The 72,089-nt window shown below is 33.1% G+C and overlaps 1 long non-coding RNA gene across 1 annotated transcript; it reads left to right on the top strand.

Annotated features, from left to right (window-relative positions):
* The first annotated feature begins 46,898 nt into the window (after positions 1-46,898).
* Positions 46,899-64,703, top strand: LOC126749217 (uncharacterized). Its single transcript, XR_007664933.1, has 3 exons — positions 46,899-48,754; positions 62,209-62,668; positions 63,705-64,703. It is a non-coding gene; the product is annotated as an uncharacterized LOC126749217 (long non-coding RNA).
* Positions 64,704-72,089: the final 7,386 nt, after the last annotated feature.

Genomic DNA, 72,089 nt, shown 5'->3' with positions numbered 1-72,089 from the left:
TGAGCTATTTTTCAAGAAGAAACCAACTGAAGACTTAGAACTTCAGAAAATAGAAGACACCCCTGAAGAAGAATCTACCCCGGGAACTTCAGAAAACAAAGCGTCCCTATTGTTTTCCTCTTAGGTGGGAGGAGTTATGGACTCAATAGTGTTAATCCTTATAAATATTTTGCTTATGTGTTTCCTGTATTATATTTCGCTTTGCATGCTAACTTTAGTTTATAAATTAAGTTACACGACGTAGGATAAGTTAATCTTTGTTCTTTACTTCACGTATTAATGTATTCTTGTTGTAGAAATTAAAATTGGGTTTTTTTAAAAGACTCTTAAATCAACCCGTAACATAATTAGGTTATATCATAATGTTTTGAATGTTATATTTGTGTTATATTTTGTTTTTGTGATTTTAGTGGACTACACCAACAAAGGTTATGTGTTTTGCACCAGACTGAAAGCATCATAGCGAAAAACGGACCTGTCATTTCTTTAAATTTACAAAAGAGCCCCTGGAAAAAGAAAAATTAATATCTCTGCTAAGGAATACTAAGGTATTTTTACTAAATCTTTCATTTTTTTAATACCTAAATGAGGTATTCTATAAATTTTGTTCCTTGTAGGCAAATGGATAAAAAACCTTCAGTCCATGCATTGGTATGTAATTGTTGACAAAAATACAATGAATGGCCTCACTACTTTTCCACATGCAAAGAGGTTAACCAAGGAGAAATTAAAGAAATTGTCAAAAACCTAGGTAGGTCTACACTTCCAACTTATCTTTATTTATTTCGAAGCTTCATTTTTTTCAAGGTAAATGCAGAATTGCTTAGCACAAACTTATCTATGCCCAGTACAAGTTTGTCCACTTCTTTGAAGCATGGTACTTCAAACAGAGAAACTGTCAACGATTTGGTAGAAGGTGAGCCCGTGTCAAATTCCAGTAAGAGATATGATTTCAATTTTGCACCAACAGCAGAGCCGAAATTCATTTTGCTTATTAAGTTTTGCAAATTTATTTTTTCATATGAGCATATATAAAAAATAGTCATAACAAAGTTCAGTTGTATACAGGTTTGACATGTAATAAATATTTTGTAACCTTATTAAGTTAATTAGTTTTATACATTATTTAAATAATAATTGTATAGTTCACATAGAATAGGCAGAAATGATATGTACATATATAAAATTTTTTATTAAGATAAGGAGACCATGTATTAAAGCATAACACATAATATAGACACACATGTAATATCTTTATTAAAAATTATACTTGTATGTTATGTAACATTAGAGCCTAAAAACATTAAGGAGAATAAAGGTTGTTATTGGCAAATGACAATATTATTTTCTCTATTTCCTACATTTTTGGTAAAGGGAATAGGTTTTACCCTAAGAAGCCAAGTTAAACCAAGAGCAAAAAAGTTTATGTCTCATGAGTGTAGTATACTCATAAGTAAAGTAAACCTTTCTATTGAAAAGGCCATCCAAGAAAAAGAAAATATGCTAAAAACATTAATGTTAATTAATATTTTTAATATATAATGTATTTAATAATTAATATATATGCTGAAACAGAATGATCAATTAATTTACTCTCGTACTGGTGAACGTTATGGCGTATTCACCAAAGTATGCAGATAATCGCTGTTTTTAAAGTAATTTCATTTGCGTTTTCAAATTATTATGCTTCAAATTCAAAACTTCTTTTTTTACCTTAAAGACCATTCAAAACTTAGTAGAAAAGTTTAATAAGTAAATTTTCCACGATTTATCCGTGCCACAAGATAAAGGGAAAAGAGGATCTTATTTATTAGGATATTGGGATATTAGGATTAAGGGATATGGATAGGATTTAGGATTAGGATTGGGATATTAGGATTATATTTAGGATTTAGGATGTTGGATAAGACAACCGGGTTTTTATGTCGATTTTTTTTATTTTAAAAAACAATTGTAATAAAATATGAAAAGAATTAGTAATAAAAAAAACTATTAACGAATTGAATCGAAGCTATAGAAGCCGAGATATTAATAAAAATGTGGAAAAAACAAAAGAAAACTGGTTTTTTCCCACGGTACAATTTTTTTTTTAATGATTATTGACAAATTTTAGTGCCACAATTTAAAGAGAAAGATCAGGTCCCATAAGAATTCATGTTTGGGCATAAGAAAACCGGGTTTTTTCGTGGATTTTTTCATTTTTCAGTTTTATTTTTGAAAGCCAATACTAATTAAATATGAAAGGAATAGACAGATGAAGAAAAAGGAGTAAAAAAAACATCAATGAATTGAGTCGAAGCTATAGAAACCGAGATATTAATAAAAAAGTGGAAAAAACAAAAGAAAACTGGTTTTTTGCCATGGTACCATTTTTTTTCCTAAAATAATTATTGGCAAATTTTAAAGTAAGCCCTAAACTAATAATTTCCAGTAAAAAAATTTTCGAAAAAATAATTTTTATTTTTTTCTAAATTAACCGTAACTCTGACAACTTTTTTTTTCGAATAAATGTTTTCAGGAATATTGCGAGGTATCTGTATATCAAAATGAATCGGTTCTAGCTATTATAGAAACGGAGAAAATTAAAAAAAACTGTAAAACATAAATATCGAATTATCAAGAGCCCTATGGAAAAATTTCAATTTTTTATTATTCTATCCTGCACTACTTCAGAGTACCTTTAAAAAAGATTATTACCGATTTGACTCTAAAATGAACGGAAAACCTATTTCTTTGCATTTTTCGATTTTCGAACAAAATCCGGGGTCAAAATGAAAATGTTTTCAAAATATGCTCCGAATTCAAAAATTCTTTTTTCTGCTTAAAGACGATTTAAAAAGTAGTAAAAAAGCTTTATGACAAATTTTTCCACGATTTAAACGAGTGCCACAATCTAAAAAGAAAATCAGGTCCTATAAGAAGCTACGTATTCTGTCGTCCTAAGTCAGAACCACAGAATAAACGATCTCACAGAAGCGAAGGCTTGCGTCGGCTCCTTTGATATCCGTGAACCAGTTTTTTATAAGCCCAATTGACAGATGCACCCGGCGCAAATACACTGAGATATCTCGTAAAGTTGTAGTAAACGCATACACCGAACGAAGTGCTTTTATTTTTAAAATCAAAATGGTTATATTCATATAATACGGGAGCAAACTACAAAATTTAGTTATATTTCAAATAGGATTTTTTTTTGTTAAGGCTTATATGGGTCCTTGCTTTTTAGAATACTTATAATAATTATTATTTTTATAAAAATTGTTATTTGACAGTTTTGATACACGATAGAGGTGTAGGTTAGTATACTTTTAATTTGTTTTGGAATGGAATTTTTGTGTTAGTTGTTTTATGATAATGGTAAATAATATTTGCCTTTAGTAAGGCACTAGCTGAGAAAAAGTCTGCTATTTGTATGACGTTAATATGTTAACAATATACATATACATATGTACATAGGTAGGTATTTTTAAATTAAATTTTAGCTGGAAGGTTTATGCGCAGGTATGTTTTATCGTATGTTTTAAACACAATACATTTAAGAGTAGGTATCATCGGCTTTTATATATTTATATATAAAAAGATATGTATGTATTGTTATATACATATGTAGGTACCACACATACGTCCATATTTTATAAAGGTATTATACGTTGTATAGTCGCCGTCCATTATGATAGTCTGGAACAAAATATAAGATTTTTAAGGGTTTTACTACTACTATATTATGCACTTGCATGGGTAAACCAGTCCATAAAAAGACAGATAATTGAAAATTAAAGTCATTATTCTTTATCACATAAAAATACTGTATACCTAAATCAACCTTAATATTTTTATCTATGTACAATGTTATGTATCTGCACGTATGTACACATACATAGATACATAATTCGCACATGTAATCCAAAAGTGTCACTATACGAAAAATGTAAATTTTTCAGGAGAGCAATTTAAGGCTTTCGGCAAAATGGAAAGACAAATAACGGTGATTATATTGATAATAAATGAACGATTTTTTTACCACAGTGAACGATGTTTTGGCTTTAACCATTTTACTAAACAGAAATGGAAAATTAATTCTTTTATTTGTTTATTTTTTAGTTTTTTGATTTATAGTGTCACTTTTCCATTTATTATATGCAATATTTTTAGAATTTGTCAAAATTTTTCAAACCATAAAATTTTTAAAAAATATAGAAATATGTAAAAGAGCATAATATTATTATATTAAATGAAACATGAAACATTTATTTTTACACACAACTGCTTGAACAAAAAATGATGTAGGTAGGTACTTCTAAAAAAATTTTTTTATCTTAAGTACTAACTTAACTTAAACCGACCATCTAAATGACCACTTATGCACCGCGAACTTAACCATAGCTTAAAATTTAAACCATCACTGTTATTTTCTATTCAAATTCATACAAAATAGCTGTCGTTTACGTTTAAATTTTAAGCTACGGTTAAATTTACACTGTGCCAATAAAAGTTTACATCACTGATACAGAAATGGCACTAAAGCCAAATTAATGGCTATAAAAATAACTGCAAAAACAAAAAATTAATTCCTAAAACAAAATATTCAAAAACGTGGTAAATACAACATAAACACAACTTTAAATATGGACAGCTTCCATTATGAAAAAACAAAATATTTTCGTTTGGTAAATTAAATATAGTGGGTAATTATCATTACAAAATATTATTATAAAAGGAGTGTACCTAGCATTGAGGTATTAAGGAATTTTCAATAAGACTTTTGATGTCCTGTTTTTTTCGATCGAACAATTTTTAATCTTTCTGTGTAAAGTTTATTTAATTGAAAACTTTTGCGATTTTGACGTGTTGAACGACGCGCCGAACAACTAATTTGCTTAAAAGTTTGGTCACTGTATGAAGTTTTGTAATATATTTCAATTTGGGTTAGGCTAAACCGTCACTAAACAAAAAATGTCACTATTGCCCGCCACGAGTCTATTAATATTGCGTAAGCCATTATGACACTTGCGCCATCTAGAGGTCTCTAATGTAATTATTCAAGATATTTTGTATAGTGACATTGTTGCCGGTGTGGTTCGGAAGAGTTTTATTATAAAAAGTACATTTTGCAAATATTTTGTATAGTGACACTTTTGGATTACATGTGCGAATATGGTTTAGGTATATACATATGTTTATTAAATTAAATAATGTTTATTCTGTATTTATTTGCATGACACGACAAATTAGTTAGGGAATATTCTGAACTTTTCAAAGCTTTTAAACAACCATAATAATAATGAATAATGCATAATAATGTAACTTTTTTATACCTACTTTAATAAAAATAAAAAACGGCAAATTACAAAATATCGCAAATATACACACTAACGCTCGTACTAATACACTAATTATGACCCGATACCCCACGTGGGCGACTACAGTTGTACCCGTTAGAATGGGGGTAAATGGTAGGAGCCTGAACGAAAAATCGGTTCGGTAAAAAGGGCTAGCCTTCGCTTCTGTGAGATCGTTTATTCTGTGGTCAGAACCCCGTATCTACATTTTTTTTTTTTAAATTGAGTTATCAGCAAAAGTGAACTGGTAGTGGTTTTTTTTTTATCTGTAAATCTCGTTAATTTGTTAAACCCCGTAATTTTCATTTAAAATTGAGTAAAATTTAAAAAATAATACACCGTAACCGCATAAAATAGCCAACATCCTAAGCAAAAAACTGGCATCCTAGAATTCCTTAGATAGAACCTGACAAATGCACGGCGCGGGCGAGTAGTTCCGTGGTTATTTCTAAGCATTATGCACATGCCAGGTTTTTCCTAAGCTTCGGTCTTGATACGGATGTAGCTGCCAGGATTTAACTAGGCAATAACAACAAAATTCGCGGGAGTCTAGAAATATTTATTTAGTTCTAATCAGGCAGGCATGTGCGTTAGTTGTGATTTTATGTTAGTGAGGTTTGCTATTATTTTGTGTGTGTTTTTTTATGGATATTTTACTGAATAACCTTTAGTACATAGGTAGGTCAAAATGTGATAATATAACAATGATGTATGTACTATTAATATTACACAGCATATATTTTTTAATCTTTAGAAACTTAAATGTCGAAGAGATCTAAGCTTATAACATACTTATAACTTAAAAACATTTATTATAACTTAACATGCTTAAAAACATACGATTTCCAAGATTTTGTAAGAGCAGTTCAAATGGCCAATTGTGGTCGTGTAACTGTAAAATCAATGAATCCAACAGATTTTTATTTGTGGCCAGATTTTGCATCACAACAAAAGCTTAGAAAAACGAATCCCCGTCTATATTTGAGTAATATTACACAAATAATTGCCAGAAAAGACCAATTTAAACTTTGGTATATTTCATCAAAGGACAACAATTTGCATGAGCTATAATAGATTAATTAATTATAGATTTTTTGCAAAATAGTAAAATTAAGATCGGTATAACTTTACCAGCTTTTCAAAAAGAACCAAGAGGCGTGATAAAAGAAAAAAAGGATAATATATTAAAAAATGTAAAGAGTATAATTCCAAAAGAGCGTTTTCACTTCTGGGAAAATCTACCTTGTGATAGATAAATTTAAGATTTTGACATCTTTCAAAATCATTGTTTTTTGTACCACAAAGGTGTGTTGTTTTTTTGTTAAAATATTGATTTGTAATATTATTTGTATCGGTTTATTATTATGTATCAATATTTGTAATAATTATAAATATCCGCCTTATTTGTAATACTGAAATGTGATGGAGTACCTATTAATATAATAAATATTTTAATTTGTAACTTTGAAATGTTACTGAAATAAGAATAAATGTTTTCTTTAGTAACCAGTTTTTTATTTAATTTCAGTACCCCAAATAAAAAGTTAACAAATTCCATTCAATTGAAGGAAAACCATATAAATTACTTTGTAACAATATGAAATACTTAATATAAACCACGTATTTACATGATCTGCTACAGATACCAGGTTTTATTTAAGTAATTTTCTAGAATTCTGAAAAAAATAATATGGCATGTGCTCCAAAATTTGTTATATTTTTTAAATACATGTTTTTATTATTAATTAATATAAATTAGCTTATTTTTTGCTTATCTGTTCAAAAACTTTCTTTACAACATTTTTAGTTCAGAAAACATGACATATTAGCTGTTTTTTTTAATTTTATTTAAAATTAACTTTTCTGTAGATGCGTGGTTCTGACGTAGAACGGTAGTATTGGGAGAGGACAAATGGGTTTGTTTCTTGATTTTTTTGTATTTCTATTTTGAAAGGCAATTATAATAAAATTTAAAGGAAAAAAAAAGAATAAAAAATGTATCAACGTATTGAATAGAAGCTATAAAAGCCGTGATCTCAATAATATAGTAAAAAAAATTTAAAAATACACCTTTTTTTGACACGGCATCAATGTTTTTTTTTCTAAATTAGAAAACTAATAATATACATTTATTACCAATTTAGCAACCCCCACTAAAAGAACCCTAACTAAAATAAAACTATTATTATTGTTTTTTTTTTCAGATATTTATACCTTGTCCTTCCCGTTATGCTACTAGTACTATTATTATAAATATTATCTGTCTTGTAATTATTCTTAAACCTTAAAACACCCTGTATATTTATATTATCAATTATTATAAATAATATTTTTCTCATAAATGCACTAAAACCTTGAAACACTGTAGATTAATATTACTATTATTATAAAAAATATTCTTCTTATTAATGCACTAAAACCTTAACACCCCCGGTATATTCCGATTACTATTAAGATAAATAATATTTTCCTTATATATGCCCTCAACCTTAAAACCCCCCATATAATTCTATTTTATACTATTATTATCCGCATAAATATCCCGTAATATCAATACCCTCTGTATATTTCAAATATATACTTATTAATATTTATATTCATTTTATTTATCCTAGTAATTTATCAAAAAATCGTTCAAAATAATTGTCCCTATAATATTAATAATTCATTAACCCTTAATTAGACACCTGAGTCCCGGGGACTCATACTGAAATTTTAATCGCTTGTGACCCCCACTCTTTTGCGCCAAATCCGCCATGCGTTATAATAGAACCTTCCTGCAGTCAGATCCCGAATCGACCGCCGGACGGATGCTCCTTTGAAAAATTATTTACGGTACGTACCATCCGGAGGTGAGTACACGTGAGTGAGGAGGAGGTGTATTGTTACGGTACGATTATATTTACATAAATATTTTGTTTTTAGGCAAACAATGGCAAATTTACCTGGCCCAAGTAGGGTGAATCCATTAGATAATAATTACGATACCGTCGTTAGTACCTGGCTAAAAGAGTTGGAAGCTTTGGACGAAAATGAGGATGATGCTGGTACTCAGCCACAAGAACATGTACTAGAAGAGCTGCTATCAGATGTTGATGATGGTGATTATATTGAAAGTGAACATCAAACAGAATCAGAAATGTCCAATGATTCAGAACCAGAATTAGAGAAGCCCGATACTTCAATCATCGAAACACCATCGAATACTTATTATTATGATAAGAACAGGTTCAAGTGGTCTTCCAAACCTCCAACACGAAATATTAGAACTTTAGCGCATAATATAATTCGTCTTCCTTGTAATAAACCAGCCGTTGCTCAAGAAAATCCATTTAGCCGATTGGAGTCTTTTTCAACACATTTTCGATCTACGTATGATGGATATTGTTCTAAAATAGACTAACAAAAAACTTGAAAAAATAAGATCAAAACATGTTGGGGATTACAATTTTAGAGAATGCAATATTATTGAGCTAAAGGCCCTTTTTTCCCTTCTTTTCTATAGTGCAGTGTTCAAGTCTAATCGCGAAAGTATACTTTCACTATTTGCTACAGATGGAACTGGGTGTGAAATCTTTAGAGCCTCTATGTCAATGAAAAGGTTCTGTGCATTACTGGTCGCATTACGATTTGATGATTTTGAGAACCGAGAAGCACGCAAAATTGCAGATCCAGGATGCGCTATTTCTGAAGTCTTGGATTTATTCAATGAAAATTCTTAAAAGTGCTATAGTATTGGCGCCAATGCGACAGTTGATGAAATGCTTGTTGCATTTAGAGGTAGATGCAAATTTAAAATGTATATGCCTAGCAAACCCGCCAAATATGGCCTCAAAATGCAATGCTTAGCAGATTCTAGGATTCATTACATTTGTAATACCTATTTGTATACTGGAAAAGGTTCTGATGCAAGCAAGTCACTTCCAGAAGACATAAGAAAGTCTATTCCCACCCAAGCGGTTTTGCGGCTTTGTAGGCCTATCTTCAACTCAAACCGCAATGTAACAATAGACAATTGGTACTCTTCAATGGAGCTACTTACTTCCCTACGAGAACGGAAACTAACTACAATTGGGACTCTAAAAAAGGATAAAACCATAATTCCTAAAGAGTTACTTCCCAATAAAAAGAGAGATGTTGGCACTGCATTATTTGGATTTACAAATCATTGTACCTTAGTAAGTTACGTCCCAAAGAAAAATAAAGCGGTGGTTCTTTATTCTTTTATGCACCATAGTAATGAAATTGGCCTCAATACTGGTAAACCCATCATTATAGAAGATTACAACAATACAAAAGGAGGTGTCGATTCTGTTGACCAGAAGTGTTCGATTTACAACTGTAGCCGCAGAACTAGACGTTGGCCCATGGCTATATTTTTTAGAATCTTAGATATGGCTGGTCTAAATGCCTACTGCACCAAAGCCATAAAAGGGCTAATAAGGTATCCAGACTTAATTTTTTAAAAGCATTGGCTGCTAATCCTAATGAAAATAATCTTAGAAGTTGCCTATACAACACAAAGATTCCTCGCCAGCTACGAACCTCAATATCAAATATGATAGGCATAGAAGTACCAGAAGAAGTTGACCCAATAATTGAGAAACTTCCAAGAGACCAAAGACAATATTGTACCTTATGTCATTATAAAAAAAGAACAAAAACAGCATACCTTTGCTGTAAATGTTTTAAACCCATTTGTTTGTCATGCGCAAAAAAAATTTGCAATAATTGCGTACAAAGAGAATAATTTTTTTTACATGTTTAGCATATGCACGTTTTCTTGTGATATATGTTACCAAAACTAATATTTTTTTTTATTTTTTTAGTGTATTATATGTTTGTTTTTTATAGAATATTATAAGGTTTTTGTTTTCTTACACTTTTTTATTTGATATAACAATAAGCATACACTTTATGTTCCTATTTTACTAAATGCAGTGTTTCGGTTATTAGAATAAAGTTTTTTTATATAATTGTCGTTTTATTTAACGAAAATACTTATATTATAACAAAAAAAATAGTAGCAAGAATAATATTTTTTTTAGCCAATTTTAAATGTGAGTCCCCGGGACTTATAGTTTCGTTTTAAAGTTAAATTTTCGACCTATCTAATTAAGGGTTAATAAAATAACTCATGACGTCACGAGACGAACACGACGCGTTTATAATTGTGGCCAGACATCCTCCATCCTTCTCTAAAACCGCTTTTCCTACTCTAACTTGGAACGCAAATGGGCCGCCGGCCCGTAAAAAATGTAAATAAGATGAGACGTCAGATGCGCGTATTTTCCCGCCGCAATAAAAACCATTCGATAAAAGATATGCACATATTCGGAAAATTGAAACTTTCCTGATATCGTCACTACCAATTCCTGATCATTTCCACCCATTTTAAGCCGCTAATTCTCGAATTGAAAAAGTCGGATCCGCCCGAACGTAGAATTTACCGCCATGACACTGAAAACCCCGCGGTTACGTCATCTGGCCATGTGCGACTCGATAGTGACGTCGTCCGTATGCTTTTACATTGGGTCAATTGGGTGCTGGACCGCCAACTTTATTGTACCATGAGCTGGCTCCCTGTGTTTCCAGGGTATGACTGGTTGATTGGAACGGCTTATTTTTTGGGGTTTTTCTTAAATAACAGCGCGTTGCGGAAAAACGGTAACATTAAAAAAAAATCATATCTCAAAAAATTCACTTTTTTTTTTCGAAAAAAAAATGTTTATGTTTGAGCTCGTTTATCTCGGAAGGAGTTTGTTTTTGAAAAAAATAGTTTTAACAAAAAAGAAAGCTACAATTACGTAGAAAAGGGCTGTTTTGTCCGCATTGTCGGAAACGTTACCGTTTAGGCCCCACAACCGTTTAAGTCCGCGAGGTACCGCGCAAAAAGTTCAAAATTCATTCACAGAAAAATCCGACTTCTAAGGGGTTTATCTTTAAAAGCGCCCTTTGGGAGTTGCTTTGCATTAAGGCCTTTGACGTCAATGAGTTTCAGAAAATTCGGCTCAGTCAGTTTTTCACAAGTTGCTGCACCGACTGTTTTCGCGAAAAAAGCAGTTTTTTGCCAAGCCAAAAACAATTTACGTCATCACGTAGCCTTAACCTTCCCACATAAAACGGTGAAAACCAGAAAAAAAAATTCGCCATAGAAGCAAAGTTATTAACGTTTATGTGACGCGAGTCCTAAATCTATCAATTCTTCACGAGCACATATAAGAGCTTTGCTCTTAAGAGGATTATTCACCCATAAATATCTGTTTCCTGGATAACTTTTTTATTTTACAATATTTTTTAATGCGGTTTTCACTAATGAAATGTACATATTTTTGTCAAGAGTTGATAGGTGCCACTTTTTTAAATTTCTAAAAATTTTAATTTTTTATTTAAAAACCAAAAAGATAAATAAAAAAACCTTTCCATACGTTTCTAGATACATCGATTTTAGAAAGATTATATTAAAAAACCATTTCAAAAAAATTAATAATAAACCTTTGAAAATGGAAATACAAAATTCGGGCATTTTTCTTATAATTTCTTGAACCGCCGATAAGTTTAGTATCATATGGCAACAACGCACGCCCGGGCTAGCATGTATCAAATCGTTGATTGAAAGAGTTCAGACTCTTTCAGTCAACGATCAAATCAAGAAACGCGCGACGCTTTTTCGGCCCGATCTGTGCATACTGTGCAAGCGACGGTATCGGCTACTGGTCAACAGCAATTCAATATTATCGTTGACTGAAAGAGTTTGAGTCTGAACTCTTTCAATCAACGATATTATTTAAAATTGGGATGTTGATTGGGATTTCACTTAGAAGTATTTTATTGCAAAGGTGTTCCAATTTTCTACACGTTGTTCTTTATACTATTAAGTTTTTTACGTTTATTTTTCAAAAATGGAAAAAGAAAAGAAGGAAAGTCAATAGTTTATTATTCTAAACGAAAAAGTAGGAAGCCACAAAAGGATCAGTTAAGACCTAGAATTGCTGCAAATATGGAATAAGAATGCCACATTGCTTTTACTATTTATATAAAAATGAAAATAAATGATTCATTTTGGAAAGAAAAAATGATAGAAAAATTAAAGATTTTTTATTTTAAAAGTCTACTGCCTGTAGAATCATAGATCCTAGGCATAGTAGAGGCATGGAAATTCGAAACTCATATTATAGACTCATATACTAGAACTTGAGCTGTAAATTACAATTTTTGTATTACAATTCTTTGGTTTTTCTATTTTCATTAGAATATACCACTTCGTTATATTATAATTTTCATTTTTGTATACTTACTTACATAACTGTTTAATATTGTCTTATATTTTATACAGCTTGTTCAAAAACATGTACCCACGTCATTATAAGTACACACAACATCCATAAACACAAAAAAAAATAAGTAAATGTAACGAGTTCAAAACTGAGACACACATTTTTTTTTAATTAATTGAACTTTGGGGTTTATTTTATGTTCCTTTGATGAAGCTCACGCGTATGTCATAATTAATTTTTTGTATTCTGATTGCATTACGAAATATTACGAAAAATAAAAAAATTGCATTGCCAAAATGTTATAAAATGAGTCCAATACGGTCCTCTCTAATTTAAATAAGTTGTTCGAAGTTGTCACCATTAACTTCAACACAAAGATTTGCTCGATGTAACCACTGTTCCGTAACGGCACGCAATAGAGAAATCGGTTTTTGTCTAACTGTTGCCGCAGCCTGCTCAATATGTGCTATTAGTTCTTCTTGTGTGTCGATAGGCATCTTGAAAACTAAACTTTTCATATACCCCCACAAAAAAAAGTCACATGGATTTAGGTCTGGCGGCCTTGGTGGCCATGCAACTGGTCCGAAAATTGGTTCTGCGAATTGCATGGGAATTATCAACAGACCAAACATGCGTATTTCGAAAATTGTTAATTCCGTTTCGGGTGAATATTGCCTCGTCCATGGCTAAAATTTAGTTAAAAAAATGTTGATCATTTTCATGTTGTTGTAGGAACCATTCACAAAACTGAACTCTGCGAGGGATGCCTTCAGGCAGTAGCGCTTGGACACGTTGAACGTGAAAGGGATTAAATTGATTCTCGCGCAATGTTGTCCATACTTTTGTTTGACTTAATCCGACCTGCCGTGCAACAAGTCGAGTACTTGTGGTTGGATCTTCTTCGATGAGATTTAAAATTTGTTCTTCCCTATGAACATTTTCAGGTGTCCTTCCTCTTCCTGCATGCCCTCCACGATGTTCCCGTAAATCGCCAGTATCTCTAGCCCGTTGAATAAGATTTATGAAACTTCTAGGTGTAGGATGATTCCGCAAAGGAGAGCGTAAAAAGTGTACCCGGTCGACTATCGGATTGCCGTTCAGTTTCATGCACCATGTGGTGCTGCCGCGAAGCGTCAAATCTAGGAACGATTTATTTTAGCTGCGTGGACTTGGCTTTCGGCTTCTTTGAGTCAGGTTTTCAACGACGCTGGAATCTCCGGTTACGCGGCCGTGTTGGATATTTTTTTAAGATATGGGATGATGCTGCCAACTATGTTTTTATTATTTTTTTTGAACATACAACACGGTGTCATTTATGTGGTGGTCAAGTGATAAGTGATATACTTAAGGGTGGAGGCATATTGAAATTTCTTAAAAGTTAAATTTTATAAACAAATAATTACTTACCAAAATTTGTTTTTCAGACAAAAATTAATACAAAAAAATATATAAAAAGCTATTTTTACAAAATTACCAACAAAGTTTAATACAAGTTATAATTCCAACAAACATTATGTTTCCTCCATTTTGTCTTCAAGAGGGTCAAGTTTTTAAATAAAAGCCCGTTGCACTTAATTAACTAAGAACTAATATACAAAAAATATGTGGAACAAATTTTAAGATATAAGTAGGTTCGTAATTAATTATAAAGAATAATTGAAATAATTCATAAGACTTAATACCGATGGTAATATAACTTCTTGATCAATAATTTTTTGTAAAAAGTAACCCATTTTGTCATGTGATTCAATATTTGAAAAATTGTGCAGCGTAGTGAGATCTGTAAAGTAAGGGATTGTGAGTGAGGATGTTAATAGAAATAGAAAATAGGCCACATTTTAAGTTTTAAGCGACACAAGAAAATTCTCAATTACCAGTTGTTACAACTATACTTAAAACTATAAAAAGATACCTAGTAACAAAAAAAAACATTTTGTTTAAAGACCCCGCATCACGGTTATACAGGACGTCAATAGAGGTGGTATAATTAGAGGAAAGTTGAGCAATACTTCTTAAATTTTGCAAAAAACTGAAATTTGGCAAAATCATTTTATTTTTTTTCTGGCGTTATTTCAAAATATATGACAAAAGTATTTACTAAATAATAAATTATTGTGACCACTTTTTCTCGCTTATACGATGACACCTTTAAATTTAAAATACGACGTTCTGTCTTTAAAGAGCCATCATCAACTTTGTTTTTCTTTGTCGGCGTTATATTGACCATTTGCAGTTTAACGACGCGGAAATCTTTGGGCGCCCGGCCGTTTTGTTATTAAGACATTTTATATTATATATGTATATTAACACATTTTTTTAAGACAAGGGCGATGATGATAACAGCACTTTTATTTATTTTGTTATTGCCGATATTTAAATGCGCTGTGATCTCGCATAAATAACTAGATAAATGTGGTGGTCAAGTAATGTATTGGAAGGTGATATCTCTTACAACTTAAATTTTATTAACAAATTATTAAATTACTTACCAAAATCTTATTATTTTCATATACTTCAATTGAGCTAAAATATTTCAGACCAAATTTTAAGTTATTTAGCGACGTGGGGTGTTGAGCAGATATGGGTCGTCTATCAGAATTTGAATCAAATAAAGTTCTACTATTGAGAGAGTCAAATATGGTGTTAATGTTGTTTTAAAAGTTTGCAGTATTTTCGGCAGTATCACTGTCAGTTGCATGCAAGTAGAATAATGTTTTTATTGCAGCTGCAAATGAATTTGAGAAAACCTGGGCAGCCAGTTTAACCCTCATTTTTTGCCAAGTATTTGGATTTATGTGGATATCTGTAATTTTTTCGCCCAAGAAATCCCAAATCCTCGTATCCTTCAATAAAATCATAATATTTATTATACTGTAACTTAGGCTCTAAATGAATTTCATCAAAAAGGACTACACATGCTCGTTCTCTTCTAGACATGGTTTCGACCTTTATTTTCAATTTTTTTGTCAAAACATTTTTCAGACCAGTTTTTAAATTTATAACTCGAAGCCATGACTGAATCGTATGAACCGATGGCAAAAAAACAACAATTTTTCTCTTAAAAACTTGTAACATCCAGGCGACTTATAATAAAGAAAAAGTGCCAAATGTCGCTCATTGGTCGTCCAAACTTTTTTCCTCGTTGGAGATAACTGCATGCTAATCAGTGCTTTTACAGCTGTACTTTTTCCTTTAAGTAAATTTGCCAAAAAATTTTTAGACACTAGATTTGCTTTCTTTTAAAGGCGTAAATACTTATTTTTTTGAGCTTTAAACTTTTTTTTTTAATGAAGTTAACTTAACACTTAAAACTCTTGATTTTTTTTTAATATTAGATTTTGTGTAAGATGGGATATCTGGATAATCTACAGTGAACTTTGGAACTATCTGTGTGCTTTGAGGACTGGGAATGTGACGTACAAGTTTAACTTTTTCATGTTGGTCACCGACAATCTCATCTTCGTGAAGCCTCTTACGAGAATAAGAAGTTTCTAATTGTTTATCTGAAATATAAAACAATTTATCCATCTTCTAAAACATTAAGGGGTCATTCAAAAAAGTTAGCTATACAGTGCTTCCATTTCAAAACAAACCATCCTTAATAACTTCTCAAAAAAAAACTTTCTAAAAAAAACACGTGAATTTAGATATACAGGAGGACGTTTAATTTTATATTTTAACTAGGAATAAATTTCTTAAATGGAAAAAAAGTTTATTAAGTTGTATCATTATATTACAACCAGCCAGTTAAAACTAAATTTGTTATATATCACTAAAAATAACAGGTGTAGAATTATTTTTGAAAAATTGCTAAAGAATATTCAAATTCTTTAAAAACACTAAAGTTTAAAAGAAAATTTTAACTTCATTTATTTAGAAACATATGGTTTATGGTTGATCATTCTCACATATGCTTACTCGTTGACATATGCTTGATCTATTCGAAGACCAGAATAGATCAAGTGTTACCAATTTTACCCATTTTTAAAGAAAATATATCTCCTTAAAATTCAAGTAATTCATTTCTTATTTAGATTTTATTGCAAACAAAAGCAAATTTGGAAAAATTTACCAAACACTTACCATTTTTTGGACTATGCTGCAAAATAAAATATCAAAAGTAATACCTTTCCATGAAATTGGTACAGCTGATTTTAAAAGTCTCTTTCGCTTATTACTTACTGCAATATATATTTTGTCAAAATGTTTCTCGCAAACCACTTTGTTTATTAATAAATTTTCATCCATAACATATGTTTCCGCATTGCCTATATTTTCTATCCACTGGTTAAGCAACACTGGTTTTAAAATCGGAAATTTTAAAAAACTGAGAACATTGTTTTTACATTTTCTTACATTATTGCACCCACGATACGCACACTGATTAATTTTGCCTAAAGGAGCCATTGTCTCACAAACTAAACACATTTACATATATTTATCTATTTGTGATTATGATATCCAAGAAAATTTTTTAACTACCAAATTGCAATACGGCAAACACGAACCTGTGCAAAAACTCTCCCACACGACTCAGGGATGATCGGCCGATTATTAATGAGAAGCGACGGACGAAATTATTTTCGCGCATACTGGAGAGAATCGCCATCTATGTTTCACGCATATTTGCGGTCACGCTTTAGCCCATAAGGTTGCGTATCTTCCCAAATATTCAATCAACGATAATACACTGTTATACCGATTGAAAAGGGAAAAGATGCGCAAATATTGTATAAAATTTCGTGACCGCGGCAGCCAGCCGTTCTTTGCTTTATCTAGCAATTTAGAAGCTAAAAGGTGGCTTAGCAAACTCGCTTAGCAGGCTCGGTATTAAAAATGACGAGGCATAATATCGCAGAGAAATGGGAGTTTTCGCATTGCGCTATTTCTGTTTGAGGACATATTCGTATATTCCATAGTATAAATTTGGGAGAAAATATTGCAAGGTTTAGTTTCATATTTTGTTTTTTTTTTAATTTTTAAGTATAAAATCTAATAAGTAATATAAGTAACAGAATTTTGCTTATTTTTAAAAGTACAGTATATTATAGAGTTGGCCTTCACTTCGGCAGAACCAGAGGCTGTTATTTTTTATACAAGGTGCAAAAATATACATATAGTAAAGTGTTTTACGCTTTTGGGCCTACAGCTTATAAATTAAAAAAAAATACCTTGAAAAAAAATGAACTTTGAAAACATATATATGTTATACACCTTTAGATTGACTTTTGTTTCATAGGGTAAGTCTTTAGTTGAAAACTTTTAAATGTATTTTTTTAAATCTAGATTTTATAAAGGTCAAGAATATGAAAAAGACCAAAACGTTATTAAAATTAAATGTTTATTCAAGATAAATTTTATGTTTTAACAATTACCAATACCCAAGAAAATACATACCCAATAACAATCCAACCAACGAAAATGGTAGGTTTGGATTGTTTTTGGGTTAATATTCTGGTTTGATAAATAGCATCATATTTCTTAAATTGCCCGGGCATTGGGCATTATGAATAATCGCCTTATAATTACATTGTTCATAACATACGAGCCCCGTCCCACTTCAGTTGGCCCAATTGAAAATTCTTAATAATTTCTGTTTAAACCACCAAAAATAGACAAATTTTTTAGTGTTATATAGTTTTAAACAAATAATAAGCTTTACTTATTCTATAAACACAACAAAATGGGAAAGTAAACACATTTATATTGAACATATTTTTATTTTTTAAAACAACCGCAATTCTTTAAGGCATGGTGTTTATTAAGTTTTGGTACTACCCCTGATTAAAACTATCCCAAATTTCTTGCTAGTGGATTTCAGACCTAATGAATAGAACCCTTGTAAATGCCTAAAGAGTTAAAATAAAATAAAAAATAGAAACCAGAAATTTATTTCTACTATTTTAAATATGATTAAAAAATCTATCAATCAAAATCTAATTTTAGAGATAACACATAATGTTTATATGAGATACTTTTTGGTATTGTAATATTTTGGAATAAAGATTCGATAAAAGAATAATAAATTCGTTTTTTACTAAGTGGGCCAACTGAAATGAGACGGGGCTCGTATAAGTTTTTAGCAGAAAATTTTACGTAACGAAATAATCATAAATAAATGGTAGTAAAAGTATTTTGCATATATTTGCATCACAATTATGTAAATTCAGTTACAAGACTTCTTTGTAATAATAAAATAGCTAAAAGTAGACCAGTATTGCCTTTGGCAACAAGGTTTCAAAGTAGCAATCCTCTATCCTTTCCTAAAATAAATTTTACTTTTACTAAAAGATCGTTAATTTATACAGCTCCAAAAATATAATTTACAATATGATGCCTCTTGAGTTGAGAGATAACCCTTATGCCAGGATCAAGTCTAGAATAAAAACTTGGATCATTTATATTAATATTGAGCAATTGTTTGGTTAATGTTAATTGTTGCTAGCTTGTAATCACTATACTGTTCAAATAATATTAGATTTTATTTGGTCTGAGCTTGATATATCTATATAAGTATTTTGAATGGGAACACGCACCAACTTAGTAGTTAATTGTGTTTCCAATTGTATTCTTGGTTACTTTGTATTATTATTTTTTCGAAATAAACATTATTATTATTATTATTATTATTATTATTATTATTATTATTATTATTATTATTATTGTTATTTGTTTAAACATTGACTGAAGAGGCAAGATTTAATTTTCAGTCATTGATTAGATGGAATACGTATTTTTCTATGCGGCTTCTTAGAAGTTTGTTTTTCTCTTGTTTGCTGGTATTTTTCAGTTTCATATTTTAATTGCTTATATAACATTGTCTTAATAAATAGTTTTATGAAAACTTCAATATGTTGCGGGCATAAATTAATGGACTGTATATCTATTTCATCTAACAAAATGTTAAGCGTTGACTTAAAAACATGACCGGTTAACTTTAAATGATCAAAAACTACATTAAATTTATTCATGAAATGTTGGGTTAAAATTTAAAAATTATTCGATGGAATTTTTAAACTTGAAATATAATTTAAGTTTGCATAATCTTTATTTAATAAAAATATTTCTTTTTCGTCATTAATTTCGATGTCATTTTGAAGTAAAAAATCTTCACAGTTATTTTCACACTTAAACCTCTCTAAAATAGTATATGCAAAATAACCAGCAACGTATGCATTGGAACAAGTTTCTAAAGTAATCTTATTACAAATAGTATTATTTGTCTCAGTATGATTGCTTCCTTGAGCATTATTTGTGGCACCAAGTTCTTTAATATTGTAAGAAGAAACAGGGTTTTTCTCCACATCTATAAGGATTTGTTTTTCACATGACTTATCAAGATTTGGCTTTGATTCATCGACATTTAAAAATTCTTGTAGATCTTTGCAATTTGCCGTTTCTAATGAATTTAGTAGCTTTATATTTATTATGTACTGTAAAGACACTCTAAATTGTTGAACAGAGGGAGTTGGATTATATCCACATCTATTTCTAGCAATTGAGAATACATTTTCCAAAGGATCTTGATTGAGATGACTTGTAAAAAGAAATTTGTATTTAAATTAAGATAATAAATATTGCCAAAGCCTTAGAATAGATGTAAGAGTCGAAATAAATCCGCTAATACAATAGATGTTATTTCTTCTATTTCCACCTTCAGTTACTTAAATTGTCTTGAAATATTCAAGACCAAATTGAAGGTTTTTCAATGACATTGAATTAGTTATAGATAAAGGTTTTTTATTTGGATTGGAATCTGACAATATATTGCTATTAAAAGAATAATAATTAAATTAACGTTTTTTAAGAAATCGGATGTATTATGAGCAGTTGTGCTTTTAAACGTCTGTAATTGACCAGCTGACTTAACAGCAGCGGCAACTGAGTTTGAAAAGATTTGGGCAGCATATTTCACTCTCATTTTTTGAAACGTATTTGGTTTTAAGTGGGTGTCGGTTAACTTTGGTAATGTTCTTGTAGTTTTGCTTTTTTTGTCCATTTCATATGTTTTAAAATATCAAACCAAGATACCGAATGCCCATCAACTATAAATTTTAATTTCGTATTCATAAAATTATTTCATAAAGATTTAAGTAAATGGGGAACATCAAAAATGGTAAATATTTTTAGGTTTTCAATCTCTATTAAGGGTGTTTCTTCTGAAGCACCTAAATTTTTAAAAGCTTTTCGATTATTTGTTCCCTGGTCACATGTTAATGTCACTGGAATAAGCCCTAGTTTTCTTAAAATTTTTTATAACATATTTTATTATTTCTGTTAATATCGCCCTTAACCGGACCTTGAGAGGTAAAATAACACAAGGGAATCTTCCAGTTTTCAAAAATACCTCTTGCGTAAAAAACTAGAGCTGTATTTTCAATAGAATCATGACGACCAAGAAATGCCATATCTTGAAAACCCTCAATATAATCATGTGCCTTATTGTAGTCTAATTTAGGTTTTAATGCAATCTCATCAAAAAAGAACTGCACACACTCGTTCTGAGTTTTCCACAGATTTTACTTTCGTAAAAAGTTTTTTTGTTAACGTGTTTTCAAGTCCAGTCTTTAGGTTAATTACTTTTAACCACCACTGAATAGTGCATACTGAAGGTAGAGAGAATAATAACTTATTCCTTAAAAACAGCTTGGAGATTTATAGTAAATTGAAAGAGCAAACCTGCACATTTACAATAGTTTGAATGGTGGTTAATAGCAGGTTTTTTGACAGGTGACAAATATAGACTATGTGTGATGGCAACAATAAAAAAAATAAATCAATTATAATCTTAAGACCTATTTAAATAAATGTTTATCTTACCTTTCCATGAAGCGGGAACTGCATTTTTTAATAAAGTTTTCCTTTTGCCGGCGTTATACACAATGTATTTTTTATCAAAATGTTTCTCACAAACAACTCTGTTTTTTAACATGCTTTCGTCCATAATAAATATTTCAGCGTTCCCGGTGTTTTGTATCCACTCATTAAGTGTTACTGGCTTTAAGATCGGAAATTTTAAAAAAACTAAGAGAATTGTTTTTTCTCTTCCTAGTATTAGTACATCATCGATAAGCACACTCGTTAATTTTGCTTGAATTTGACATAATTCAAAACAATAATAATACAAAATAATACGCTAAACATGCAAAAACTCCCTTAGACGATGCTGGCGAGCTCCGCTAAACAATAATGAGCGAGAAACGGCAAAAAATTTCCGCGCGCGTTTGAGCGTGGCGCCATCTATCCGCCGCGCGCTTTTTGGGTCACGTTTTTGCCCGTAGATATGCATATCTTCTCGCCTCTTCAATCAACGGTTATACTGACGAACGTTATGGCGTATTCGCCATAGTATGCAGATAATTTCATTTACGTTTTTAAATTATGCTCCAAATTCAAAATGTATTTTTTTACCTTAAAGGCCATTCAAAATTAAGTAAAAAAGTTTAATAAATAAATTTTCCACGATTTATCCGTGCCACAAGATAAAGGAAAAAGAGGGTCCCATTTATTAGGTTATTGGAATAAAACAACCGTGTTTTTATGTCGATTTTTTTTATTTTTCAAATTTATTTTTGAAAGCTTATAGTAATAAGATATAAAAAGAATTGACATGAGGAGAATAAGGAATAAAAGAAACCAAAAACGAAATGAATCGAAACTATAGAAGCCGAGATATAAGTAAAAATGTGGGAAAAACAAAAGAAAACTGGTTTTTTCCCACCCTACATTTTTTTTTCCTAAAACGATTATTGGCAAATTAAATAAAGTAAGCCCTAAACTAACAATTTCCAGTAAAAAAGCCCAATAAAAAAATAATTTTTTTTTGGTCGAAAATCGAAAGGGCCCACGAAAAATTTCGAAAAAAATGATTTTTATTTTTTCCTAAATTAAAGTCTGATAACTTTTTGTTTCAAACAAAAGTTCCTTCCCAGGAATATTCCGAGGTATCTGTATGTCAAAACGAATCGGTTCTAGCTATCATAGAATCGGAGAAAATTGAAAAAAACTATAAAACATAAATATCGAATTATCATGAGCCCTATGGAAAAATTTCAATTTTTTATTTTTCAATCCTGTACTACTTTAAAAGAGTACCTTTAAAAAAGATTATTACCGATTTGACTCTAAAACGAACGGAAAACCTATTTCTTTGCATTTTTCGATTTTCGAACAAAATCCGGGTCAAAATGAGTATTTTTTTCAAAATATGCTCCGAATTCAAAAATTTTTTTTTCTGCTTAAAGACGACTTAAAAAGTAGTAAAAAAGCTTTATGACAAATTTTTCCACGATTCATACGAGTGCCACAATATAAATAGAAAGATTAGGTCTCATAAGAATTCATGTTTGGAGATAAGAAAAACTGTTTTTTTTGTAGATTTTTTTCATTTTTCAGTTTTATTTTTGAAAGCCAATACTAATAAAATATGAAAAGAATGGACAGAAGAAGAAAACTGATTTTATTTTCTATTTTTATCAAGAGCCCTATGGAAAAATGTCAATTTTTTATTTTTCTATCTTGCACTACTTCAGAGCACCTTTAAAAAAGGTTATTACCAATTCGACTCTGAAATGAACAGAAAACCTACTTCTTTGCATTTTTCGATTTTCGAACAAAATCCGTGGTCAAAATGACCATTTTTTCAAAATGTGCTCCGAATTCAAAATTTCTTTTTTCTGGTTAAATACCATTTAAAAACTAGTAAAAAAGCATTATGACAAAATTTTCCACGATTTATACGAGTGCCACAATGTAAAGAGAAAGATTAGGTCCCATAAGAATTAATGTTTGAGGATAAGAAAACCGGCTTTTTTCGTGGATTTTTTTGATTTTTAAGTTTTATTTTTGAGAGCCAATAGTAATTAGATATAAAAAAAATTGACAGGAGAAGAATAAGGAATAAAAGAAACCATAAACGAATTGAATCGAAGCTATAGAAGCCGAGATATAAGTAAAAATGCGGGAAAAACAAAAAAAAACTGTTTTTTTTACCGTTCAATTTTTTTTTCCTAAAATGATTATTGGCAAATTTCAAAATAAGCCCTAAACTAACAATTTCCAGAAGAAAAATCCAATAAAAAAATATTTTTTTTTGGTCGAAAATCGAAAGGGGTATTCCTACGAAAAAATTCGAAAAAATGATTTTTATTTTTTTCTAAATTAACTGTAACTCTGACAACTTTTTGTTTTAAATAAAAGTTCTCAGGAATTTTATGAGGTATCCGCATGTCAAAATAAATCGGTTCTAGCTATTATAGAATCGGAGAAAATTGAAAAAAACTGTAAAACATAAATATCAAATTATCAAGAATTTCTGGTTAAAGACCATTCAAAAACTAGCAAAAAAGCTTTATGACAAATTTTTCCACGATTCATACGAGTGTCACAATCTAAAGAGAAAGATCAGGTCCCATAAGGAAGCAATGTATTAGGATAGGAAAAAGTGGTTTGTTTCTTGCTTTTTTTTAATTTTTATTTTAAAAGGCAATTATAATAGGAATAAAAAAAAATTAAAGGAAAAAAACGAGTAAAAGAATTTATCAACTTACTGAATAGAAGCTATAAAAGCCGTGATATTAGTAATATAGCAAAAAAAAACCAAAAAATACACCTTTTTTTGAAACCGCATCAATGTCTTTTTTTTCTATATTGGTAAACTATTAATATAAATTTATTACCAATTTAGCAACCCCCACTAAAAGAACCCTAACTAAATTAAAATATTATTACTGCTATTTTTTTTCCAGATATTTATACTTTGTCCTGACCTTTAAAATAATCCTATATTTATACTATTATTATCCTCATAAATGTTCCGTAATATCAATACTCTCTGTATATTTCAAATATATATTTATTAATATTTATATTCATTTTATTTATCCTAGTAATTTATCAAAAAACCTTTTAAAATTGCACAATACGCGAAGCGTATTGTAATAATACGGATCCCTTTGACTTAAGCGACCACGTAATTATATCTAATCATGTACAGTCTCATAAAGATAACACGAAATTATTATTTAGCAAGATTCGAGAAAGGAATGCGATGACTAAGGAAAAGGTTATAAATAAGTGTAACGAAAAGAGGTCAGAACCCCCGGACTTTTCTCAAGAGAAAAATGCTTTTATAAGAACAAAATTAAGAAATAAAAATATGCCAAAATTCAAAAAGGTCCCCATAAAATCTCAAAGTGGTATTAATATATTCACTAAAAAAGGTTCTTATCATAAAAATATTGCCAGACTTCCAAAAGTTAAAAAACGAAAATCTTTGCAGGAAAACCAGAATAAAGAACATTCCACTCTTACTTTACCTGTTTAAATTCCTAGTAACAACTAATTCTTATGATATTCAATTAACCCCTATCAAAAACCCTGTACTTCCTATTTATTTAGGGGATGTAAAACTTTTCTATACTAAACATACATTTCTTCATTATGTTGATATATTACCTATAATTATTGAGTTAGAAAATATCCAAAAGTACTTTAATATCATAAAAAATCAAATAGAAAAAGTAGATAATAGTAATCTATCTAATATAAACCCGATATCTTACCATATTTTGTCTGAAAACTCTCTTTTTACAACTGAATATTTAATTACAAATGCAAAAGAAAAAGCTCTTAATTTGTATCCTTATATTAGGGAAAAGAGAGGTTTAATGGACATAATTGGAAAAGGCCAAAATGGTTATTTGGAACTCTAGATGCTGACGATGGAGAACGTTACGATCAAGCAATTAATAGTCTTCTACAAAATCAAGAAAATGTTATGAAAGAACTTAATCTACAAATTTCATTACAGAAAAGCCTTATAAATAACTTTAATAAAACTGTTTCATTCCTTAATTCCAACCAATTAAAATTGAAAAGAATTATGGAAAGTTTTAAACATGGAAGTGAAAATAAAATAAATAACATCAATAATTTTTTAGTGTTTCAAGGCATTCTGTTTCAAATTAATTTAGATTGTCAAAATCTTATTAATTTTGTAGATAATTTAGAGGACGCCATTATGTTTGCAAAACTAAATGCTTTACATGATAGTATTATATTCACCTATGAATTAGAAAATACGATGGGCTATTTAAAATCAATTTATAATAAAGATCAGTTGCCAACCTTTAAGAACCCAATTAATTATTATCAATTTTTGGGAACTCAAGTAACTTTCTCTGATAACAAATTAATTTTTGCTATTCACGTACCAATCTTGAAACCTCAAACATATTCTTTCCTTCGCCTTTTTCCTATAATCCAAAACTTCTAATTGATCATCCCTAAATACACTTACTTGGCACGAACGAAACAAGAGGTCTAGTTTAAAGCAACCGATTGCCCTTTTCTGGAACATGCCTTTTACTGCAAGAAGGAGTTCTATCCACGTGATGACTGCATCCTCCAAATCTTGGACAATGTGAAGCCCACTAGTTGCCAGATAATTGAAGCCCATGTTGACGAACCCATTGCTGAGCAAGTGACTACAGACGAGGTCCTGATTTTACCCCAGCAAAAAGTTAGAATTACCACCCAGTGTAATATGGATCAATCGTTCGATCTGAATGGACCCACTTTACTAAAGATGCCCAATAACTGCACTATCCAAGTTGGTCAAAAGAAATTTAGTAATAATTTCAAGATCCAGTATGGAAAGCCACTCGTACTACCTGAACTACAAATACTAAACTTTTCTGATCCTTCAACTGTTCTGAGCAGTGAAAACTTTACTGAAATAGACTTCAATGAAATCTACCAGCTCTCAAGACAAATCAATCAGCTTTCACCTGTACAAGAAGTTTCCCAAGAACCTATCCAATACCAGATGCTATCAGTAGGTACCTTAGCAATACTGATCTTAGTACTACTCATCATATAACTACTCAAAGAGAAGACCGCTGTCCAAAGATGCCAGAAAAAGACACCAAAGGATGCGGAACGAGCAGCCCCAAATCCAGAAAATATCCCTATTTTCTGACTTGAGGAGGGAGGAGTTATGTGAACATCTTCCATGGTCACTTCCAGCGAACCCATGGAATTGCCAATGTCAGCATTGTCCCACGACCATGAATATCGCAGATTATAAATATATGTACTTTTGTGTTTTACCTCATTCTTACTTGTTCTGTCAATAGTAACGTAAATCCGTATCTGTAATTTTTCTTGAATAAAATTTGTTTTTAAAAAGAAGTTGTGCCGATCCCTTTATCTAACTCGCATTTACCGATTTGTGTATTGTTTGATTACGTTGTATTAGTTTGATACGTTGTTTGATTGCATCAGCCGGCAGTTAACAGCTGATAAATATTTGCATTTGTTTATTGTGTTATAGTTTTGGTTTTAAGTTTAGGATTTATGCAATAATATTTTAGAATAAAAATTAATAACTATGTTTGTACAAACAATTGGTGATAGTTCTTTGCCAGTGGAATATAAGAACGTTATATTGTGCAAAGACGTAAACAAGGTTCAAATTCGGAGCAATTTAAAAACCATGAGCGATATAGATAACTGGGTTTACCTCTTTGGAAGAAATTCAAATACACAATGAAACTCTAGATCATCTTGTCCAGAGGGGAAACAAATTGTTTGTTCGTAAGTATTTAATAATAGGCAGAATAAAAAAAATCCATTATTGTTTATTTAATAGAATGTTACTTTTAGTTAGGCATATAAACTTACAGTTATTATTACTTTAGGAAGAAATTTGTATGCCATCACAGTCCCTTTATGAAGGTCGAAGCCAATAAAAATAAACGCGGACTCTCAAAAAATGCCAATTGTCAAGCTTCTATTTTCATAAAAGTAAAATTGGACACTATTTACACGAGAAAAAGGGATGCATTTGTTAAGGTAAAGAAAGACTTGTTTGAGTTATTTGTATTTGAAATGTCGCGGTATTTGCGTTTTTTGCAACCGCCATCAGAAACAAGAGACTTGTTTTTCGAATACGTTAATGATCGAATGACAATTTCCGAAGCAAAGAAATTCCTCGAAAAATTATATGAATTTAACCCAGATAAAGAATTGGCTTTAGCAAGCGGAAGTAAAAACCCTACTTATAGAACAGTTCAGTATTGGTATCATGCTTGGAGAAATTTAAATTTAGGGCCAAGAACAGGAGATCAGTTAATAGAGGTTTGTATGTAAATTATAAAGAGAAAGACTTTTCATCATAATTATAATTTTTAACTACCATAATCAGGTGTGTTTTACAAACTTGCAGTTGAAAATACATTAAATAATTAGGATGTAAAATAACCCGCTTATTATCTATATGTACGAACAACACGAAATACAGTTAAGGGTATGTGCATAATAAATTACAATTTATAGATATATCTAATGGGAGTGGTTATAGAATCAAAGGTGATGGAATTGTGAAAAACTATATAGGTAAAGCATAAAAATGTAAATTGTGTTAGAAATTTGAATAATTAAAATTTAACAGTGATGGCTATTCAGGTGTAGTAGAAAAGGTGCTCGTTGATATTAAATTCCAATTTCAAGAAGTTAATAGTGGTATCACGAAAAAAGTAATATATTATCATGAAAATGTAAATACGTTAATTATTCTGCTAGTTTTTGTACAATTTTATTAGTATTCTGTAGTTAAAGTTGATTCGTAGGGTTTCTTTAGTGTTCTACTTACGTTTGGTTTATTATTTTCATCTATAGTGTTTAGTTTTTAAGTAGTTCATCTTGTTTGAGAGCCCCATTTTGGCCCCAATTTAGGTTATTTAGGTTATATTATTGTAAATCCCTGTAGTTCTAATTTTCTAGAATTTGTATACTTGCTTGCTTTGACTGTCAGTATTCTCCTAAAATTATTGGTCTCTTTGGGCAAAAACAATGAAGATAATTCTAAATATTTCGAAACTGTTCCATCGGGTTTTAAAAAGGACGCGCTTCGCGACAAATCATTCAGTTTTAATTGTTTAGTCAGTTTTTACCTTGGAAACAATTAAACGACAGTCAAAGCGAGTTAGGTTAGTGTTTTTGACGTTGACAATAAAAGTGTGTTCCCGAATTTCGTTACAATTGGTGTCAGAAGTAAAGGATATTTGGAAGCTCATTTTAGTGGATGCCTTTAACAAGAAGCCAGGCCAAAATGGAGACCGAAAAATTGATGGAGCTGCTATTAAGGAAGTTTGAAGAGCAAAAAGTAGAACAAGAAGAACGAGACCGTAAACAGAAGGAAGAACAAGAAGAACGAGACCGCAAACAAGAAGAGCGAGACAAGAAACAGGAAGATTTACTAAAGACAATTAAATCTGACCTGAAGAAGGAAAATGAAGACCTGATAAGGACCATGAAAGATGACCTAAAGAAAAAAAATGAAGACCTGATTCGAACCATGAAAGATGACTTACTTAATTTAAAAAATAATCTTAAAAAGGAGCAGGAGGAACGAGACAGAAAACAAGAGGAACGAGTTTTACAATTTAAAGAAGATCTGAAGAAGAATCAGAAACAATTAATGACTAACTTTGAAGCAACAGTAGAAGAAGAATTGGGACAAGTACAAAAAAAGATCCAAGAACTAGAGATGAAAGTAAAACGGACTCCTCTTCATCCCGATCCTGGAATGCAAACAATGATGAAAGTAAAGCCACCAAAATTCGACGGCAAAGAAGCTTGGAGTACCTATTTGAATCAATTTGAGGCCGCTGCTAGGGGAAATCGCTGGGATAACGAAGAAAAGGCAATCAATCTTAAACTAAGCCTTAGAGGAGAAGCTACAGAAATATTAAGAATGGTGCCATCTGAGGATCAGCTCAATTTCGACGTACTGGTGCGTACCTTAGAGATGAGATACGGTGAAGCCCATCTACAACAAGTGTACCAGGCTCAATTGAAATCTAGAAGACAACAACCCGAGGAAGGACTCCAACAGTTTGAGGCCGATGTTGCTCGATTAGTAAATCTGGCTTACCCTTCAGCCCCAACAGAGTTCCGAGAACAAATTTCTATAAATTGTTTTATTGACGGAGTTCGAGATCCAGATACTAACCACGCTCTAAGGATCGCTCATCATAAAAGTATATCAGAAGCTTTGGCCCATGGACTAGAGTATGAGGCAGCTTTTCAAGCAACTAGAAGGCAGACACGAATAAGGCAAATCAGAACTTTGGAAAGTGATCTCGAAGACCGCCTAAAGAAGATTGAATCATTATTAGCGAGGAAACCTAAAAGACCATTGCAATGCTGGAATTGCAATGAGGAGGGGCACCTTAAACGTCAATGCCCCAAGCCATTAATAGATCCAAGGAACCAGGAAAACTTCAACTTTAAGCTGGCTGGGTGCAACCAAGACCCACGTATAAGACTAAACCGGCTGCCACATCCTGGAGAGAGCTTGGTAGTACCGGGAAAAATATGCGGCCGTGAATGTGAGATGGTAGTAGATACAGGATCAAGTCATACTATCGTGAAGCCGAACATCGTAGCACACTGTAGTTTCTCAGCACCACCCAATTTAATTCTGGAGTCTGCAAATGGAAAAAGGATCCCGATTCTTGGATTGCATGAAGCTACAGTTACAATTGGCTTAACAACATTCCAACAGCCAGTACTAGTGGCAGAAATCATGGATGATATCATATTAGGATTAGATGTTATGAATGCTCAGCAGTTTAAAATGGATGTATATAACCGGATATTGACGACGAGAAATGAAGAGATTTTTATGCACCACCTATATGAAGATAAAGTAAATACCAGAGTCGTTAAATTATTCAAGGATGTTACTACACTAGGAAATTCAGAGGTGGTGGTTTATGCTACAACTGGAGGAAAAGAGGGAGAAACTGTTTTGATTGAGCCCATGGAAAACTGCAAACTATATGGTCAAGGAATTTTTCCAGCCAAGACGTTATCTACGCAGAAGAAATCTACTATTTTGGTTCGAATGGTAAATTTAAAAGGATATGATCAACACCTGAAATAAGAAGAGAACATTGGCGTATGCTCTGAAGTAGTGGCAGTCATGAAAAATGCTGATAGAAGTCGTTATTCAAACAGACCTTTTCCTGTATGTTTACAAAACCTATTTGAAGAATCTTCTGCCAATTTAACCATGGACCAGTGTAGTAAATTGCGACGTCTTCTTGAAGAAAATCGAGATGTGTTTTCCTTGCACGATAAAGACCTGGGAAGAACTGATTTGGTGCAGCATCGAATTAACACTGGAGACAATGCTCCGATTAAACAAGCACCTCGAAGAATTCCGATAGCTAAACAAGGAGAAGTTTCCTCAATGCTTCAAGAAATGAGGACACAAGGAGTGATAGAACCTTCTCAGAGTCCTTGGACATCTCCAGTTGTGCTAGTGAAGAAAAAGGATGAATCCACTGGATTTTGTGTAGACTATCGGCGACTGAATGATATTACCAAGAAAGACAGTTATCCCCTACCAAGAATTGACGACACCTTGGACACGCTATCAGGTTCACAATGGTTCTCAACACTCGATCTAAAGAGTGGATACTGGCAGGTAAAGATGCACCCAGAAGATAAGGAAAAGACCGCATTCTCGACTGGAACAGGACTTTAGCAGTTTACAGTAATGCCCTTTGGACTCTGCAATGCTCCAGCTACCTTTGAGAGACTTATGGACACAGTTTTACGTGGAATGACTTGGGAATCATGTTTAGTTTATCTGGATGACGTTATCATACTGGGGAAAACACTTGAAGATCATTTGAAGAATATTCAAAAGGTATTTGTTAAACTGCGAGAGGCCAACCTGAAGCTAAGTCCTAAAAAATGTTGCTTATTTCAAAAAGAAGTTCGATACCTTGGCCATGTAATATCAGAAAAAGGTGTCAAGACTGATCCAGATAAAGTAGAGGCGATCGAAAAATGGCCACGACCCACTGACAAACACCAGTTAAGAAGCTTTCTGGGCCTTTGCACCTATTACAGAAGATTTGTAAGAAATTTCGCTAATCTTGCAAAGCCTCTACATAAGCTCACGGAGGACAAAATGGTATTTAGTTGGTCAACAGACTGTGAAGAAGCATTTCAACGGTTAAAAAGAGCACTATGCACATCTCCAATTTTAACATATCCGATTCCTGGACAACCTTTTATTTTGGATACCGATGCGAGTAATGTTGGAATTGGGGCCGTTCTATCACAAAAATATGAAGATTGCAAGCAAGTGATAGCTTATTTTAGTAAAACGTTATCAAAACCAGAAAGAAACTATTGTGTCACCAGACGAGAGCTATTGTCAGCAGTAAAAGCTATTGAACATTTCCATAAATATTTGTATGGTCAACGATTTATCCTTAGAACCGACCATGCTTCGTTGAAATGGCTGTTTCAGTTTAAAAACCCCGAAGGACAAATAGCAAGGTGGCTTCAACGATTACAAGAGTATGACTTTACAATAGAACATAGGAAAGGCGCATATCACCAAAATGCCGATGCTTTATCGAGAAGAATGATTATTGACCTGTATTGAAACATGTCAACATTGTTTTAAAAAGGAATCAAAACAGCATCCAGAGATATTTACTTGTAATCGTATTGGCCTTCACAGTTCTAAAGAGTGGGATGTAGCTAGTTTAATCCAAGATCAGTGTGATGACCCAGTATTTGGTCTTATTTACGAACTGAAATCTCGAGAAATTTCAAAACCAGAATGGAAAGACATTTCTGACAAATCTCCAGAACTTAAAGCTTATTGGTCTCAATCGAATTCATTGGTTATAAAAGATGGATTATTAAAAAGAGTCTGGGAGAGCGTAGATGGAAAAGAAAAGACATATCTGACAGTCCTTCCTCGAAAACGTATTCCGGAAGTCCTTGAAGCTGTTCATGGCGGTGTCGGCGGAGGACATTTTGGAGTTAGTAAGACCTTGGCAAAAGTGAGAAAACGGTTTTACTGGCTGAACAGTCATCAAGACGTTGAACGCTGGTGCCGACAGTGTGAGCAGTGTTCGTCAAGCAAGGGCCCAAAAACCCGGACAAGAGGAAAGATGATGCAGTATCTTGTTGGTGCACCCTTTGAACGAATTGCCATAGACGTAGCAGGACCCTTTCCTACTAGTAGCTCCGGAAACCGATATGCTCTTGTTGCTATGGATTACTTTAGTAAGTGGCCCGAGGTTTATCCGATTCCAAACCAAGAAGCAACGACAGTAGCTGAAGTGCTGTTCCAGAACTGGATTTGTCGATTTGGTGTACCCAGAGAGATACATTCAGACCAAGGAAGGAACTTTGAGTCACAAATATTCCAACAAGTATGCCAGTTGCTGGGAATCAATAAGACCCGTACAACCCCACTACACCCTCAGTCTGATGGAATGGTTGAAAGATTTAACCGCACATTTGAAACCTATTTGAGGATGGTAGTAAACTCTAAGCAAACCGACTGGGATACCTGTATACAACCATTCCTATTGGCATATCGTTCTTCTATCCACAAGTCAACTGGAAAAAGCCCGGCAAAAGTTGTCTACGGTGATGAACTTCGTTTACCTTTGGACATTATTACTGGAAGGCCCCATAAGTCTGAAACCCTTGAGGAGTACGTCGACCATTTACAAAAGCGTTTACAAATTGTTCACGAACAAGCACGGGATAAACTTCATCTAGAAAGTAACAGAATGAAATCACGTTATGACATAAAGGCAAATTCTACCGGTTTTAATCCTGGGGATAAAGTCTGGTTATACAATCCACATAGGACGAAGGGCAAGTCACCAAAGCTCCAGAAGGATTGGGAAGGTCCAGTCAATGTGGTCACCAGAATCAACGACGTAGTGTACCGTATCCAGCGACATCCGACAGCGAAGATGAAAATTGTAAACATCGCCCGGCTAGCGCCCTATCATGACTCAGGTGGTCTTATGTTTGATCGGGACGATCAAACTTGAGAGGGGAGCAGTATCATGAAAATGTAAATACGTTAATTATTTTGCTAGTTTTTGTACAATTTTATTAGTATTCTGTAGTTAAAGTTGATTCGTAGGGTTTCTTTAGGGTTCTACTTACGTTTGGTTTATTATTTTCATCTATAGTGTTTAGTTTTTAAGTAGTTCATCTTGTTTGAGAGCCCCATTTTGCCCCAATTTAGGTTATTTAGGTTATATTATTGTAAATCCCTGTAGTTCTAATTTTTTAGAATTTGTATACTTGCTTGCTTTGACTGTCAGTATTCTCCTAAAATTATTGGTCTCTTTGGGCAAAAACAATGAAGATAATTCTAAATATTTCGAAACTGTTCCATCGGGTTTTAAAAAGGACGCGCTTCGTGACAAATCATTCAGTTTTAATTGTTTAGTCAGTTTTTACCTTGGAAACAATTAAACAACAGTCAAAGCGAGTTAAGTTAGTGTTTTTGACGTTGACAATAAAAGTGTGTTCCCGAATTTCGTTACAATAGTTTATTGTAAGCCCACCTTTTACTAGTGTGATAATATTTATTCGACGGCGCTAAATTTTAGCTGGCAACTGGCAAAAGAAATGTCATTAATGTCAAAATGGTTTAATAAAAATTTGATATTTGGAAAAAAATTATATTTTTAACCTATTTATTGACAAAACAGTGAATGTATATAAATATTTTCCTCTTCATCTATTTCTAGAGTCACAAGTATTATAACATTTTCCAATTCCAAACATGTTCTTTTTTTTAATACTGTGACTGGTGCCTGGTTCTATTTTAATGGGACTAATAAAATTATGTAAATATATGTTAGTACTGTTGCAATGCTTAGTAGAAATATAATAGGGTTATGTATCAAGTGTGTATAGATAGTTGCCAGGTTCTCTTTTTATTCATACGTTTATTATCTAGAATTTTGTTTTAATTATTTTTTAATCATTACACCGGTTATGGCAAGGGGACATGCATCCCAGTTTTCTAAAGAAATTTGCTTTGTGGATAGCACAAGTGCCTGCGATGCAGAACAACACTCCATTACCTTTGTTATGGCTCCATGTGCTGCAGGAGCAGTACCTCTAGGTATAATTATAACGAGAGGTCAAACATATGAAGCCTATTGCAGGGGGTTTCAGCTTTTGCAAGATATTGTGTCTAATACTTTTAACCCAAAATATTTTTTAACTGACAATGATGCAGAAATATCTGCTTTGAAGACAATTTTTCCAAATAGTGTCAGCTTGCTTTGCATTTTTCATGTGCTCCAAGCCAGTTGGAGATGGTTGTGGAATTCTAAACATGGCATTGCCAAAGAAAACCGTCAAGTACTCATGGAAAATTTTCGAAAAATTTTATATTTTCGTACGGAAGTTGATGCGCTTGATGCATTTTGTTATTGCATTAATATTGCTAAAAACTATGAAAACTGGATAAATTATGTCAAAAGTTACTGGGATATCAAAGAAAAATGGTGCTTGGCATGGCGCAATAGTTACACGAAAGGAATACGAATAATTTTTGGGAAGTATCAATAAGGCTCTTTTAAGATAACGGTATATGTAGAGTTAAAGCATACAATGTTATTGCTCTAATAGATGTGATAAGTTCAGTTCTCGAAGAATTCTATCAACGGAAACTCAGAGAATTTGCTAATAGTCGATCCTCAAATATAAGGGTTTATTTTTTAAATTTCTTCAGAAGTCAGACATAATTTGTTTAAATGAATTTTATTTTAAGGTTTCCAGCGAAAAAAATAAATCCGAATTTTATATTGTTAATGTTGAACAAGGTTGCTGTTCCTGTATTCAAGGTATTAATGGAAAATTTTGTAAACATCAGTGTGCTATATATATATTTTTTTAAACAAAAACTGTACCTTTTCCTAAAATAACTATGATAGATAGATATAATATTGCTAAACTTGCTCTTGGAGATGATGCTCCACAAATGTCTTTTTATGCACCTTTTATTAATAATAATAATGACCCTCATTTATCTTGCAAAATTAGCACAGACACAGATATTTGTAATAAGAACGAATCTCAGATCTCGAATCATATCATTCTTGTTTTGGTTCCTCCACAAGTGGTCTTAAAATATTTAAAGATAGATCAACCGCAATAAAAAGTGAGGGCCAATGGGAAACTATTATCCATACAGCTGGCAATACTGGATCCATACGGAAAAGAGCAAACGCGACCATTAAAGTTCAGCCCACTTCATTAAGCCGTAGAGCACCTGGAGTAACTCGGAGAAGTAGACGTTTGCCATCAGGAAAAAGGTTTAAAAGCGAAAGAGAAAACAAAACAAAACGTAGAAGAAATTTAGGTTTAAACATTAAATTTAATCAGTCCAATGCGACATCGCATTGATTTAACCATTGGATCGTATATTTGTAAAAAACAAAATTGGAAAATCAACCAGTTTTCTAACTTTTAGTTTAGTAATAATTCAGTTAATACTGTAAGCGACGAATAATTATCGACATAGTGGCAACGTCGTTCCACATACGCGGAGGGAGGCCACCGTCGCCGCCGCCTGTCAGCGCCATTAGATAAATTGTTAAAATTTCACAAGATGTCATTTCAACCGCACCTTAAGAGCTACATCAACTATAAATATTTATACATTTAATATAAATACCCTGTAGAGTGTTTTGTCCAACTTCTTTTAAAATAATCATTTATTGTATTTTTTTATGTAACTCGACTTATTAATGAAAATAAAATATTTTTTTAGCATTATTCTTTCTATCAGTTTTTCGCCTAAAATGTTTGATTTTTGAAAAAAAAAACAGAGTTTGGAGAGCTTTAGCTTTATTATTTATTAGTTAATTAAATACCCTGTACACGGGGCTTAAACCCAAAAAATAGTCTAAAACATTATCATTATTATTTATATTATACATATATTACACATATTATTATTATTATTTGTTATGAATAATAGACATATTATGTCGAAATATTTTTGAAATACTTTTGCAAGATTCATTTATTGATCTGAACAAATTACATACATTTGCCTTCTTAAATGGCCATAGTCTTTTTATTGTACTGGCCGTAGCTTTAGCAAGCGATAGAAGTGATGCCGTTACCCGCGAGGTCAAATTCAACCAATAAGAGCGAGTTATTTCATAATAGTGCTGGTCGTCTGTAAAGGATGTTAATATGCAACCGGTTTACTAAAGCGGACGCCAGTGGCGCCGCGTGTCGAATTATTACGATTTGGCCCGTATTTGTACTTTCTACCAGGCACTCTATGGTTTGCTTATTAGTGATCTATGTATCCACAGTTCCGACGTGACACTCGCCACGGTTAGACCTCTGGTGTGCGCTAAGGTTTTTCGACGCGACGCGTTACGATTATTATCGAGCGACTCCGAAGTGCCAGCTTGTGCATAACAAGCGATTGTGTAGTGAGAGTGAAGTGAGTGGTGTGAAAGTGAATGTGCTTTTAGTGCATCCACGGCAGCATCATGTCCTCAAGCGGCGACGAGAGCGACCGCAGCAGATCCCCGTTAAGCCCGAGGGAGAGGCCCCGACATGACTCGAGAGATCGAGATTATGACAGGGCCGCTCTCCTCCAGGCCAACCTAGCGTCTCAGGAGAGAATGACGGTGCATTTTCAAGAATGCTTGGAACGCCAAGCCGCCCAAGCTGTCGAGAGGGAAGCGCAGCAGCTAGCCAAAGCCGCCGAAAGGGAAGCTCAACAGCAAGCCCTGGCTGAAAGAAGGGAAGCCCGCCTTCAGGAAACAATCCTTCGACTCACGGAGGAAATTAAGGAACTGCGGCTCCAGCTCGCTTCCTGGGAATCCAAGGGTAAGTCGCATGTTCCACTTAACATTGCATCCCCTATTGTTACCCCCATTGTTGCCCCGATTATTGCCCCTGAGGCATCCCCAACACCCACCCCGGCTACTGCAGCCCGTGCCCCCGAGCCACTTCCCGCTACAGTTTCCGCAATGGAAACTGAGCCAGAGGTGGCTCCCACTCCCCCCAAGGATGATGACGATTTTATCATCGTCTCCTCCAAAAGGAGAAGAAGGAACTCTGCTCCCTCCTCCCCCCAACCCACTCTGGCCACCAGGGCCCCAACAGCTCCAAAATCCCAAGCCCCAGCCAAATCTTCTGGCACACCAAAACCTGGCTTCAGAAGCCAACCCCCTCCACAGCCCCCCCCCCCAGCCCTAAAAATGGAAAGGATCCCCCCCATAGTCTTGCGTGACAAATCACGCTATGATCTAATCACTGGACATTTAAAGCAATTAAATGTCAATTATGGCCAAGCCGTCAACCAGCGTGACGGCATAAAAATTCATCCTCAATCAATCGAGGATTACCGTAAAATCCAAACGTTCCTCGAAAACCATAAGGAACCACTCATTCGCTTCCCCTGCACAAACCGCTAATGTGTAACGCCCCCAAATCGAAACCTTCCCTCTTGAAAATCGCCTCTGTCAATATTAACAGTATTGGCAGAAGACAGGCTGAAATTCAAAGATTCCTTGAAGATCACGCAATCGATGTGCTTCTGATTCAAAAGACGTTCTTGAAGCCCCAACACCGCTTCTCTTTAGCCAATTATAATGTCATAAGGTCTGACAGGCTAAACGAGAGAGTTGGTGGGACTTTATTAGCCATCAAAAAATCAGTCCCCCATTTTCACTCGCCAAACCCCGATCCCACTCTGGAATCCACCTTCGTCACCGTCCAAATGAGCAGCGGTCCTATTCTGATAGGATCCGTCTACTCAAGCCCTAACAAAGAAGTCACTAGGGTCCAGTTGATAAACCTCTTCTCCCCTGAAACCCCAATCCTGGTAGGTGGCGACCTAAACGCTAAACACCTGGAATGGGGATGTAGACACCACAACCAAAGGAAATGGCAGAAGCCACTCCATTTAATGTATAGGCCCCCCAAGAACCCACTCACCTCGCATCCTGTGGTACTCATGACATCCTTGACATGTTTTTCTTCAAAAATGTCCAAAGGCCTACACAAGTCAGTGTATTGCATGAGCTTTCTTCTGACCACCTCCCCATTTACATGGAAATAGGTAAACATCCAAACTTCCCCGACAGTTACAGCCCCAGATTCGTCACCAACTGGGCTGCATATAAAAATCACCTCCAAACTTGCCCCCCGGTCCCCCCCATAAATGATCGCCCATCCCTCGAAAGCGGCTTAGAGAGAGCTCTTCGGCTAAGAGAGAGCTCCCAAGGACTTTCAATAAAACTCATATACCTGACGATATAAGAGAGGAAATTAGAATTCGTAACAGTTTAAGAAGAGAAGCCATTAGAACAGGCGATCCTTTCATTAAACGTCAGTCGTATAGAGCGAATCAACGAGTGCGAACACTTCTCGAAGAATTCAACTCCGAGAGGTGGGAGCAAAAACTCGATGATATCGATCAAAACATTGAATATCCTGGGGAGCTTTTCCGCCTCGCTAAAAATTTGGTTAAAGGGGGCAGGAGACCCCTCCCCTTCATTAACCACAACAACTCCAAAGTTTCCGACCCGCAACAAAAGGTCTTCGCAGACTCACTTGAAGGGCAATTTTCCCCCAACCCCCAAAAAACCCCGCAATGGCCCTCAGCATCACCAATGCTGTCCAAACCGCCCTTCAAGCCCCAATTGCAGCCCCTGCACCCAGAATAACTCAGGTCGAAATCAGTGGCATAATCAAAGCCACTAAAAACAAAAAAGCCCCCGGCGCGGATCGCATTAGCAACCCGGCCCTCAAACATCTTGTTGAAACCCAAATCGTCGATCTCACCAATATAATAAACGGTGTGTTTCGATTCGCATACTTCCCAACCCAATGGAAAGCCGCTAATGTCATTCTTCTCCCAAAAAAGGGAGAATCAGCGACAAACCCTGCGAGTTACAGACCCATCAGTCTGCTCTCAGCAATGGGTAAAATCGCCGAAAGAGCTATCCTCAATCAGCTCACCACGTTTTGCAACAGACACCAAATTATCCCCGACGGTCAGTTTGGTTTTAGAACCAAACACTCAACATCTCATCAAACAACCCGGCTTGCCTTCCACATTCTCTCCTGAGCTAACCGTGGATTGCACACCGGGGCGGTATTTTTGGACAAACGCAAATCCTTTGACAAAATGTGGCACGATGGTTTATTACATAAACTAGTCGATGCCCGTTTTCCCAATAGTCTTGTAAGACTTGTCCACTCTTTTTTGACCAACCGATCATTTCGTGTTTGCGCTGACGGTTTCGCCTCCACCCCCCGCCCGATCCAAGCGGGAGTACCCCAAGGTTCCCCCTTGTCTCCTCTCTTGTTTAACATTTTCATGCGTGATCTTCCCCCATCCCCTCGAAACACCACCCTGCAGTACGCCGATGACACCGCGATCATCACCACGTCCCCAAACAAAGTACACATAAAGATAAGGCTCCAAAAACACCTTAACCTAATCCACTCCTGGATGGATCACTGGAGACTGGAGGTCAACCCCAGGAAGACCCAGCTGGTGTTCTTTTCCAAAAGGAAGAGAGCTCCAGCTGGCCATCTGAAATGGAGAGCCACTAATCTCAGATGGTCCGCCCAGGCCCGTTATCTAGGTATAATCTTCGACCCCAAGCTAACCTGGGAAAAGCACACCAAGGCCCAAGCTGGCAAAGCAAAAGGCCCGCAGCTCTCCGCCCTCCACTCCCTCCTCCACCCCAAGAGCAAACTGTCCATTAGGACCAAGGTCCGTACCATTATTATTTACCAAACGTACATCCGCCCCATCATCACATACGCCGCCCCCACTTGGGCAGACATCCAGCCCCGACACCTCAAGAAGCTCCAGGCAGTGGAACACAGGGCTTTCCGCATCATCACAGGCGCACCGTGGTACGTGCGCAACACGACCATCCTGCGAGATCTCCAGACAACATCCCTGCAAAATCACCTGTTGAGGTTGCGCGATAAGTACCTGGCGACCGCCCTGGAGCATCGCAATCCCCTAATCCGGACCTCGCACACCACCCAAGCCCCTCCCAACGCGCCCTACCGCCTCCCCGGCGACACTCTCCGCCAGGATTAACCCCAATCCACCCCGCCCAGGTTCAGCCCCCCCCCCAACAGGTCAGCTACCACAGGACCCCACAGAAGCGGACGTCAGTAGTTATAGTTTTAGTTTTTAAGTATATTTTTATATATTTTTTACTATTGTATAACTTTAAACCGCTAGTATGTAAGACCTATATTTGAGAATAGAATAAGCAGTTATGTATGAGAGATAAAGGATGTAACTTACTCTAATTTAAAATAAATAGCCAGTTTCAAGTAAGATCTATGTATGGGTTTTGGTTGAGCCCATAGCGGCTAAACCCATAAAGTAACGAGCGAAGTTCCTCAATCTCCGGTCTTGCGCCCAGACGTCTTTTGGACTACTACTTAAGCAGTTCCGCGACGCATCTGGGAGGTCTTTCCAGCTCCGGCGTCTGTCAGAGGTGAACCGTGCTGTCCGTTGTGACGGAGAGAGATTAATGGTGTAGTGAAATAAATCTAGTATCATCTCTCTCCGCCAGCACATTTTTATCTAAATTAATACTAAAAACTAAAATTCATTAGTGTTTCTTCATTTTCAAGCAAATATTTTTTGAAGCAGGATGGTTTTTAGTGGTTTGATGCCTCTCGAAACTTCGTAAGTAGTTTTCACTATTGGTGACATTTTATTTGGTGTTCCGTGTTTCCATTGAGAAATCTCTCTTAGGGCTCCTTGAAAATGAGTTTGTAAACCGCCAGTCATGACCCAGCAGTGATGAGGATTTCGCCCTGAAGCCTACAAACAGATAATTTCGCCGCCCTTAGCCCCGTCAACCCACATCATGCTTTAAGCCCTATGTGGTGAAAAATAGCCCATCGCGGGCTCTCGCCCCCGAAAGAAGAACACCATGGTACTTGATCCGTAAGCTTACTAGTCTTTTTCTTTTCCTATTTAATTGATCTTAACCATATTCTTTTGATTTCTTTGTATGATTTAACATGACTTTATTATTATATTATTATCTTATAATTATGTAAATTAAAACACTAATTTTATGATCGAACGGAAAAAGAGCGTTTTTAAAAACAACACGTTTACAAATTATCACGACTTTTATTTCTACATGTACAGAGCAAGAGAAAATAAAGCTAACTGAAATGGGTTACAATAGTATTTATAATCTTAATATAAATGCGCTTGCATATATTCTGTATGATCATGGGTTTCCACAGGAACTCATGTGTGGGCGCAGTTCTCATAATGGCAATGTCTAAGGGTGTTTGCATATAACTCACTTCAGTGTATATATATATACATATATATATATATATATATATATATATATATATATATATATATATATATAAAAGTATATATATATATATATATATATATATATATATATATATAGTTAAGTTAATAATATTTATATATTTAAGCTTATACCCAAAGGTACCTGAATTTGTCAGTGATCACTTTGGAAGCATTACATAATAAGGCGTAACACTGAAGTGTTTTAATTTACATAATTATAAGATATATATATATATATATTTATTTATTTATTTATTTTTTTTGGTTTGTGTTATAAGATATTAACTTTAATAAACACCCTATTTAAATTAAATTAAGGTTTTTTACTACTGAGTGAGTGAGTGTGACTGAGACAACTAACCATACCCACGAAGCCGGCCTGATAGGTTCTTTTTTTTTCATCATTTAAATTTAACAGGGTTTCTGGAACCTATCAGATCTAGGGAGTTGTTCTTGTTGTTTAGAACTTTTAAACCAAGACTGTCGAACAAACTCAACTCCCTAGAAATAGTCCCTGTAAACCGGTTAGTCTTGCCGGAATATTATTTATAGCATAACAAGATTGTTTTTTCTCATTGCAATTTGATATATAAGCAACACTGTTTTTGTCCTTAATTATAATTTAACTAATTAATTGTTGCAGAAATTTCTTTATAATTTCATTTATTATAAAATTTGTCAAAACATATAACTACAATAAAATGTCTAAAAATACAAACGTATATTCAAATACATGCAAAAAAAATACCTACATACTCATCTCAGTACTTACAAAATAAAAAGATAGAAAATTACTAATATAATAAAATCACATTCCTTAAAAAGTTTCTCTTCTTTTTCAAATTATGTAAAAAAATACAAAGTTATGTCAAATCTAAATATGTATAAGAAAAACTTCTTGAAAGCCACAGTCTTAATAATCCCGAAAGTTTAAAAGTGTTACTTTGTGCCACTACAGGTAAAGCGGAATTTAATATTGGAAGTATAACCTTACTCATTACCCATAGCTCAGTATGGTGAACAACTAATTCCGTTACACCATGACACCCTGAATACTATTTACTGTAATTTATGTGACTTAAAGTTAATTATTATAGATGAATATTCCATGGTTGGCGCCAGATTGTTTGACCATATTAACAGTAGATTGCAGCAAATCTTTAAATTTGACGCCATCTTTGGAAATATTTAAATAATTTTATGAGGCGATAACCGTCAATTACCGCCAGTAAGGGATATGTATATTTTTTTTCCAGTATAAACTAATCCGTATAAAGAATTATGTGGAACGTATTTGTAGGATCATTTTAAATATTTTGAACTTACAGAAATAATGAGGCAAAGTGAAAATAAGTCTTTTGCAGTTGCCCTTAATAATATGGCTTTTGGTAAAATGACCGACGAAGATATAAAGTTGATCACGTCCAGAGAAGTTGAAAATATTGACGAAATTCCTGAAAACACCATCCATTTATTTGCTACTAATAAAGAAGTAGATGCGTTCAGTGAAATGAAACTATTTTCATTTAAGACAGAGCGAGCAATAACTGAAGCCAGAGACGTAATCAAAGCAAGTTGCTCAGAACAACTAAAACATTTATTTCTAGAACATGCAAAAAAATTTAAAACAGCGGAAAGTTTTGGTCTAATGTTAAGTTTAGTATTGCAGGTAGATGCCAAATATATGATTTCAATGAATGTGGACACCAGTGATGGAATAGTCAATGGTGCGACAGGTATCCTACGTCAAATAGACTATGACCAAAATAAAATTCCATCCAGAGTGTGGATGGAATTCTTCGATTCCAAGTCAAGCCACGAATGCCGCAAGAGAAACGAATCCCTTAGGAAGTCTATGGGTGTGTCATAGACTTGGACGCCCATAGAAAGAGCTGCAAAAGTTGTTAAAATTCAAAAAGGCAGTAATGTTCACGTTGAGCCACTTCAGTTTCCTCTCTTAATCAGTGAAGGAATTACAATCCACAAGAGCCAAGGTGCTACATACGAACAAGTAGCTGTATTGGTAATCGAATGATGAGAACCAGTACCTATGTTGCATGCAGTCGGGCTACAAAGCTTAGTGGCCTCTACATCATTGGTAAGTTTAAGGCCCCTAAACCAGCAATCGAAAAGGATCCTGCTTATAAGGAATTGGTAAATATGCAAAAAAAGCTTTTAACGTCCAGGTATGACACTCAGTACCTTAATGATTCCAATGTCAAATACATTATTGCTTACCAAAATGTGCAAAGTCTACCAAAAATCTCAATCTTATAAAAATAATCCCATTTTTAAAGATGCACATTTCCTAATTTTTGTTGAAACCTGGTTATATAAAAATAAAAAAAATGAAAATTAAATGATTTTCAAGTTTTTGCTAACCTATGTAACGATCAAACTGTAAGTAAACCGTTTGGCATCATATGTTTCAAGAAAAAAAATATATAAAAATATATAAAGTGAAGTCAGTGAAAAAAAACCTAAAGATTTTTCTGGTATAGCAATTACATTTTATTTGAATGACATTCATGTCATAGCGATTTATATTCCTCCAAAATTGAGCATTGGACAAGCTAAATTATGTTTGGTAGACATTATTGATCAACAAAGTGATATCCTAATCATTGGTGATTTTAATCAAGATATTATTCATGAAAATAAAAATGGTTTAAAAAAGTATATAAGATCTATAAGTTTAAGTTGCAAATTGAGTGTTGGTGAATCAACTATAAAATCAAAAACTCAAATTGATTGGCTTTTTAGTAATTTTAATAATTTGAGTTACAATATTTATAATACTGTTTACAGTCACCATAAATCTCTAGTGGTTAGTATTTATGATAAAGGTTTTATTCCTAAGCAGGTAAAACACGTTAATAACAATAAACAGTTAACAAAAGGATCTACTGAACTAAAATTTAATACCAAACAAATGCAAATTTTACCACAAAGTTCATTGTTTATCTCTACTTACCAAAGCGTAGAAGATAATGATGACAATATGGTAGTAGATATTAGTTCAGATGACGAAAACAACCCCAACTTATTTACTAAACCACCTGCTTTATTAAGCAAAATACAGCGCTAAATAGTACTCTAAATGATATTATGCTGACCAAAATTAATTCCACATTAAAAGTTCGACAATTGGTGTCTGATCGAAATGGTGAAAATTTTGCTGTAAATCAACAAATGGACGCTCAATCGTTGTCAATCTTTAATGAGAAAATTAGATGCAGATGATTTCGGCATTTTTATAAAAGCTAATGTTCATGTTTTAAATTGTCAAAATTGTAATATTAATATCATTGAAGATGAACAAGTAATATACACTCACTTTCTTTATTTTCCTGAAAACTGTTGCAATTTAATTGACTTTAATTCAATGTTAATGTTAAAAGACTCTGATAGAATGTGCCCACAGTGTAACAATAATCTGGAAACACGCTCAGTGGTTACTTGCCAGAAATATTTTGTAGTATGTCTTCAGAGAATTGGCTCTTAAGGGAATAAGATAAATGCTAAATTTTGCCTCTGAAAGTGTTATTTTAGATGATAAAATATTTAGAGTAAAAAGTATTGTTAGGCATCATGGAAACACTGGTCATTTACATCTATAGTTAGTCAAGATCTGGTCATTATACATCTATAGCTAATTATAACGATCAAGGGTGGAAATGTGATGATAATCGCATAACTAGAATGTCTGGGTTTGATAACACTTTAAAAGATGTATACTTATTGCTCTTAGAAAAATTTTAAATTTTCGACACCGTAAAATGTCGAAAACGTTTATATTTGCTATAAATGTTTTTGACGGTTAAGCAATTTATTAAAAACGGCCTTTTTTAAGCATTATAAAAGATTTCATGTGAAATGCTGTTGATCTAGCTTAATTTACATTTGTATATTGGAATAATTTTCTGGAGGACAGCCTATGGAGCTATCATATCCTATTCCGTATAAAGCATATTTGGAAAATGTGGTTTAGAAATTGGAAATAAGCTATATGCCAGTATTGGACTGGGCATAAATTTAGAATTGCTTATATTGTACCTAAAATGCCTGGCATTAAAGGTAACATAGGTTTATTACTATGGATATTGATGTTTGCTATGCGTTCAAGAAAAAACGCTAAGGGGGTTCTCATTAAACAAACTTATAAAGATGTGTAACGGAAAGGGCAGTTATACGGGATTAATAATCTTTTTCAGATCCACGCCAATATGCACAATATCGATACAGAGATTTTGACAGCATATTTTAGAAGGATGGACGAATTTAAGAATTAATGTCTTTTTTAAATCCACGCCATGCCAATATGTACAAAATCAATACAGAGATTTTGATGCTAATTTTAGAAGGATGGACGGATTTGAGGATTAATGTATTTTTCAAATCCACGCCACGCCAATATGTACAAAATCGATACAGAGATTTTGACAGCATATTTTAGAAGGATGCACGAATTTTAAGGATTAGGAATATTTTAATCCTACATTATAATTATTGGAAACCCCCAGAAAATCCCTTGAACTTATTTTATTTTTTGATGTATTATTTGGGTAGATGTACTTTTATTGTCATATTAATATATTTTTTAACCGAAAAAAAAAACATTTTGTACAGATTCGTACCACTTGGTACTTTGTCATATGTTACATAAATCACAAAACAGTTTTACCACCAACCAAAATTCTTTATTTAACTCTCTCTACACGTGTTTCACTGAAAAGTGAAGTGAAAAGTGGTTGAGTATTTCTCTGTTGGCGCCTATACTATTAAAAAAGGTTACATACTCATGTTGAATACTACTGGAAGTACTTTTATACAGTGTGTTCAAAATAAGGATGATTTTCTGGCAATAGTAAGTGGTTAAATACGCTGTCTACGTAACAAGCCATTTATATTGTATAGATATTAGTACTCTGTGTTTATTAAACGAAGTTGATGCAAAAGTCTTTTATTTCAGAAAAAAAAATTTTTTTCATTGACATTTCACATGTGTTTAACATCTTCGAGAGATGATTAAAACTGGTCTTGATCTAGAAATTCTTTTGACTGAAGTTTTAATTTTCTCGAGTCAAAAGTTAAATAAAAAGTTTTAGTTAATGCAAAAAGTGTTTAGTAATTTGAGTATCACACCAATGATTTTAATTATATAATTAATATTTTTGTTTGAATTTTTTTCTTGAAATCATAAAGTAATTTTTTTGTTATTGATAATAATATGATTATATAAATACAAAAGAATTTATTATTTTAGGGGCACTATAATTTTTTAATTTTATGCACAAACTAAGTACAGTGAAATATTCCTTAGTCGTACACCGACGAGACCAGAATGTCCGTTCAAGGGAGTGTCTGATTTAATGAAAAATAAATATTGTATAATGTCACTCTCGCAAAAAATCATTTGTTGTTAGACTCCTCTTTTTTTTAATGGAAATTTCAGAAATCGTATTTCTAATTCGTAAAGAAACTCGGAAGACTGCATTTTTGTTATTTTCGGCAAAGCTTTGAAGCTCCTTGGTTAATGTAACGAAGAAGATTTTCAGTACCAACAATCATAATTTGGGATACATTGTTGGTACTGAAAATCTTCTTGCAATTAAACTTTTTGTTTGGAATATGGATTTTCAATATACATATATTCGTTTGAGTTCAAAAAATCCTCATCATCTTTCAATTCCAGTAAATTCTTATTCTTGATGATATCTGTCAAACCGCAAGTTGTAAAGTAATCTTCTGGATCAGACGTTCGCTTTATTGAACTAGTCATTTCTAGGTATTTTTATGCTTTATCAAAGCAGTTTTTAACTGTTGTTACTTGGTTACAAGTGGTTGATCCCAAGAGGTTTTCGTAAAAAGCTGCATACGGTGGTGAATTCCTATTTATTAGCTCATCAACAGTTTCAATTATGTTTGATTTATATTTGATATATATAGTGGTGTTCACTAGGGAGAATTTCGCTGTATATAACAATAAAATATATTTACTTTCGAATTAATTAAATATTATATTCAGACCTAAAATATATTTCTATTAAAAATAATAAAAATATATTTTGGCAAATGTTTTCTTTTTAACTCCACGGCAACATTTGTCTGTTTTTTCCTGGAAATTCTAAAATTTGTGGGATATGTAACACCGATAAGTCCATAATAAGGACGAAACAATATGTTGCATTGTCTGGGTTCAGTACTCACAGTAAGTTTTTCTTTTCATATTTGTTTTCATATTTTAAATTATAATTTCTTTTCTGTAGAAAACCAACTTATAGAACATCAAATGACCATGAGAAAGAGATTGGACGATTGGAACGAATGATGGATTGTTAGGGAAAGATAGCATATATAAATTAGAAGATATTCGGGCTTTCAGTATGTACATAACGATAAGGGAAATTGTTTTTAAGTACAGTTAGTTAATTGTGCTACATTGACACATTTTCAAATAAGCTATTTATTTTTCTTTAACTCTACAGGACTAGCTTTCGTTTTCAATTTGAAGAATATATGTTCTTGATAATAGAAGTAGGTACTTTTTAATTCTGATGGTTATGAAAAAGAGCACGGGTGTGGTCAGGGATTTTTGGATTTTTTAAGACTTAATTATTGTTAAATAAATTAATTTTAGCTTGAGATGTGAAATAATTTTATAACTTGTAATTTTATACCTGCTACGGATTGTCAACTATATCAAACTTGTAATCCAACAATTTGCTTGACCAGATTTTTTTTCACAAATCAAATGGTAATTTCGATATATAATATATTTTTTGTATATATTTTTTAGAAAAATTACAGAGATGACAATTTTTATCTAAAGGCGCCAACTGTGTTGACTATAACAAAATAGATAAGAATAAAAATGTCCGTAATGGAGATTTCTTTTTCAAAAACTGCATTATTTGGTAAGTTTATTAAAATAATTTTTAATTTTATTTGTCTGCACATTTTATTTGTATTTTGTAAATCTGTGTGGACCATACTTCTTGAGTACAGATCTGTGTCTATTGTACATTGCATTATACAATAATAAAAGACAATATTTTATCAAAAAGTCAATAGTCCTAACCTGCTAGCATTAACCAACATTGCACGTAATAAATTCTCGTTTATATACTGCTCATATAATACCAGGGTTCACCATTTTATTAAGACTACCCAGGACCTGATAATATCTCTTTTTTATTTAATTTTGTTTAATACTGCCCTGTTTAGAATAAATAAGCCTTTCATAATTTTTGGATTCGGAAAAAATCCTATTCAAATATTTTTCTAATTGATTTCTACTACTACTTATACTTATAATAAATCAAATAAGAAAAATATTTTAATTTTTCAAACAACTAGTCTGTATATAGGCTTCAAAACACCTCGCGTTTCTTTAGAAACCAAAAATAAAGGTATTAAATTATAAAATCTTAGGACATTGAAAGGCTAGAAGTAGCATGCCGTGGAACTATGGGCAGGTTTATTTACTTGCAACATCTCTGATGCAATGATGTCAAATGCTTATAAAACGGCAAAAATTATAATATCATAAAAATTTTTAGTTGTTTCCAAAGGCACAAAACAATACTACTGCTCCCCTTTAATAAAATATCAAGCATTTTTTTAAATAAAATATGATAAGATACTCTATATCGACGTCAATATATAACGGTAAATAAATGTAAATAAAGTATATTAAAGAAAACGGTAATGGCATCGCAACGCCGCTCGATCGCATTGTTGATGCCACCGATACAAGCACTCCCTACCAGTGACGTCGTCAACAAATATTTACATGATAAATATTTATTAATTATTATAGAATTTGAGTATATGTAATATTACTTTTTATGAGCTATTTATGTGTTTTTTTTAACGAACTTCATTAGAGGAAGGTCCTAATAAAAAGCATTTTTATGGAAATTAAATATTTTATTAATATAATATTATAGATTTCTTAATAAATCATATAATTATATTTTAAGACACTTAACATTTTGTAAAATGTTATTGTTATTGTTATATTGAACAAAACTCAGTTACATCACTTACTTTATATCACATAATATATACTTCTATGGTGCGGACTTTTTTAAAGGGACAGTATTGCTACAGCGGAAAAAGTTAAAACTACGAGGAGGTTCAAATTGTGAAGGAGTTGCAGGTTTTTTTATAGGTTATAAGATTTTTTTTATGGCTATTTAGCCTGTACAATGGTTTTGAGACATTTAACACTGACCTTTATAATACCTAATACCAATTATATCATATTAATTTATACTAAAAAACAAAGCTTACCTAAGAATAAAGACTATGTACAATAGTCTATGTTGGGCTTTTTCGGAAATCATGTTATTATTTCTTGAGTATTTTAATAATGATTTGAGACATCTAATTCAAATTCTTTGGCGCAAATTTGTTTGTTGCGATCTTCAAATTTGAATTTTTTGATATTTATTTTTTTCTCGATAATTTGGTGACTAACTTCAGCTTTTGAAACGGTGGAATCATCAGTGCTTAGGTCCCCATGATATCATTTTGATTTTACCCTAGTACAATAGTGTACAATAGTGTACATAAAAATATAGTATTACCAAAATTAAAAATGTGTAAATTTTTAAAATAATTACATATGAACTTATTATATCAAAAACAAACTTATTTTTTGTGTGGTGGTGATATTAATGGTATTAAATTAATATCTTTCTCCAAGCATACCTCTACATCTCTAAGTTTAAAAACAAGAATGAAAACAAAAAATAAAAAAGTGTATTATGATATTTCAATTGATCAATAAAATGTATGTTATTATAATGAATTTTTATAATATCATACATTTTGATGATTAATTGCATTTAATTAAACAAATATAATACAATAAAATATTATAGCCCTTTTAATTAAGATATATAGAATAAGATGATACATTGCATAAAACTCTTATCATTGTTTGTACTCTATACCGTTTTGGAAGCTAAAGAAGTTTTTGCACCCTTCAGGAAAGCTACCCCTGCAGCTTTGAGGGGTAAATCACTTGGCAAATTAACTGAATTATCGGCTGCCCTATTTTTAACCAGTGCATCAGAAATCCTAATAAAAAAGTACTTTTACACACATACCTCATTTAAAAAGTATTAGGTATAAATAAAGCTTATATGAGTAAAACTAATACTTTTTGTGACGAAGCTGTATGTTTTACAACACAGCCCAAGCACAAGTTTTAAAAGGCTTGTTTTTTAGCTTACATAATGTAGTAAATAAAATCATTGAAACCTTTATCAATAATTCTAAGGTAAAATATCGTCGGGTTACAAGTAAAATACATTAAGTCAAAAAATGTACTTTCGAGTAATTTCGTTGCAAAGTTTTTAGTTTTACATTTTTTAAAATATTTACATGTCTTAAAAAAAAATTGGTTTTTTAAAAATTTTATTTTTTTTTTTGCATGTATATGGAGTAATAAGACTTAATAAACAGATTAATTAAACTTTTTAAAATACATTTATTTGAGGTTATTAATAAACAATACATTGACTTAGTGTATTTTGCATGTATTTCTTTTAAATAATAGACTTATTGTACTTCTTTTAACTTTTATTTTAGCAAAATAAATACCTAAAATTAACACTTTACATGGACAGATAAGCATTAGTGTTAGTATGGTATTAAAAACAAACTTGAAGTCAAAAACTCTAAAACTATTTTATACATTAAACTATCTAATCTATGTTTTGGTCTTCTTGGTCAGTATCATTTTCAGCTGGTTCGGCTGTTACATCTAAAACCGAAGATGAACAAGGCAAATTGTGATACCAGTCACGTAGTGTCGGTGGAATTATGTTTCTGTCGCAAAGCTTTAGAAGATCTTTTTTTTAGCCACCGATATCGGTAGTTGTCTTTGATATAACGGCGGAATTATTATATCTTCAAAGCTTCTCTACTTAGTCATTCGATTCGAAGCTCGTCTGGTCAATCCAATATTAATTTGTTCATACTCATCGACAAAATCATACTTATACTGAACTACATTTGGGAACTGCTTATCATATTTAAAAAAATTTACTTTTAACCAGTTAACAATAGTTCCCTTTTGGTCCTTATTTTTGTTATTTATAGTAAGTTGAACCAATTTTTTCAAATCCAAAAATTCGTTGAATTGCAATTCTCGTGTTTTATAAGGCGATGTATCACGCTTCCTTCCAGCTCATGCCATTTTAAATACATTTTCATATTCATGGACACTGTAAATATCAATATGACGTTTAGCTGACTCAATGGAGCTGTGCATCGAGTCCACCTCCATATAAGAATGTCCACTTTTCATAAACTTTTGTTCGATAACACAAAGTGTTGGGTGAACTCTCACAATATGTAAAAGGAGAGCTGTGACCTGTACATTTCTATTTTGACCTCCACATGTGTCGGAAAAAATAGTTAAATATTTCACCTCGGGAGATAATTAATTTATGTATAAGGATAAACAGGTACCAATTTCACAGCTTCCACGCTTTCCATTTATTTCGGTCCAAAAGTAGCCAAAGGCTTCGTTTGGTGGAGCAGATTCATAAATTGTAAAATTAATATAAGTTAAGTTTGCGAAGATAATACAGTAAACTGACTTGTGATGTTGGGATTTGGAGCACGCTTTGCATATCACATGTTATAGATTTACAACTTTTATCACCAGTTGTTATTTTTTTATCTTTATCCTTTTCTTTCATAGACTCTTCTTTTCTTCTTAAATGTTCCTGATACTTTAACTCTAACTTTTCTTTATCTATAGCCTGTTGATATTCGTTGCAAGTGGGATATTGGTCTTTTTTTGGTTTAAAGAATGATAGATTGTATTGGGTGCAAAATATTCTTCTATATGTAATAAGACTTACTCCCGGCGATTGATTTTTTTTTCATTCTTTCATAAATAATTCAAACATTTTCTTAATATTTGGATTAGGATCTAAATAAAGCCGTTTAGTGGATTTTCTTGTGTAATGGCTCTCGACAACAGGAAAACTTTCAATGTGTTCTTTCACTCTTATTATTACGTCTTCTGGAGTCTTATTAGCTGGAGCTTTTTGACCTCTCTTATCTGTACCACTTCTATTTTTAAATGCATTTAGGATTGGAATATTTGAAATGCATAAGGTTTTGCAGAAAAAAGACTAACAAGCTTGATGCCTAACTTCCTTTTTAGAAAAAAAGTATGACTTTGCATTACTCCTTTGTTTACTTTCCTCTCCTTTTCGAGGCCGCCGATATTTTACTTCTTTTATTAAAACATTCATAAGTATAAAATCTTTTTGCCGTAGGTATTCCAGATTCCAAAATGTCTGGCATAATACCTTACGTTCATTGTCAGAAAAATATGTCGTATATAACATTTATAACGGCACTTCTCACAATTCACTGGCTTGGGAATTTTGGGAGTTTGTATCGTTCCTGTGACACTTTTATACGGTTGACCTTGGCTTCTTTTCTTCTTTTCTATATTTCTCTTCCAGCTTGAAGGCCTTGCAGTACTCCATCTAGTTTTCTTTAAGCTAGTTTCATGTATTGCGGCGTTAACTTTACAGTGTTACTATTTTGCCAAGAGTTTGCAGACGGTAGCTCAGAATTATTGGAGGCTTGGGATTGTTCGAAGGTTCACTTATGACTGGCTATTAAAGAATATATTCTTGATTATAACTATTAAATAAGAGGGCGCCACTTAGTTTTTTTTTTATAAATGAAAGAAAACTAAGAAAAACACTTGGTATATAGGTTTCAATTAACAATTAAATGACCCTGGATAAAGTAGATTTAAAGAAGCAAAAAAAATATCTTAACAATACAACCAAATTATATTTACATCAAAGATATGTATACACCTCATTTTCTAATCTGTTAAATGTTAATAATTTATTATGAATTAAAATATGAATAATGTTGATATGATTAAATAAAATAAGTTTGTCAAAAGTAACATTTAAATTATGATTTCGCTACTAGGTAGATTTCAGCACTTGAAAAATAAATTGCAAATATTAAAGTTTTTAGTATATATTTGTATTACGCAGGGGAAAGTTCATGAACCTTTTTACCTAAGGCATATCAGCCTTAACCGTGTTATATCTACTTAATTACCAAAAAGGGTACTGAAAAATACTGAACAAAAAATAACTAATATTATAGATAAGAAATTGACATATTAAATTATGACATTAATTAAATATTTGTAAGGTTAAACTGAAATAAAAGGTATATTAATAAAATTTAAATAAATGGGACAAATCTATGGTTAGTAATATTCAAATAAATGGAATAAACTGGCCTGTATATTCTTCCAAGAAATGAACGGCTAGCCTTCAAAATCGAGGCTGTGAATATATGCCATTTTTTGTAGCTTAGCTATCTGGACTGGAAATCTCTAATACTAGCTCTAACTCTGGCTCTAGCTCCACAGCTTACAGCAATTTCCCGGGGAAATTAAAATCCTGCAGCCATCAACAATTGAAGAAGAATAAAGAAGAAAACGGAAAAGTAAAACCCTAAAACAACGATTGCCATTGTATTCACTGTCGATAAAAATGAAGGGCGTTCAAAATGTGCCACACTCACCTTGCTAAGTTTCATTATCTATCCATCAAAAGCTCGGGCATCCTGCACCAGAATTATGAAATAAACAGTTCCCTAAAGGAACAAGATTAAGGACTATAAATTATAAACCATATTGGCCACTTCCTGCTTCACAAATTTCGGAAATAAAAAACTGGCCTTTTACGTGCGCTTCTACCTACGACACGGGAACAAGTCCTCGAAAAATGGATACAGTACCGACTAAATAAGTTACGACCCCACCTCTCGCCTGAGCTGTCAATGTCAATCCAATCAGAGAAAACATTAATTAAGACCAACCAGAAGAGTGACCGTCAACAGAAAGCATGAATAATACCACCAGAGGAGAGTGATGGGTTACAGTAGTAATGTGTCATTGACAGTGTGAATTTAAAGAAATATCGATTGATGAAGTTGACTGAAATTATTAATATAATTATTGAAATTAATGAAATATCAATGGAGCGTTAGTGAACATAAGAAATAGAAAAATAAAACGCTACAGTATAACTTGAGTTCTAAACTCTTCACCATCTTTGCCTTCTTCACTATATACATAGTCCTTATCTTTTAAAGAATCGTCCGAGTCCTCTATATCCGAACTTTATTTCGTTACTTGTTAATTACTAGGTCCAGGTACATCCGGATTTAGCACAGAGGGAAAGTTGCTTTGGTTCGGAGGACACTGATTAAGTTTTTTAATTTGTTCTCTTAATTTCATTTTTAAACTCTATACCAATTAAAAATATTTAACATAATTAAAAAAAAATAGGTAGGTATCTATTTTAAAATGTTTTTAAAAGTTATCTTAAACTAGGCAATTTTTACTTTAGAGCATATTAATTAGGTACGAGAAATATTAAATAAACCAAGTGGAAATGTACTGATTACTCTAATGCTATATTATAATAATTGTCCATTTCTTACCCGGGAAAGAGTAATCTACCTTCACAGGAGATAATGTGGTATAAGTTCGGTTTCTCAAGTCGGTACAATTTATTTGCGTAGTGGAGTCTGCAAAAGAAATATTCAAACATAAAAAAATGCGATTATTTATTAATAACTCAAACAACTGACAGCACTGTAGATATTTAAATTATATCGAAAAAGTTTATGTGACGCCGTGGTTAGATTATACCAAAGGTTACATTTCATTTTATGAAATGTAACCAGGTGGTGTAAATAACTTAAAACTGAAAAAAATTGACTAAGTGTGTTTTGCTTGTAACCTGACGATATAGTCATACTCTATAAATATACTAAAAAAATATATAAAAAAAAAATTACCTTTGAGGTAGAGCTGATTTTTTAAAATAAAGTCTGGCTAATGATCATATCATCTCCCTCATATAAGAAATCACTTCTAAGGATGTGATCTGAACAAACAAATATGTTATTTTTAATTGTGTTGATTTCCATTAGTGAAATTCATTGTTCCCTTTGGGCATGGTCATTAGGCAATCTATAATAAGTATTTGACATTTAATCAAAAAGCAAAAAAAAAAATTACAGTAATAAATTAATATGTGGTGCTAACTACTATATATATTATTGTAAGTTGCATTAAAATAAAACAAAAAAATAGTAATCAAATTTTAGGGACAGACTTTATACATATATCAATATCTAAATAAATTTTAAAATTTTTTAAGGACAATAAAAAATTAGTAATTTCATCTATCTACCTAATGTCTATATTAAAAAAGCATAACTATATATAGATAGATACATAGCTATTAAACCATCTAAAAGTGTTTCCAAACTGTTAAATAGGTAGAGGAGGATACATTGCCTGGCCTCTTCGGCCTCCCGATCTAACGACATTGGATTTTTACCTATGGGGTCACCTCAAATCCTTGGTGTATTCAACTCCTATCGATACTTGGAAGGAACTTTTACAGAGAATCAGGATTCATTGCGATCGGATCAGGAACAATCCAGCGTTCTTGTGGCAAGTACAGCAGTCCACGATTCCTCGTACTCGGGAGTGTATCAGACGTCACGGAGCTCAAGTTTAATCTACTTATGAAGTTTAGTTAAACTTTTCGGTTTTTTGAATAACTATCGCATCACGGTCACATTCAAAACGGTGAATTTTATTAATATTGAACAAGAGTGCCTTTTCTTTAGTTTAAGTTTCAACCTATCCGTATTTATTATTTCAGAGTCTTTATTATACAGGCTGTAAAATCAACAAGGTAAAAGGACTCCGTTTTAAGAGGTCCTTAGTAGATTACGTAAAATTTGTTTTAAATTATACCGAGTACTTCAAAAGTTATTAAAAAAAGATTTCCAGCGGTGTCTTTTAGGGGTCGTATCTTCGTAGGGAGGGTCTATACGATATTATTTTTTTTGTTTTCTACCTGAATCCGAGAGATTTCCCACATTTTCCGGGAGACCGTGTTTATGATGATAAAACATAATAATTAGCTTGCTTTGGATAATATCTGAGTAGGATTGCTATGGTTTTTATTAATAAAAAATAATGAATGACAACAAAACTAATAAAAGAAAATACTACTACAAAATTGCTCAAAGTGAGCAAAAAAAGCTCAAGAGACCTTGCTTGTTAAACTCTCAAGCTCGACGAATCGACGAACTAATATTTGCTATACTCTTCATAAGCATTTGGATGTTACTTTTCATTTCCTGACTGTGGTGGAAAATTAACCTAAAATTATAAATTATTTGAAATTGAAAATTATAAACGTTTACGATACTGGCGAATCGTAAACGCGTCTTTTTAAATCACTTGAGAAGAATCTTATGGGATTTAAACCTGGTAATACGAAACTCTATTTAGATGCTCTCGAATTAATAAACTAAAATGAGGTAGAGCACCGTAATGCATAAACCACATATTCATTGCAAGTTTTTAGACCTTTTTTTCAGTTTTTTGGAGCAAAACTACCTAAAATTAAAATCGTTTTTACTACTCAAAACTTGACTCAAAATAAGGCTGTAATAATTTCTTTACAGTTTCTCGTAACCGCTGCTTGATACGTTAGACAGTCTTTGAATTAGACAGTCCTATTAGGGAATCCGTCAGCGTATGATCTTCGTTCTTTTAAAGCCTTACATCTCGCCAATCCGTATATAATTATTGTCCGCACAATAATCTAATATGTTGTTATATAGAGGGTGTTCATTTGAAAACTTCCCACCACGGATTTATCGAAAACCACTCTTTAAAAAAAAAACGTCAAAAGGTTTGTCAAGGGGGACAACTTTCTAACCTAAAATTACTTCACTCCCTTTCACCCATTGCCCCCCAGGATTATCCCCTTAAAAATTTTAAATGGCAAGGGGTATCGAGTAATAGCTTGTTTAAAAGGTCTTTCGAAGTCTTTTATTTTGGCGTTTGAATTTTTTTAAATCGGTCGATTTGTTTTCGAGAAAATTAAAAAAATCTTTGTTTATCTTAATTTGTTTTTTATTTCAATAAGTGTTCAAAATGTTGCCCGTTTTTGGCCAAACAAGATGATATAGGCGATGTTTAAATTCCTGACGGAAATTTTCAAAAACACGTTGTAAGTTATCATGGCAGCTGTCGATGATGCGTTGACGAAGTTCATCCAAACTTTCAGGTTGGGGAGTAAACACGATAGATTTCAAATGACCCCATAGAAAAAAGTCTAACGGCGTTAAATCAGGAGATCTAGCAGGCCATTCTATAGGCCCCCTTCGCCCTATTTGGAAATGTATTATCTGGAAACTCGTCGTCTAGCCATTGCCGAACGGGAAGAACATAGTGAGGAGGAGCGCCGTCTTGCTGGAAATATATTTCAGCCTCATCAAGTATAGGGTTTCATCATCGATTTGGTTTTCAATTAATTCAGTGATAAGCGGATTGATGGTATTTTCCAACATATCCAAATAAATGTCTCCGTTTAAATTTCCGTTAATAAATAATGGCCCAATCACTTTATTTCCTAAAATGGCTGCCCATACATAAATTTTATGAGGGTACTGGGTATGCTCTTCTACAAATGCATAAGGATTTTCATTACTCCAATATCTACAATTATGCTTATTAACAAATCCATTTAGATAAAATGTGCATTCATCGCTGAAGTAGATATTCTTTACATGAATAGTATTATCATTAATCGCTTCAGTCATTTTTTCACAAAACTCAACTCGCCTATCGAAATCGTCTTTGGTTAACTCTTGCAATATTTTCATTTTGAATGGATGAAAGTTATGAAGTTTGGTAACTGTGTGAACAGAGCCTAATGAAACACCAGTGGCAGCAACAATTTTGCGTAATGAAGTATTAGGATTTATTCCAAAATGACCCAAACTTCAACTTGAGCGGCTTCATCCAAAATTCGCCGATGATCACGTTTTTTATTTGCAACAGATCCAGTTTCAGTAAACTTAGTAACAAGGTCCAAAATCTGACCAGATATCTGTAATGATGAAAAGAATGCGGAAAAAAATTCAGGTTGTTATTTAGTTTTTTCCATGTCTAATCTTCGGAATTGCTGTTTATGTTGGTAGTTTCCGTTTTAAATTATAAACGAATTGTAGATTTGGCAAACCCATTCGGGCAACATTTTGAACACTTATTGAAATAAAAACTGATGTTTTCATGTTTTTGTTTTCTATCTGAACAAATTAAGATTAACAAAGATTTTTCTAATTTTCTCGGAAACGAATCGACCGATTTAAAAAAACAAAAGATCAAAATAAAAGACTTCGAAAGACCTTTTAAACAAGCTATTACTCGATACCCCTTGCCATTTAAAATTTTTAAGGGGATGACCCTGGGAGGCCGAGGGTGGGTATAGTAATTTTAGTTTAGAAAGTTGTCCCCCTTGACAAACCTTTTGACGTATTTCGGCGTTTTTTTTTTAATTGTGGTTTTCGATAAATCCGTGGTGATGTTATGACAAAAATAATAGTCCGGCAAGACTAATTGGTTTACAGGGACTATTTCTAGGGAATTGAGTTTGTTCGACAGTCTTGATTTAAAAGTTTTAAACAACAAGAACAACTCCCTAGATCTGATTCCAGAAACCCTGTTAAATTTAAATGATAAAAAAAAGAACCTATCAGGCCGGCGTTGTGGGTTCTCTGTATGGTCAGTTGTCTCAGTCACACTCACTCACTCAGTAGTAAAACACCTTACTTTAATTTAAATAGGGTGTTTATTAAAGTTGTAAGGCAAACAAAATCTACATGGAAAACATGATGGTATTAAAAATGTAAACAAAATAAAAAAATTGAATTGGCTCTGAGTTCAAACTTTAGTCTCGGCATGGTGCTCTACCCAACTTTTTATTTTTTTAGTACTTCGAAAATATTAACATCTATAGTAAATATCGAGAGACAAGGGAAGGTCTCATTATCTATTATAATCAGAAATCAATTTCATTGAAATATTACTTACTTATTTCTGGGTATCATGCTTCAGAGAACCACGAGGTGTTACAATACGCTCCGCTCTCAAGTAACTCGTATAAATATAACCAATATTCAATGATACCTTCTTATTTTATTATAATCAGTCTTAGTCTTTAGTCTCGCTAGTGGCATCTAGGGTAAATACGCTAAAACAGTCCTCAATTAATACACTGTTGTACTGGCGAACGTTATGGCGTATTCACCATAGTATGCAGAAAATCGTTGTTTTCAAAGTTATTTCATTTACGTTTATAAATTATGCTCCAAATCCAAAATTTATTTTTTTACCTTAAAGGTCATTCAAAACTTAGTAGAAAAGGTTAATAAGTAAATTTTCCATGATTTATACGTGCCACAAGATAAAGGAAAGAGAGGGTCCCATTTATTAGGGTATTGGGATAAGACAACCGGGTTTTTATGTCCATTTTTTTTATTTTCCAAATTTATTTTTGAAAGCCAATAGTAATAAAATATCAAAAGAATTGATAGGAGGAGAATAAGGAATAAAAGAAACCATAAACGAATTGAATCGAAGTTATAGAAGCCGAGATATAAGTATAAAGTAAGCTTTTAATAGTAAGTTTTTAAAGTAAGCCCTAAACTAACAATTTCCAGTAAAAAAACTCAAGAAAAAAATTTTTTTTTTGGTCGAAAATTGAAAGGGCCCACGAAAAATTTCGAAAAAAATGATTTTTATTTTTTCCTAAATTAAAGTCTGATAACTTTTTGTTTCAAACAAAAGTTCCCAGGAATATTCCGAGGTATCTGTATGTCAAAACGAATCGGTTCTAGCTATCATAGAATCGCAGAAAATTGAAAAAAACTATAAAACATAAATATCGAATTATCATGAGCCCTATGAAAAAAATTTCAATTTTTTATTTTTCAATCCTGTACTACTTTAAAAGAGTACCTTTAAAAAAGATTATTACCGATTTGACTCTAAAACGAACGGAAAACCTATATCTTTGCATTTTTCGATTTTCGAACAAAATCCGGGTCAAAATGAGCATTTTTTTCAAAATATGCTCCGAATTCAAAATTTCTTTTTTCTGCTTAAAGATGACTTAAAAAGTAGTAAAAAAGCTTTATGACAAATTTTTCCACGATTCATACGAGTGCCACAATATAAATAGAAAGATTAGGTCCCATAAGAATTCATGTTTGGGGATAAGAAAAACGGGTTTTTTCATTTTTCAGTTTTATTTTTGAAAGCCAATACTAATAAAATATGAAAAGAATGGACAGAAGAAGAAAACTGGTTTTATTTTCTATTTTTATCAAGAGCCCTATGGATAAATGTCATTTTTTTATTTTTCTATCCTGCACTACTTCAAAGCATCTTTAAAAAAGATTATTACCGATTTGACTCTAAAATGAACGGAAAACCTATTTCCTTGCATTTTTCGATTTTCGAACAAAATCCGAGGTCAAAATGACCATTTTTTCAAAATATGCTTCGAATTCAAAACTTGTTTTTTCTGCTTAAAGACGATTTAAAAAGTAGTAAAAAAGCTTTATGACAAAATTTTCCACGATTCATACTAGTGCCACAATCTAAAAAGAAAGATTAGGTCCTATAAGAATCTACGTATTGGGATAGGATAAATGGGTTTGTATTTTTATTTTGAAAGGCAATTATAATAAAATTTTAAAAAATTTTAAGGAAAAAAAAGATTAAAAAAATGTATCAACGTATTGAATAGAAGCTATGAAAGCCGCGATATTAATAATATAGTAAAAAAATATAAAAAATACACCTTTTTTTGACACCGCATCAATGTTTTTTTTTTCTAAGTTAGTAAACTAATAATATAAATTTATTACAAATTTAGCAACCCCCACTAAAAAAATCCTAACTAAAATAAAACTATTATTACTGTAATTTTTTTTTCAGATAATTATACCTATTACTATTATTATAAATATTATCTTTCTTGTAAATATTCTTAAACGTTAAAACACCCTGTATAATACGATTGCTATTTTTATAAACAATATTTTCCTCATAGATGCACTAAAACTTTAAAACCCTGTATATTTATATTATCAATTATTATAAATAATATTTTCCTTATATATGCCCTCAATCTTAAAACCCCCCGTATAATTCTATTTTTATACTATTATTATCCGCATAAATATCCCGTAATATCAATACCCTCTGTATATTTCAAATATATATTTATTAATATTTATATTCCTTTATTTATTCTAGTAATTTATCAAAAAACCGTTCAAAATTGTCCCTATAATATTAATAATTCATTAATAAAATAACTCATGACGTCATGAGACGAACACGACGCGTTTATTATTGTTGCCAGACATCCCCCATCCTTCTCTCAAACCGCTTTCCTACTCTAAGGCTGCTCTACATTGGAGGCAGATGGGATCTGGTCAGCCATCCCGGTTAAATCAGACCAGACCAGACACATCCCGACCAGACCCTGCGCTCCTACACTGCAAGTGATTTCAGGATGCAGTACAGTGTGAGCTCTCGACGAGAAAGAAAGTTTTTGCAGTTGTGATTTTCTGAATTTAAAAATGGACGAGGAACTTTTTGATTTTATATTAATGGACCAAAATTTACTACTCAATAAACCCACGAGAAAGTGGGTTCATGAGTTTAATGAAGACCACAGGCAAAGCGAATACTACTTAACCTGCTTACCTATGCGTGGTTATCCAGACAAATTTAAAAAATATCACAGAATGACCGTTGAAACGTTTGACTACATCTTGTCACACATAAAAGGGGACATACAGAAGTGGAGTAACTTCAGGAATTGTATAGGGCCAGCAGAAAAACTGTCGATTTTGTTGAGGTAAGTTACTTTAATACCGAGTCAATTTCGGCAATACGTAAGTTAGATAAAGTTAAATTGTAAAAAAATTAAATTAAGTTTCGCAAGGTAATTGAGATATTTTGAGATTCTGCTTGTTCGGAATTTTCTGGTTGGCATGGAGAAATAATCGAGCTTGATGTATCCGAAGAACTGGATGCATACGGTTGATTGGGGTAGTATCCTGTGTAATTTCGTGGAGGGTGAGGTAAAACTGTCAATGGCGATGTCCATGGTGTGTTGCTTGGTTCTAGTGATTCAAGTTCAGCGATGACACAATTCAGAATATTTGATCGTAATTTCAGTCGTTTTAGGAGTGGTTATTGTTTGAGCGAAGGAAGTAAACTTTTCAAGAATGATAGGTCGTCATCCTCCTCTGCTGAACTGGTTGGTTGTGATGCCGAAAAACGAGATTCCAGCAATTGTACTTTTCTTCTTTCTAACTTTAGTGTCTCGTTTTGAATATTTTGGCTTTGCTTTTTCTTTGGTCCGGGCCACCGAAACTTACTCTCTTCTGTCGAGGAGGCGGTAGTAGGTTGTGGAGCATTGTTTACTTGTGTAAGTTCCTCAGGCTCATCAACATTTTTATCTTCAGTGTGAACGTCAAAGTCGTGTTGTGATCCAGGAGTTTCGCCTGATTCCTGAGTTTTATCAATTTCACCTGATTCCATGTCCATCAGTGTATTTGCTACTTGAGACGCAGGAGGATTTCCTGAAGTAGCACTTGACTTCATCATAGGAAGCAAGAAGCTCAATGAATCAAACTAAACCCACTTGGACTTGGCAGCAGCACCTGACGCACCACAGTTTTCCTTAATTTTCTTGCATAACATATCTCCCAACTCTTGCGGGCCATACCTCCTGAAACAAGGAGTTGTTAACAATAAAATGATACTTAATATAAAAACACATGTATTGTACAGGTTATTTGTTTTAAGGTTATAAACTTAAGTATACTTTTCTCTTAGCTCATGTCTGTTTTACTATAATATTTCTAATTATTATTTTTTTATTTTAGGTATCTATAAACAGGTCTTTCCTTTGAAGCTCTGAGCGGAACATTTCGCATGAATAGTGGGTAAAATCGTAGAAGAAACTGGTGATGCTATTTGGAACCAATTAGCTCCAATCCATTTACCGCTTCTAAATCGAGAAAGATTTCTTGAAATTGCTGCAGAATTTAAGGACATGTGGAACTTTCCTAACTGTGCCGGTTGCAAAGACGGCAAGGCAGACATGTTAAAATCAAAGCTCATCGGAAGAGTGGTACCATGTTTTACAACTATAAACGTTTTTTCTCTGTTAATCTTCACGGTGTAGCAGACGCTCGGTGTAAATTCATATTCATTGACGTTGAAGCCTTCGGAAAGCAAAGTGACGGGGGCGTATTCGAAGCTTCTCCAATCTCAACTTTTTTGAAAATTGCTCTGAAACGTTGCCAGCTCCTTCACCAATCGATGACAGTGACACTCTGGTTCCATTTGTTCTAGTCGATGACGATGCGTACGTATCCTTTAAAGACTTTTTTAATGAAACCATTCAGTCAAAGAAAAATTACCGAAGCACAGCGCGTTTTCAACTATCGATTGTCACGCTGCAGAAGGTGTATAGAATGCGCATTTGGAATTTTAAGTGCAAAATGGAGATTACTCTACAAAGCCATTGAAACAGAGGTAGAAAAAACCTGATAAAATAATCAAATGCATGTGCCTTCTGCATAATTTGATTATTGACAAAGAGAATATTACACTAAATCAACGAGTGCTTAAAGACGCTCTATAGGAATACCAACAAAAACATCAAAGACCAGATCTTGGCGGACGACGATTTAACAGGTCCTCTACCGCTGCACAAGAGGTGAGAAATTTCTACAAAGACTACTTCAATGGCCCTGGAAGTGTTTCGTGGCAGAATGAAATGGTCTTCAACGTTAACAATAAGAGATAAACCTTAGATACAGCGAGGCAGACAGAATACTGCACTATGGAATTAAACATTATATGATGAAAATTTTTGTTTTTTTTTACCTACATTAAAGCATGATAAAATTTTGGTCGTTAATAATTACGGGGTACCCTGTATATACATGTTAAAACTTGAAAAACTCTCTATTTTTACTTTAAATTATATTTATTCAAAAATTAAACGGACAGAGTAACGTGCTTAAATTTATTATAATACTACTGTGTTTTTTATTGGAAAACATCCTATTTATATTTAAAATTGATTGCTTAATTGGCATATCTCACGGTAAATTCCATATTTCCAAATATGCTGAGTAAGTTCCGGCGGTCGTTGCTATTGCGACACCGTGGGATCGTGACCTGTTACATAAGGTCAATATAATCGCATATAACAACTCCCTCTTTTACTAAAAAGTTAATACCGTGTATTAAGTTTTTCTTAAAATTAAATTATAAAATAAAGTCTAACTAACACTAGGTAAATACAAAATAATAAAATAATAAGATTGATATTCTTAATATTAAAATGGAGTCTCTTCATTGTCTTCTTCGTCATCTTCGGGATGGATCGATGGTCTTCTTCTTGCTAAGATTCGACTTAGCTTCAGTCTGGTAGATACTTTGGGATGCGGCCTCGACGGTGATGGGAAATCGTCATCTGTTGGACCCATGGAAATGCTAGGTAACAGTCTCCTGCGTCGACGACACTTTATCAGGACATAAAGACCAATTAGGACTGAAATTAGAGTCATTAAAGAAATTATGAACCAAGATTGATGTTTCTCGATAAATGGTTTTCTCATCATTTTCTCTAATTCTTCTGAATACTGGTCCAGTTGATGCTGCGCTATGTTAAGGTCTTCTATGTCTAGGTTATTTAGCTTTATTGGTTTCAGATCTGGAATCTTTATTTTCTCGGGAATGTTTTGACAGCATTTGTAAGGAACCATGACTTGGTGATTTTTGTAGGTGACATTTTGATCTCTATCTATGATCCGTTTTGCTTGGATACATTGCAGTAAGGTTGGAGTTTTAGGAGCGAGTTAATTTGGATTATAATCGTCTTTACTTCTTTTCCTTCACACTTTATCGTTATTGGTAACGGATTGGAAACTGTGATTAGCCAGAGATTTAGATCAATTTCTTTGACGTTATATCCTTGTGCCAAAAGTAGAGAAACTTGACAGGTTTTTGGGAGATGACTTGGTCCTTTGAGCAGCTGCGCTTCACAAATGGCTTCGCTATCTATTGGATAAGGCAGAACATCGGAACAGATTTTTTGATGGATGGCTAGTGGTTTGCAGTTTTTCATATTTGACAACGAGATGTAGAGCATCGAATCATCGTTCTGCGCGATATATTTTTGGTGTGTTGGTATTACGTGGTGAAATTCTGTTCGATTATCAAAAATGGGGGTGGTATAAAGATGATATGTGTAAGTTTCTGGTTCAACCAGAGGTATCTTTAGGATAAAAACTATTCGTGTGTCAGTTTGATAGGCTTCAAGACCTATTATGTCGATATACTGAGCAACAGATGATGAGTAAGTAGGTAAAGGAAGATTATTTTTTCTTAATGTTTGTGAAATTTCTTGCAATGCATTTATTAAGTCTTTGGGTGTGATAATAGAACTGTGCAGCATTTTTAATCTCGCGAAAGCTATGGCGTTTAAGAGGTCATTAAGTGAATTTTCTAAAAAGGAATAACTTTCCATTAGTGACTCACAAATTTTAGATTGAACGTTAGCGCATTGTTGAAAATGATTAATTTTTATTCTTGATAGCGCATCAGCGTTTTTGTTAATTTTCCCGGGTTTGTGTTCAATCTTATAATTGTACTCTTCCAGTTTGAGTCGCCATCTGGCTAACCGGCTACCGGGACCTTTTATGGAGAATAACCATGTTAGGGGCCGATGATCGGTAATTAATACAAAGTTTCTTCCAAACAAGTAGGGACGAAAATGTTTGACGGCCCATACAATCGCGAGTAATTCTCTCTCGATTGTCGAGTATTTGGTCTCTGCAGCACATAGAGTTCTCGATGCGAAACCAATGGGTAGATCTTTACCAACCGGTCCTTGTGAGAGGACGGCGCCTATGGCAAACGCGCTTGCGTCTGTGGTCAATAGGAAGGGTTCCTTGAAGTTAGGGTAAATTAGAATAGGGTCGGATATGAGTGTTTGTTTAAGTTCTTCAAAAGCATTTTTACAATCGGAATCAAAAATAAAGGCAGTGTCTTTCTTTAAAAGCTTAGTGAGAGGCTTCGAGATTTTTGCGAAATTCGAGATAAATCACCTGTAATAACCTGCCAGGCCTAAAAAGGACTTTATATCCTTAGCACTTTTTGGCTCGGGGAAATTTTGGATGCACTCTACTTTGATGGGATTTGGTTTGACACCATCTTTGGTGACAAGATGACCGAGATAAGCAACCTCTTTTCTTAGGAATTCGCACTTATCTGGCTGAATTTTTAGATTCGCTTTCCTAAGGCGTTTGAAAACTTCTTTAAGACGCTCTAAATGCTCATGGATAGTGGGCAAATAGATGATAATATCGTCCATGTATACCAGGCACCTTTTTTTTTGAATGCCCAAGAGGATATTGTCCATGACACGCTGGAAGGTGGACGGAGCATTCTTTAGTCCAAACGGCATACGTACAAACTCGTAATGACCGTTCTCAACTGAAAACGCGGTTTTCGGGGTGTCTTCAGGATTGATCTCAATTTGATGAAACCCGGACGCGAGATCTAGCGTCGAAAAATACTGGCATTTGCCAAGCTGGTCCAACAAATCAGAGATATTTGGTAAAGGATACTTATCATCAATACTGAGCTCATTTAGTTTTCGATAGTCTATGACTACGCGCCATTTTTGTTTTCCTGAGGCGTCTAGCTTTTTGGGTACAACCCACACAGGTGAAGACCAGGGGGATATTGATGGTTTGATGATCCCTTGGTCCAACATCTTGTTTACTTGAGTCTTTACTTCCTCCTTGTGAATTTGGGGATATCTATAGGCTTTGGTGAACACGGGCTTTGCGTTGTTGGTGTCAATATTGTGTTTAATCTTATTGGTAAAAGTTAGCTGATCTCCCTCTATATAGAATATGTCTCCGTATTCGAGGCAGATATTAGTGATTAACTCTTTTTCTTCACTATTGAGGTGATCTGTCCTTAATTCATTTCTTATTATGAAATTTCTGTCAATAGGGTGATTCATGGGGTCATCAAGGTTAAGATTAAAAATGGTTTCATTTGATGGGACATAAGGTTCAATAGACAGGTCAGAAAAATCGACAGATTTTGAAATAACGTTAGCATTAATTATTGTTGTATAAAATTCGCCGTTTTCATTTACATGTACGAGTGCGTTAGGTAACCTAACTTTTTCCTTTTCTTGTGAATTGAGGATGGCATTGATATTCGAAAGATTGCATTTTAATTTAAATATTTTTTCGGTACGTCCTTCTATCGAGATTTTATTAAAGGAATTATCGTAAATTTTTTCTACTCGATTTTCTGTTTCTTTCACTTTGTGTAAGGGAATAGTTTTTAAGTTTGTAACTAAAGTTTTTAATTTAAGATCTATGACTGATTCATAATATTCTAAGAAATCGAGGCCTAAAATTCCGTCGAATTCTATGTCAAGATTGTAAACATATACTTTATGAGGGTTTCCGATAGCAAGCGGTACAAGAGTGGATTCTTTTAGAAGAAGTTTTTCATTTGTTATTCCTTGAATGCATACGTTTTCTGGAAATCGGGTAGGAAGATTTTTTACCGTATTTTCTTTAAATATAGAAATTCCTGCTCCTGTGTCGATTAGGAGTTTAAAGGTATTTGTTAAGTCGTTAATATAGTAGAGATTTTTGGGATTAACGGTTAATAATGGGCTTATAGAAATGTTTGCTCTGGAAAATTGAGGTTCGAATTGAAATCCTCGAGATTCATGGTATTCATTTGGGATTGAATCTGGGCGACAGGATCTTGACTGTCCGGGGGTTGGTTCTCTTGAGGCAGTGACAGAAAATTTTGGTAGTCGTTAGTGTCAATCATTTGATCATTTTTGTCTAAATAAAATTGGTCATTTTCAGAGGAATATTCATCGTATTGATGTGGATAATCGAAGTCGTCGATATTTACGCTATCAGTAAAGGAATTATTTCCGAAATTAACATGATGGGTCCGCTGTTGATTTTGCGGAAAATTAGGATTTCTTGTATATTCTAATGGTCGGAAATTGTTGCTTTGGGGTGCATTATGGTTTCTTTGAAAATTGGGAAAGGTTCTTGGTTGTTGAGTTTGTGGAGGAGAAAGTTGTCTTTGAAAGTTTGGAATGCTGTTTTGTGAAAAATTTGGCCTTTGGTTTTGTTGATAATTGGGTCTTTGGTTTTGCTGGGATCGACATTCAGAGGTCATATGACCTAAACGGCCACAATGCAGACACTTAGGAATTTGAGGTCGGGTCCTCATTGGCTGCACTGGTTTTGAAAGTATTTGTGTTCTCTGAGATTTCTGGGTTTCAAAGTAAGATAACTGAAGCTCTCTTCTAATACGAGTATGTGCTTCTACGAGGTTACGGGGATTTCCTGCTCTTATTATTTGTCCTAATTTAGGTTCAAGTCCCGTAAGGAGAGTATTTAATGCCATTGTTTCAACAAGGATATTTTGCGCGACTTTTTGATCATTAGTAAGATTAGCAGCTTTTTGAATACTTGATAACATTTTCGCATTAAGTACTTGAACACGATTATAAAAGGTTAAAGCGGATTCGCCGGGTGTTTGACGTAATCTTTGTAAATCCTGAATAAGGGATGTGAGATCTCTAGAATCTCCAAAGTGCAAATTTAGTAATTGCTTAATTTCATTATAAGTAGCTGGATTTCGGGAGTTTATTAGCTGTGCTGCTCTTCCCTTGAGTTTATTTTTGACATGTATAGTTAAAAGAAGTTTCTGATCATTATTGGCCATTTTAAATGCACAATCACACGCATTTAAAAAGGAGCACAAAGAAATTTGGTCACCTTCAAATTCTGGGACAATAGAAAATATTTCTGAAAGTTTATATGGTTCTACTTCCTCTTCACGTGTTGCTTGAGAGCGAGTTTCAGGCATTTTTATTTATTTATGTTATTAAAGCTCTTATAATAAAATTGAAATTTAATTAAAATTAATTATTGCAAAATTCTCTAGTAATTCTTATAATTTATTTATTTATTTATTTTTTTTTTTTTTTAATATTTTTTTTTATTTGCTTATTGTAAAGGAAATTGATTTAGACTCAATTTTCTCTAAAGTTAATTAAAATTGAAAATTATTAATAATAAGGTTAGTATTGGCAAATTGTTGAATGACGTATGGTTTAAATCGTACAGTATTTCACCAAAATAATATAACAATAATAATAAAATAACGAGATGATTCGATTACTTACAGAATCAGCAACATTGATCGTCTTGTTCTCTAGATCGGGCTGTCAGGGGTTTCACTCGGTGTTCCTTCCACAGCTCTCTGAGTGAGAACGTCTTTTCTTTCTGGTTCGTTTTCTTTTTGGGAGGCAACCGTTATCAGTTTACACTTGATAACGGTTGGAGATACTTACCAACCGAAACGTCGTGTTACATTAAACAAATAAGACAATGCAAGTTCGACAAGATGTTTTAACTGGCTCTAGTGTAGGAGGGAATACGGCGCCTTTGTGTTTGTTTTCGTCAGACTCGGTCAGACCCATTCAGATCCGCTCAGACCTTGACGGTCTGCAGAAATTCCGCTTCCAATGTAAGAGCAGCCTAGCTCGGAACGCAAATGGGCCCGCCGGCCCGTAAAAAATGTAAATAAGATGAGACGTCAGATGCGCGACGAATTTTCCCGCCGCAATAAAAACCACTCGATAAAAGATATGCACATACTCGGAAAATTCAAAGTTTCCTGATATCGTCACTACCAATTCCTGATCATTTCCACCCATTTTAAGCCGCTAATTCTCGAATTGAAAAAGTCGGATCCGCTTGAACGTAGAATTCGCCGCCATGACACCGAAAACCCCGCGGTTGCGTCATCTGGGCTGGGATTCTAAAATCACGACTCGATCTCGATACGATCACGACTTGGAATTCGATCGCGACTCAGTGACGACAAGGGTGATTCTAAATTTCAATCGTCGGCTAAACTCGTTTTATTCGGTTTGATTTAGGTTTCTTGGTATATATTTGTTATTTTCCCTAATATTTGATAGATGAAAGCGTCAATTGTCTTTTCTATTGATAAACACTAAGAATTTTTATTTGTTACTTATTTTGTTAATTTTTTTCGCCGCCGTGTTTTTTTTTATTTAAATAGGCATATATTTAATAAATATTATTTCTTTAAAATAAAAAAATGTTGTTTAAAACCACCACTACCCATTGGGAAATAATAATTGAATTCATGGAAAGTCACAAAAACTTGTTGTGTTCATCAACTTTTTGTTTTAATATGCCAGCCTGGGTGCAATCAATAGGACCTATAACACCGGGGAAATTGGATCTCTCCATAAATGTTAATTTAGTAGTTTGTCTCTTATCTTTTATATTTGGAAAATTAATGAATCGATCAGCAAGATGATTGTAAATAATTTCAGTAATTTTATGGATCCAACGATTTGCATTCCAAATTTAAAATATTCGTCCAATGCTTCTTTGGTAGCAATCTGTGGCATAAAATCTTGACATACTAATACTGTCCACTCAAAGGTAACTCTACTTCCTCTACCTCTATTATTAACAGAAGGTTGTGGAAAATAGGGTCGAATTAGATCTATTTTTAAATTTTAAGCTTCTTGATAATATACTAATGAAAACCTGGTATGACTATTGGTAAACAATCAATGCAACAAATACGTTTAAAAAAGGATGCTGGCACATTTTGCACGTATTAAATAAGGAAGAAGCTATATCGTCTGGTGCATACGATATATCCAAGCGTGTCTGAAATTGCGTGATGAAAAAACGCGAAATGAGCGTGATTGAAAATTTTATTTAGAATCAGTCAGAATTATCGAGTAATCGTGTCGTTTCGTAATTTTAAAATCCCAGTGCTGGCCATGTGCGACTTGATAGTGACGTCGTCCGTATACTTTAGCATTGGGTGCTGGACCGCTAACTATATTGTACCATGCGTTGGCTCCCGTGGTGTCGACGGTATGACTGGTTGATTGGAACGGCTTATTTTTTGGGGTTTTTCTTAAATAACAGCGCGTTACGGAAAAACGGTAACATTTGAAGAAAAACGGTTTTTAGTGGATTATAGCCAGATAGTGTCCGGTGATTTCAGAAAAAAAATGGTTTTCGTAGGTATCATAGGTATGCCGGTATTAAGCGTCAAAGTTAAAAAAAGGTGTAGAGCAAAAACTACTCTACGTAGAAGGTTGTAGACTATGTCGAAAAATAATATTATAAAAA

Source organism: Anthonomus grandis, chromosome 22 (assembly GCF_022605725.1).
Source record: "Anthonomus grandis grandis chromosome 22, icAntGran1.3, whole genome shotgun sequence".
NCBI lineage: Eukaryota > Metazoa > Arthropoda > Insecta > Coleoptera > Curculionidae > Anthonomus > Anthonomus grandis.
This window is presented reverse-complemented; position numbering and strand designations above follow the sequence as displayed.